Source organism: Chionomys nivalis, chromosome 13 (assembly GCF_950005125.1).
Source record: "Chionomys nivalis chromosome 13, mChiNiv1.1, whole genome shotgun sequence".
NCBI classification, from domain to species: Eukaryota; Metazoa; Chordata; class Mammalia; order Rodentia; family Cricetidae; genus Chionomys; species Chionomys nivalis.
In genome coordinates, this window is record NC_080098.1 from 30482978 (window position 1) to 30555066 (window position 72089).

Consider the following 72089-nt stretch of genomic DNA (forward strand, 5'->3'; position numbering starts at 1 on the left):
ATCTCAAAATGAGCCTGTGGAGGTGAGCAACCTCAAAGGTGGCAGAATTTCAAACCACAGAGCAGAATTTTACATTTACTAAGGAGGAGTTGAAGAGATAATTTCAGATAGGTTCTCTCTTCCTTTCTCCCTGCCTCCTCTCCCACTCTTGCCTCTGTTTTCCTGAGAGAAGGTTTCCTTTGGTCTATATTTTGTGGCAATCTTCCCACGTTAGCTTTCCAAACCCTGGAATTACAAGCATACCACACCTGGTATAAGAGACATTCTTTGTGACAAGTCCCAATAACTATTGTTGAAAACTGGAAGGCAGAACACAGGGTGGCAAAGGGCTTGTCAAACATGGGCCCTTAACTTGCAACTGCTTAAAAGCATGCTGTGTTTTCTTCTGCCTCTATCCTTACAATCCTCAAACAGCTTTGTCATAAGATGCCAAGTTAAGCCACAGTGCAATACTGTCACATGCCAGCAGCCCCTTATGTCTAAAGAAAGCTAAAATTAGTAGGATTCAAGATGGCCATGAAAATGATGAGGATGAGAAGGAATTGTTATTAAAGGACAGTCTAAATGACTCTTCAAATGATGTTTACTCCTGAATAGATTTAAAAATCATAAACTTGAACGTCACATTATTGCCAGCTTCCTACTTGCTTTGATAATACCTTTCACATGTGCATTATGATAAAAGTTGCCTCAACTATTTCTTACATACTTGAAGGCTGGCCTCTTCTGTGACAATCACTAACTCTTAAGTGGAGATTGCGTGTATGAGATGAGTGACTCAAACAGGCTAAATAGCTTAAATTGTCCTCATAACCTGTCTCCCTCTCTGTCTCAGCCTGTAAATCAGTTCTCTGTGTAGACATGTCAACCAATTGAGAAATGTTTCAGTGAAATACAGGGTTAAATTGGCTGTTGTCCACTCAAGCAAGTATGTTTCCTTTACCCAACCAATGTGCTTTCTCAGCAGTTCAAGAAATGAAAGTCTTGAGACTCATTATAAAGCCAGCATACTTATGCAAGATAATCATGGCAGCTGTAACTCAGCAGTCCTTGCACAGAGTCAAGGACCATTAACCACCCTGTACAAGACAGGGTGCCTGTGCACAAAGAATGGGAGCATCTCCTGAAACTTTCTCATGACTAATAGACAGTCACCAAACTGTAGCTCACGGTTACCGCTCCACACAGCTCCACACAAAAATCAATGAGACTACTTCTTCCATCTGACAAGCAGCAACATGACCTTCCTCCAATCTCTGCTGTCTCTCTCTCTCTGTGTTAGTTATCTTCTTACTGCTGTGACCACGACCCAACAGAAACATGGGAAGGACTTGTTTCATCTCACTGGTTGGGGGTCCAATCCATCAAGGTGGGAACATCATGGAAACAGGCGACTCCTTAGCTGTGGGAGAGTACTGTGGTGACTCATTTCTACACATCTTAGTGGAGCAGAAGAAGAAAGTGGGAGAGAGAGATGAAAGCAGAGAGGCAGAGACAGACAGACATACACAGAGACAGCGAGAGAAAGAAAGAAACAGGGCAGAGACAGACAGACACAACATACACAGAGAGAAAGAGACAAAGACAGGACAGAGACATACACAAAGAGACAGAAATAAAGAGACAGAGAGACAGAGCCAGACACACAGAGAGACAGCAAGAGAAAGAGAGAAACACTACAGAGACAGACAGACACACACAGAGACAGAGAGAAAAAAGAAACATAAGGACAGAGACAGAGAAGGAGAAACATAGAGACAGAGAGACAGAGACAAACACAAGACAGAGGCAGGCAGACACACACAGAGAGACACAGAGAGAAACAGAGAGACAGAGACAGTACAAAGACAATCACACACAGAGAGACTGAGGGAGACAGAGACAGGACAAAGACAGACACACACAGAGAGATGAGACAGAGACAGAAAAGAGATGGAGAGACAGAAAGAAAGAGAGAACTACACCTTTGCTAAAATCAAAGTCATACTGTGAGTCAGAAACCACAACCTTAACTTCAGCCCATCTGCCCATATCAGGCAGATAAGTCCACCTTCCAAAGATTTAATGATCTCCTCTAAAAGCCAGGAATGAGGAGATCAAACGAAGGAGCTTGTGTGTGTATGAAGGGTGCATTTCACATTAAACTATAATGTTGTTCTGGAGCTGAGCTGGACAGTTTGGGACTTCAGGCCCTCAAAGTAAGGCATTGCAGCAGGACCAGAATGCCTGGCTGTAAAAATTAAAGGCTTACCAGCAAAGACAGACTTTTTCCAGTAGGACATTGCCTCTGAAAGGCTCCACTACTCTGTCACATAAGTGATTCATTCTAAGGGATTCAGGGGAGAGGCCTAAAGTAAGACTGGGGTTCTGTGAATAGTCTTCCCTGTGCCTTGTTTACTTTTCCAAGGACCTCTGAGTCTGTGGTCCTTTGACGAAACTGCTCCATATTCAGTCCAAATCACTGTGATAGCCAATAGCAAAACCTTTTAAATAAACTATTTCTCAGTTTAGTTTATATCTATTTTTTGAGGTTCCTTTGATCAAAGAATCACTAATTTTTATTATAATAAATAATGAAGATTTTTGTACAGACTCGGTTTGTCACTGTGTTGGAGCACATTGTGCGTGTCCTCTCAGTATGGCTGATAGGCCATATTTCCTTTCCATATATATACATATATATATATATATATATATATATATATATATACACACATACATAAGGTAAACGTAAAGGATATAATCATATGTCAGGACAAATTGTCTGGCCATTTATTTAAACAATGCATGCAGTTTGCTTTCTCCTTTGCGTGTCTCCAGCAATTTAACCAACAGCGTCTCACTCATGGCATTTAATCAATACATGCAAATCACTTCAGAGACCTATTATATCCTGAATTCATTAGTCTACTCAAGGAAGAGACAAGCATGTATGAAGACTTTCTTGCTTGAGGTCAAAAAGGAGGACAAGGAATATCCATTTCTACAGTCATGATTCCTTTGGACATCGCAATACTCTGTGAAAACAATGCTTTAGACGCTTCCTTAATGTAAGCAGTCTTTCGTAAGACACCTTATACTAATGTGAGCATGCATAGTGGTACTTACTATTACTGTGTCTGTGTTAGAGGACAGCCACCAAGAGAAAATGTAAAGCAAGTAAGCATATTTATCATTGTCAAAGATTGCATGTCTTGGTCCCTATGGAATCCACAGGTGAAATTGATGCACTGAGATGCCGCTGGCTTCCATCACTTTCAGGATTTGATGTACACTTGTACAACAGGAAGCCAGTTGGATTGGTTGTTATAGTATGCTATAGCACAAAATGTCATGTAACCCTTGAGGTCTAGTTAGAATAGATTAATCAGAAGTTCTAATAAATATCAATTAAGTGAAATAAGGTGTGACACAAACGAAGTATGTGGTCACTGCATTTCACTGGCATAGGTTGAATTACGTTTTTAGCATACATCAGTGTGTGTGTGTGTGTTCATGCATACGTGCACACACGCACATGTACTCTCACATTTCACAGCAATTATGTGGAATCACAGGACAACTTGTAGAAGATGGCTCTCTCTTTCCACCATGTGTTCTGGCTGAGCATTGGACTCAGGTTTCCAGGCTTGGCAGCAAGCATCTTTAACCTCTAAGTCATCTTGTGTGCCCAGATTGAATCTTTTTAAATGAAATAACCATGATACAGCTCTTAATACGTTCATGGAGTCTTTAACAGAGTGAAAGCAATAGTTTTATAGTTTTCCATTATTTGTATCTCTTAGTGGTAGAGTAGTATATCTGTCAGACTACCCTTGAATTACATAAAGATTTTGACATAATTAGTTCCCCCCAAAAACAAGTCTAAAATGTGAGTTTTCAAGTTGTCTATTTCACATAGAGCTTAAGTCACATTATTTATCCAGGATGACTAGCATATCAATACCTTTAGCGTCTGTTATGAAGTTCCCTACATGAGGTATGTCATTGTCACCATACTGCTAATAAACATCACTGCTCACAGAGTATATGCCAATGCCAATAAATGCATTCTACTAACCTTTTGGGAGACTCTCCAGTGAATGCCTAGAATAAGTTGATTTTATGGGTAAATGGTAGCCTATGGGTTTCTATATAGCTGAAATAATCACAGTAGTTTTGATGTACTACTATAGACAAAAGCCCAGCTTTTAGTTTATGTTGGGAAAGCAAGCAGAAAGTCTGGTATAGTAGTCCATGAATGTAATACCACCACTTGGGAGGCAGAAACAAGGAGATTGCCTTTGCGTTTGAAGCCAGCCTGATAAACATAGCAAATTCGAGGCTCACCAAAACTGCAGGGCAAGATCTTGCTTCAATAATCTAATTATTTATACACACACATTCAAAGCAAGCACAAGACCATTAATATTGAATTTTTACATTAAATATTCATGTAGATTGTGTGTACAGAAAGTATAATCCACAACAAATTGGTATTTGTATTTCCTTTGCTTACATAGATAAACCTGTTTGTAGAAGCAGTTAATAAATTTAATGTAATAAAACTAAAAATAAATAGGGTGGAGATGAAAAGAGCAATCAGTAAGACTTATGAGTTCATCTCTCTTTTGTCCTTTGATGTTTAGACAACATAAGCATGCATTATCTTTTTGTAAACAACTTTTCTGTTCAGCATGACATTCATGACCTTGCTTGGCTGCCTTCAAGGTTATTGTTCATGTCTTTAGCTGCTGTGAAGGTAGATTGCCAATTGCTCATAGCTAATTTTTTTAAAAGAACGTTGCTTTTTTTCCCCCTAGTTGTGACTTCCTCACTAATAATGTTCAAAAGGCCATTTATATTTCTTAGGGCCATCTCTTAATCTGTAACTAAGGGAATAATTTTTGTCTCAAAGTACACCAACCCTGCGGTGTTGTAGACCCCTGGACTCTTTGAGGATAGGAATGGAAGCTAGACCATCTTTGAAAAAAATGACAAATACCATTTTGCTCCTCTCTTTACTGTTTCTCATGTATTTTCTCGAAAGCATGTGCTCCATATATCTTTTATACAAGAGTCTTTCTTTCCACGTCTGCTTCTTAGCGATCTGTCCCAAGTTTTGCAGTATAAAACTGAGAAGGCCAAGAGTATAGACAGAAATAGCCTAAAAGCAAAGGACCTCCAGTGGGTTAAACTGTTGTCTACAACATAAAATATGTAATACCATTTTCATGTGATAGTCTAACTTCTATATTCTCACATTTTAACAATTATATCCTAAGGGAATATAAATAAGACATAAATTGGTTAGAATTATCATTTGCTCATCCTTAGTTGCCTCTTTCATTGTATGTCCAGGTGAACATATATGCATACATATTCATGTGAATATACATGTGTGTGGAAGTCAGTAAGCAATTTCAGGTGTCATCTTTCAAGTGCCTTCCACTTTCTATTTTTTTGGCAGAGTCTTTCACTGGTCTAAATTTCTAAGTATACCAGGCTAACAACACAACAAGCTCTAAGGTCCTCCAGTCTCCGCCTTGCCAACCCTGGGGTTAAGGTTTGCACCACCACAGCTAGCTTCTGGGCATGGAACTCAGGTCCTCATACTTGAAAGGTAAGCACTTTACTGACTAATCCATCTCTCAGCCTTATTTGACTTTGATATATTACTAAACTATATTGAAGTTAACTATATGGACCACCTATTCTGTACTTTAAATGACCATTCTGTGCAAAAATGTCATGGACTTATTTCAGACGAGATTGGGCGCGTTCAGGTGGTATGGCCGTAGACCATGGACTTATTTCAAAGTAAGGAATTTCACTAAGCAAATGTAATTGCAGTCAGTCATTTTGGTAGTATTTAAGATAATGCAAGAGGACCTGAGCATTACTTAGGAATGTGTCCAGTGAGGAAAACAAAACATAGCACTGAGAAAAGCAGGGGCATTACTTCAGAACTTGTGGTGCCTTCAAAACTGTAGTGTGACTGCTCTGCCCATGTTGGGCGTGACCATTACTGTCTTGAGCTGCGAGTGTGATGTTAGGCATCTGGGCTTTCCTTTATGGGATAAGGAGGGGGTAGGGTAAGTATACGATTCCCGATTCATTTAAAGCCCTTATCAATCTTTTCCAGAGAGCCACACAACGATTCTCACTCCTGAAAAACCTAACTGTCACTGTTTAATGGATAAACAACTGAATCTGGTTTGGACTTCTCCCCAGGGCAGCCGCCTGTAAGTTTCACTGTCTTGTAAGTAATGCCAATAAAATAATGGGCTCATGAGGACACATTTTGGTGGTAGCTACACTTCCAATCTTGGGAAGCTAGAAATACCTTTGCATTTCTGCTAGTAGCTTTAGGAAAGGAAGACTAGTGAAAGAGATCCAAGATCAAGGGAGAGAATTGTCCATCTTTGTGTGGTTACTCACACGCAGGGTTAGCAAAAGCCAGAGTACAGATATTCCTCTCCTGCAGGAACCTGGACCTGCTCCACTGTCTCATACTTGCTGTATGTCATTGTTTGTGCTGGGTTTTCTAGAGTAGTAACAGAAGCTTCTGATTCTCTCTTGTCTTTCAACTGTCATTCAAAGCATGTCATTGATGGGCTATGAGCTTAAACTCAACTGACCATGGAATCAGAGCAAGCTATTGCCATTGACCTCCACTTAAAGCAGGGAGACACTTGCAAGTTTCCATATGCAGAAAATATTCTGAAAATTAAGAATGTATGGTTTAGCCTTTAGAAAGAAAATTCTAGAAAATATGAGACAGATGCTAACATACCCACTTGACCTTGGAAAGATGAGTGTATAGGGAGGGCACAGCAGACTGGTTTCAACTTCAGCACTTAGTCGATCTGTGTTCTTGAGTTTTGATTGGAATTCATGGAATTGCTTGCTCTTTTGCTGATGATACCAAGACGCTTCTTTAGAAATGTGCTTAACATTTCCCCTCTGCCTTGGAGAGCCTCAGCAATTTGAATTAAGCACTGCACTGCCTGATCCCCATGTAAAATGCTTATTGATTTAATTTTCTTTTAGTTCAGATGGTTACACTCCCTGTTATTCTGAAGATAGTGTTTAACACACTGACTACTCAGAGATGATCATCTGGGTACTTATCACAGATGGTTGGACAGGGTCTCATAATGTGACGTTTGGTTTTAGAACTTTTAGGAAAGACATGGTTTCTGAAAATATCTCCATAACAGGTCTAAGTGACTGAAATTACTTAAGGTTATAGATGGTGCCCTTTCTATGTCCTGGGAATAGTAGAGATATGATTCATCCCAGTGTTTAGTAGCACAATATATATTCTTTAGCATCTCAGATCAGCAACACAAATAAAACGGCAAAATAAGCAATAAGTAAGGTAAAAATTAGGTGCTCTGAAAATGTGACAGAGAATATTGTAATGTGACATATGAAGGTTATGTAGTACTGCTCCATGTAAGACTTTCATGCATAGATGTGAGTGGCCCTTTACTGAACACCAGTCAAAATACCTCCATCCCCAAAATGAGACGTTCGTACATGTGTAGATGGCAGGTGAATAAATTAATATCTTTAACAATGAAATGTAGGCAAATAAAGTAAAATAACAACAGGGTAGGCCTGCATGTATTACAGGAGAGCCTCTGTTGCATTCCTGTCTTATTAAGCCTCCTAGGATTTTATCTAAGTTATTTCACTCCTTGACTACTCAAACAATAAATGAACTGTGCCTTCTCCCATAAGGAAAGATCTATTTCTGCTGAACTTGTTGATTGCCCAAGTTCAGACCTTGGCTCAGTCTTGGTGATACAGAAAATTATGGGTATCTGAGTTTGACAGAACTTTTTCTCAGATCTTGGTAAACTTAGTTTGGAGGCTACAGTCCCATAAAACTCAATAGTCACCAATGCTGCCTTGAGACAGTGACTTTTAAGTTCTTTTCACAAAAAATGAATTTCACAGTCCTCAACGAGAGAGTGTCATAGAGAAATTGTTATATATTCATGAATTGGATGGAGAGGAGTAGAAGGAATGGAGCAAAGAGGGGAGAGAGAGAAAGGGAGGGAGGGAGAATGAACGAGAACTCTGCACTCATCAAATGCTAGTAGGGTACTTTTTAAGGGACTGATGTGAGAAACTGAAGCAAGGTATGGGAGGAGGATGCAATGGTCAGTGCAGTCGGCCTAACCATATGCTATGTAGGTACTTCTTCCAAGTTTCACTCATATCCTCATGGGGTCTTCCAGACAAGGGTAGGAAACAGCAAGAGCCAAGAAGCAGGCCCCCACCAAGGACATTCTCTGAGTTGCTACCCGGCGACCCATTTTTAATTTACACTGTCATCACTGGGGCGCCTGAACATTTATGACATTTATTGCCTTTTAATTGTTCTAAAATGTGCTGAGGTTCTAAGAACAGGAAATTTCTGGGGGAAACCAAACTGGTTTCCATTTTATACATTATTTTTATAGCCATGGAAACCAGCAAAGCACTGAAATAGATGCAGCAGGTTCAGCATAAAAGACAAAGTTTCCATGAAAATCAAGGTATTTTATTATCATAATTTGATATGATCCATGGGAAAAGAGCTCAATTTCAAATGAGGCAGCACTTTCTGTATGATCAGTGCTGAATTAACATCTTCCCAGATAGAATACATTTGAATAAAAAGCAGTTTATGGGACAAATTCAGGCTGTGATTATTAGAGTACAAATTTATACGGTTTAAAAATATACATAAAAAAGTTGAGTTCCGTTGTCTCATCGGGTAACAACATATTCACACTTTGATCTCTGGGCAGGTAGAACTGCACATAAAAGGTTGAAGAAAATTTGTTCACTTTAAACAATGTTGTTACTTGAATCAGATATGTGGAGAGGTTGAAAGCTCAATGTTCTGAATTTTCTAAGTGTCTCTAAAGTTCTGACATCAATTATGATTCCAAATTTTGGTCAGATCATCATCAAGCATAACAATTTGTTACGAAGACTCTCAGTACTAACTGGAAGCTATTACAATAATTCACAATTCATTGCACAGGACAAATCTGGACAAGCCAAAGGAAACTAAGGCAGAGTAAAGTTCAGGAGGGTTTTAAATATGAAGCCGCCATTGTCCTGAGAAGCTTTCATTGTCCTCAGACTCTCTCAGGTTACTTTCCAGTCCTTGGTGTATGTGTGTGGCAACATACAAAGCAAAGCCAGCCCAGAATAGCCACTGCAGTTATGGCGTGTTTTACTGATGCTTTATTTTGTAGGTTTAGTTCTATATTATTTAGTCTGAAAGTCAAATGATATGATATGACCCAAAATCTTGATTTTGAACCATAGGTTGGTAGTTTTTAAGCAATTCCTAGCCCAAGTTGTGGCCTAATTTGAACCTCCAAGTATAGGTTGATATATATATGCCATTTTTATAAAGTCCCTCCCAGAGATAATGGCAGGCTTTCATTTGCATAAGTTAAATTCTTTGTAAAACTATTAACATTTAAAAGTATGAAATCATAGAGTATGAAGGAAATTTAAGAAATAATTATATTAAACTAAGTTATTGTCTTCATTATTTTTATGTTTTAATTGTATCACTGTTGCCTGTATTTATATGTTCAGGAGAGCGTGAAGTCAGGCTGAAGTAAAGAGTTCAGAGGATAATCTTCAGGAACTGGCTTGCTTCTTGCACTCTAGGTTTGGGAATCAAACTTGGATCAACAAGCTTGTGGAACAAACTTATTTAGCTATTAAACCATCACCCACTTCTAAATCATTCTTTTAAAAGACGTTTGTCACTTGTAATATTTAACATGACTAAGCTCAGTTAACCAGAAATTCTTGTAAACAATAGTTTCTATACCTTCTCCCAAAGTCGTTCTGAATGCAAGCATGGCCACACCTACAACTGTGTGTAATGGAAGGAGGACATAGCACATCTCTATGAGGATGCTCAGGCAGACACAAGGTTCTTCTGTGTCACATCAACTGTAGTATAGCTATAAATGAGAAGTTAGCACTTCTCATGAATGTAGAATGTAGGGTTTTTTTTTTTAATATTTATTTATATATTTATTATGTATACAATATTCTGTCTGTGTGTGTTTGCGGACCAGAAGAGGGCAGCAGACCTCATTACAGATGGTTGTGAGCCACCATGTGGTTGCTGGGAATTGAACTCATGACCTTTGGAAGAGCAGGCAATGCTCTTAACCACTGAGCCATCTCTCCAGCCCGAATGTAGGGTTTTGGGTCAACTTCAGGTCTCTAAGAGACTCTGAGTATAGAGAAAAAATAAACATAACATACTTAAATCAAATTAGCCAGTGTTCTTAAAAAAATCAAAACAAAACCCCCTATTTTCATTTATGTGTGAAATCAGCTAGATATTTGCCTTATGTAGTGAACTGCTCAAAACACTGTGATATCCCCTCTATCCACTTTTCCTGTACATGTCCTCAGTCACAAAACGTCTTTGTTTTTCATCCCTAAATTTAATATAAATGTTAAAGTTATTGTGTGTTTGTTTAGCTCTATGGTAAGTTTTATTCATTCCAGGATAGACTCAACTTTAAAATTGTGATATTTCTGCCTTTATCTCTTGAGTGCTATGTTTGCAGATATACACCAAAATGTCCTTGTTATGCTACGGTGAAGAAAGAACCTGGTACATGCTAAGTAAGGACTCTACTATGGTAAATTCCCAACCTTTGTAGTCATTTTTTTTACTCCCCCAACCCCTGATGCCTAGAATTTTTATTAGTAAATCTGTATTGTATTTTGAATTTTAGATTTAATGATCCATTTTTTAAAAAATAGAAATTCAAATTTTTTCCAAAGTGTTTTCTATAACTTTTATTATTTAGTATTAGAACAACAGTTATATTTGTCATAATCCATATATCAATTTTCTTCAGAACTTAATAACATGACTATGCCATGCTATTGCAGATTTTACTGTAACTCATTATATCAATCCACCTGCTGAAAGAGGGTGTCAAATAACTACACTGAGAGTATTTTATTGTAGATGCTGCAAACAATCTTTCCTGATTGATTCCCTTTGATGATCTATAATTTATTGTTAGTTTCATTCAGGGTCAGAATCAATCGCTGACATGTTTCATTAATACATTGCTTCGTATACCATATACAATCATAGCTGATCGATCACTCTGATCACTTAACCTCCTTAAATTTTTCTCACTTTAAGTAAATTTGTAAGTTGCTGAAATTTTCTGTGAATTCTTTTTTAAAACAACCTGAAACACCGTGATTTTTTGTTTGTTTATTTTGGTTTGTTTTTTTGTTTCATCTGTCCCAGCAACTGTCACAGATATGCCATAGTCAAAAACTGCATCCTGTTCTAAAGAGAAAAAAGAAAATAGAGCACATGGGGGCTTCACGTTTTTAGCAATACTGCGGGTTTAGATAGGTTACTGACTATTGGTAGCTTTGTATCAATGGCACAGAGGCCTCTTATTCAACTGGAACTATTTTAATTGCCAAAAATGACTCACCTTTATCATTTACATATAAAGGAAGAAAGCACAGTAATAAGGACCTATGTTCAGACAGCAATGCCACCAACAAAATTCTAATATAGTGTGTTTCTTTTTGCTTTCATCCACACAGTGAGAAATGGTCATGAAATAATTTAAGAAAGACAATGCTCTAACTAGCTGCTTCGCTGTTATAGGCAAGATTAAATTCCTTAATAAAAAAATAAATAAACCTTTATAAATAAATAAATAACATGAGACAAGGATAAGTTTTTCAGCAAGGCATTTTAAGTAAAGCCCAGCAACCAAATTCTAACAGATATTCTTTTTGCTTTTATGAGTGACTAAGGAATTACATCCTCAAAATCAGCACAAAACCTTGTAAAAAATGACACTTTATTTTTTTGTCTGCATAAAGTTTTGCTTTATTCATTTTCTTACCTTTCTCATTAAACTATGCATTTTATTGTAAAATCAATTCATTTTCATTCTTATGTATGTGCATGTGTAAGTGTAGGCCATGTACATGTATGTATGCATACCCTCATATACATGGAGGACAGAAAAGGGTGTCTGATTCTCTGGAGATTCTTGGGGACCATTAGCCTAAAGTGGGTGTAGAAACCAAACATGGATCCTCTGGAAGTATTCTTAACAGCTGAATTATGGTGGGTGGAGAAAGTGGGGAAATGAAAAGAAAGAGAGCAGGGAGGTCTGTATGTAAAATAAATGAAAAACATTGGGCAGTCAACAAAAGGATAAATAAATGCTTAAACAAAGGAATAAAGAACTCAGACTCTAGAAACGCATGAGTTCATGATAAGTACACATAGCTTTTCGTCTACCCCTCCTTTTGTCTATATCTTTCTATCCCTGTCTTTGTATGTTTGGGTTAATTATGACTTTTTGTGAAGATCTGAACTTGGCATGACTGGGCAGCAGGTCTGTGTACGAATTGTTGGGATACAATTAAGCTCTAATAATAAGGGGCGCGTTGTGGCAAGTTGACCCAGAATTAACATCTCTGAAAGAAGGAACTTGTTGTACTTGAGGAAGATCATTCTTGCAGGTATCATGACAAGGCAAGGTCTGTAGTTACAGGGACTTAGAGGTAACTGAAATGGATTCAGAGAAAAAATGCTGAGAAAACTAAGTATGATGATAAACAGAGAGACAGGAAAATGATCCCTGACTTACATTTGGTTATGTTTAAAAAGGACAACTAGACAAACTGAAAGGGTCTTAGGTTGAAATTGTATTCAGTACACTCCTAGTTCAGCAACTCAGAGCACCAGCAAATGGATTGTTACCCTTGCATTTTATGGCTAAGTAGGACTTACAGCTCATGGCTGCATCAGTTTATTGTGAGATAGTATAATAACATAAATGTACTAGTCAAGAAAAGATCCACATTCAAAAAGCAAATTATTACTTTTATAAAGTACAGACCAGTTTTTTCCCTAGTAAGTTCAATAAATCATAAGCTATGGCATTTTAATTGGGATAAATCTACATTTGATAAATCAAATAATAATTTTTATTGCTTTTTTGTTTACTATAGACACATCTATTTTATTCACTAGAGTGAAAAAAAAGTCCATGAAAGAAAATAATATATTAATTTATTTTAGACAGTGTACTGTTTAAATAGGATATGGCTGGAATTTGATTGTAGTTTGAGTCTATTTTTTTCTTTTACCTTTTCCTTTTTTAATCGAATGTGGACAAGGTCTTACTCTGCATCCCAGACTGGGTTAGAAGTGACTATGTAGCCTACGATAGCCTCAGACGCATGGCAAAACTCCCTGTATCAGTTGCCTAAGTGTTGGGATTAAAGATGTGAGCCACCACATCTAGGAATTTATCATTTTTATTGAATGGCATGAGAAAAATGAGCCATAAGCATAAGGAAACATTTATCTTCCACGGTTATTCAACTACACCACACTGAAAAGTTTGAAGTCAGGGATGATAATTAGTAGAGATTTGCTTGCAATTCACATCATATAAAAACTGACTAAATTAAATGTAGCAGGAGACCTGCACGGCTTCCATCCAGATTTTTCTCCAGATGGTTTTTCCCTGCACATGTAGAAATAAAAAGTGATTGCCATCTTAGATAGTTATCTCTATACCAAATAGGATTATTAACAAAATTCATTCAGAGTGACAAAAAATAAGCATTCAATGAAAGATCACTGACTGTGCATGAGGTTTGCTTGGAAATGGTTCCTGGCCATTGCTTAAAGGGCTCAAAGAAATGTCCTTTGTTATTTTGTATGTATGTCCTGTTCACAGGTTTTCACATATTATCAGGTAAGAAAACCCTGGGCAATTAGATTTGTCACTATACAATGCTTTTGATTTCACTTAGAATATCATAGCTTTTATTCAATGAAAAAAATTCAACATCAAACTTAGAGCAGCTGTTTAAAAACTTGGTATAAGCCGGGCGATGTTGGCGCACGCCTTTAATCCCAGCACTCGGGAGGCAGAGACAGGCAGATCTCTGTGAGTTCGAGACCAGCCTGGTCTACAGAGCTAGTTCCAGGACAGGCTCCAAAGCCACAGAGAAACCCTGTCTCGAAAAACCAAAAAAAAATAAAAAATAAAAAAATAAAAACTTGGTACAGAACTGGAGAAATGGCCCTGCCATTAAAGGCTAGGCTCACAACCAAGTATAAACAGAAAAAAGTTTTATTTTTGTCATAGACAAGGCATGAAATCACACTAATATTGTATGTGTCATAGCGAATCGTTCAATTCTATACAAGAGCAACTTTAATTCATGCTAGAAGGCTAATATGTTTGCTTAACAGTTTTCCTCAGGCTCATTAGACAGTGTTTAGGCATTATGCATTAAAATTATTAATCATATCCAAATAGAATAAAAACTATATTCCTACAAAGGTCTCTAAATTAATATTCATCTTAGTCTCTATTAATTTTGCAAATGAATAAACTAAGGAAGTATTGTAAAAAGAAGATGTAAACAGTTAATACTCATCTAGCTTAGCATCTCTATTGGTTTTTATTTTGTTTTTTTTTTGTTGTTGTTGTTTTTTTTTGTTTGTTTTTTTCGAGACAGGGTTTCTCTGTGGCTTTGGAGCCTGTCCTGGAACTAGCTCTGTAGACCAGGCTGGTCTCGAACTCACAGAGATCCGCCTTGGTTTTTAAAAAATGTTTCTATATGGATTAGAAACAAAAGCATACACATTTATTTAATTATTAAGTTCCAGCCAGAAATTGCAATAATAAGTAAATAGAGTGAAAGAATGTCAATTTTGTGCCTTTTTTTGTATCTTGTAAATTCAGAATATCAAAAACTTCCATGACGCCTTATTCTTCCTGCTTGCATTTAGCATTCAGGAATATTTATCATCTGTCTTTCTGTGCATTTGTGTTCCTGTCTAAAGCAGCGTAATCACCGAGGAGTTTAGGCTCATAACTTTCCATTAGAAGTTTTAGGGAAATGGCTCTGCTTTATCATCAACCTCAAATATTAAATAATGTCTCTTTCCTATTCTAACCATGGGTTATTAACTTCTATGTTCCCATTGTGGTTCTTCCAATGAGGCCTCATTGGTCTGATTTGTAATTATAGTGTGAGGTTGTTAATGCTTTTATTTGAGAATGACAATAAAATAAAACAGCTCAAGCTTCATGTACTAAGAGTAAGGGGAAAATGTCGGTGGGAAAGGAAGCACACTCATTATCTGATGGCTTTTATATTAAAACCAATCTGTAGAGTACATGCATGTTTGCAGTATACCGTTTCCATGAACAGAAAGGACACAAGTTTCTGTCTTCAATGATCTCTTAACCAATTCACTATTTTACTTAAACTGCTTTGCTTCTCCAAGTTATACATTCTTATTCTTTTATATGGGAGCAACAACAAAATTTTTATAATTTACAAAAGGGTTAAATAACATAACACAGCACTATGTGGAATGCGTAGAAGTCACTCAAACAATGATATTGTTTTCATATATGACAACATAGACATGAATGATATTTATTTTAATATGTTAGCAACTACATAGATTTTTTTCCTACCATGTTGGATACAAGAAATACTTCAGGAAGTGAGAGCTTTAATTATGGAGAGGGAAAAGGGAAGAGTCTAGCTGGGATGGGAAGTTAATGTTAAACTTTTGATTCAGAAGAGAATCCAAGTATCCATCATCATTCTTTATAAAATGTACTTTTTACTCAAGGTCTTGTTTAGTATCATTTATTATATAATCACCTTCAGTTTTCCCTTTTTAATGCATATATAGGAGTCTACTTAAGAAAACATGGAGCAACAGGCACTGAACTTAATTGTTTTTTCCTGAATTATATCTGGGTAGATAATACCATATTGTATAATAACATAAAACAAACACACAGAACAATAGAATTCTCAAGCAATGAAGAAGAGCAGGCCCTGAGCAAAGAATGGGGAATGACGACATGAGAATGCTGGTTGTCAAAATCTGATGCTTAGTTTCCCAACCCTTAATGCATTGAGGGAAGGAGAGGCATGGCACAATAGGAACAATAGAACAGAACAGAGTTCTTGGAAACAAAATGCAGAAGAGAGAGCTAGTGAATAGAGATTCCCTGGAACTTTGAAAGGGGCAGCCCATGGAAGACAGAGCTCTTTAGAAGAACACACAGCAGCAACAGCAAGAAATGACACCATACATGGGCTACCTCTGATTTCTAAGGAATGATTGCTAAGCATTATAACTCAGGGAGTACTGAGTATAGTACTCAGAAGAGTTTTGACTCAATAGAGAGGAAAATTAATCTTAGAATAAATACTGCACTATTGCCACATAGCAAAGCTTAAAAGCAAATGTTAGTAAGGGCAAACAATTTCTAAATCATGTAACCACATACCAGAAAAAACCTTCAGTGTTTGCCAGAATATAAAAGTACCTGGCATAAACAAGGTAAAATGCAAAATATCTGCCAGGCAAAATGGCAAGAAGATACATAAAACATCAAGAAAACAAAAATCCACTCTATAAAACTAAACAGAGACTGAAATCAAACTCAGGAAAAACACTGATGATAGAATCTGAAAATAAAAACTCTAAAATACTTTAAAACTGTCTTTTAGATGTTTATAGACATAAGGAAAATGTTGATTACATGGTACATGACAGACGTAAACTGACCCAAATCAAACCTTGAGAAGTGAAAAAGTAGTATTTCTGATATTGCTCTATTAGCTATGGGAATGTTATATGAAAAATAAAAAATATCAAAGGACTTGAAGGTATAGCTCCTACTCTTCATGGTTTGTTATGGAAAAATATTGTTTGCAGCTTATAAAAATAAAAATGTATCTCTTCCTTTTCTGGATGCTTGGAAATCAACAGGTTCAGTGGATGTGCACTCTTGTTCATAGACTATTTTTTTAGCTGTGTCATCACATGTCTGGTAGAAGCAATGATTGAGCTCATGTGCATGCAAGCCCAGAGATTTATATCAGAGTGAGGCCAGAGGACCACACAAGTTATCTTCCTCAATTGAGTTCCACCTAGTGTTATATTGAGTCTTTTAACTAATTGATGCTTGCTGGTCCAGATGGTCAGTGAGTTAGTTCCCAATAGTCTTCTCTTTCTGTGTCCTCAAAGCTGGGATTAACAGGTATCCCTGCTGGCATAGCTGGTTTATGTGGCTGGCTACAATGAACTCAGGTTCTCACGCTTGCACAGCAGCGTTGGACCTCCTCAACTATCACCCCAGCCCCTTGTCTGCTTCGTAGCAAATGCAATGCACTAATGTCAGATATTATGAGTAGAAGGCTGTTAGAGTATCATATAAGAAAACTTTAGTCTTTGTCTGTATTTTTACTGTAAACATAAAATTTTGGAAATGTGAGCATTTGTATTACAATATTTTGTGATTGAACAAACTAAAGAACAAAACAATAGAGCAATATTTTTCCATCCTAGAAACTCTGAGTATCAAAATACACATATCATGTTTTGATTCATGTAGGATATTCCTTCTATCTCATAATTTATACCATCTGCTAAGCTCATAAAGGGCTTTTTAAAAATGCAAACTAGATCTTACTACATCTAAACATTGTAATTGCCCTAAAGTTCAGAAATATAGCACCTCTATGAATAACTTCATCTTAATTGGCTGATTAGCATTTATTTTGGCAGTTTATCTTACATGTGACATATAATAACTCAATTCACACAGAAATGAATCTGGTAGGCTAGTTGCCAGGATGCCATAATCAGAGAAGTATTATAATTGGGAGTTGTGATTTAATATTCTGAGTCAGTCACTTACAATTATATTATATTTGGATAGATGTCTTAAAACATTTATATATTTTACTTTCTTCTTCCATACATTGTAAATAGTAATATTTATATAGACTGATTTCATATTTGCTTGAGGTAGATTTGTATTTGAATGCTAATGATACTAATTATCTGGGGGAAATCTGATCTCTGTCTTTTCATAAACAATTCTCGGGTCTACTTTTTTATAGTAATCACAATACTAATCAAGGTTGTAGTGAAGTTGAGAATTCAAACAACAATGTGGGGTCGATTATATTTCAGATATAGCCCACTAGCTGGGTAATAGCAGAAATGTAAAACTAGAAAGTGATAGAAGATGAAGGGAAACAGAAGATAAGGTGGTCCCTATAGGGGGAGAATAAAAAAATGTTGGAAGGCTTTAGTAGGCATAAAAATAAGAAAAACATACCATAGAAGTGCCTCATAGATATTTGATTATTTCCATAAAGAAAAGAATTTACGGCTATATTCTTCAAGTAGTTTTGCTGATCTTCTTTTTTTTAATTTTCTTTATATTTAGAAAAAGAGCAAAAGAGCTTCCAGGATTTGACACATTCTTGGTTAAAGTTGCCATGAAGAAATGTCTAAGAGAAAAGACCTCACACATTTGATGTACTGTGACTCCCTTCAGAAACGTTGGCTGTATGAATTGCCTTTTATGTTCTTTCGATTAAGCTTCTGCTATAGAGCAACTTAAAGAAAGAAGGATTTATTCTGCCTCACAGTTTCAGGGGATAGAGTTCGTCACAGCAACAACAGCACTGTTGCAGGAACAGCTACTCAATCCCATCCTGGTGGGAACTCACTTATGTCTTATGCACATGTGTGCAAACAAGACAGACAAGAAAAGGGGATCAATATGGGATAAGAATGGGGTTATAAACTTCAAACCCTGTCCCCCAATGACCCCCTTTGTCCATCTAGATCCTACATATTAATGTTTCGTCAACCTCCCAAAACAGTATCACCAGCTGGGAACCAAGTTTACAAACACATCAGGATATTTCCCACCCAAATTATAACAGTACCCCCACACAATCTTTAGAGTCAATTTACCATTTCAAGGTGGTTAGCCTCCTAAGCAGAAGGAGAAGCCTTGAATCACAGGTCTTCTGACCAATTGTTACCTATGGCATGCTTTATGCACAGGGTGAGAGATTCTGCAAGCATTTCATTTCATTCACTGCCAGCATAGTAAAGTGGGCATGGGCTGACTGGATAGGCATGTTGATTGTGAGGGTCCGCAATCTCAGGGAAGAGACATCTCACATCACGGCCAATGCTTATTAGTTGTTCACACTCCTGACACCTCGGAAAGAGAGAATTCCTTAATGTAGTGCTGGCCACTGCAGACTCCGACAACACTGATGACAGCAAAACAGGCACTGGCCAATATGCTGACTTCATATTACACATATCAGAAGTCAGGTGGCTTAATTTGTTGTTCACACTCAAAGCAGGAGTTTAGGTGGCCATTCTCCTAGAGAGAGATAAAACATAAAGCAGAGTACTTCTCAGCTCTTTGCTCTGGTTGATCTCATCTGCTTTCAAGCAAAGAGACAGTATTCCCAGCATGACTCTGAGAGTTGATGTGTTCCCTCTGTCTCAGAAAGTCTGTGTATTCATAGCTGTCAACAAAGTCACATAATATGTTCCAGACACTTCAAGCTTTAGGGCAGAGCCTCAGACTGCTCAGGTTTGCCTCAAACCACTATGTAGCCAAGAAAGCCCTTGAACTTCTAACACTCCTGCTTCTAGTTCCAAAGCATATTACAGGTGTGCACCGCCATGCCTGTTGTATGTCTTGCTACACAAGGAACCCAGGACTTCTTGAATACTAGGCAATGCCTTCATGTACTGGATTTTATCCCTAGCTTGGCTCTGTACTCTAATGACTGATCCTAACCCCGTGTACGATGAGGGCACAGTTGAGGAACTGTAAAGATTTCCTTTTCTGGATCATGTGAGGACAGTCACACTGACCGTCTGCTCTATTTTCCTGGTATTTTATCCGCACTACTGTATATATATATATATTACCTTATGCTATCATTATTGGCACTATACAAACATTCCTAATTGAAATATAAATACAACTAAAGATACCCCAAATAGCTCCGTATGTCTCACACAGATGGTAATACTTTTCACACTGCAAATAGTAAATCCAAATTCTTACTTATGAACTAAGTTTAATCACTACAACCAAGAATAGTTCTACTACAGTTCTTGGACAAATTTTCATCTGACACATCAGATATCAAAATAAAACAAAATAGTAATGGTGTCTATCAAAATCACTGAGGGAATGAGGAGGAAGAATGGATTTGTCTCTGAGGACTTCCCGAAGTGACAGCAAAGCAAGCATCCATCTTTCTTAGCACCAAAGCTACAATACGTAGTATTCCTAGCCAGTAAATGAGTTCACATTAAACAATTTTGGTGTGGTGTTTAAAGTTCACACAGTGTGATAAAACTAGGAAAACCAAAGAGCTTTCTCATTTGCTCTGCCTTTGAAAGTAGGTGATGCAGCCTCCAACTATCTTGTTATCGCGCTGTAGTGAAAAAGAAGAACGCTGTTGAGAGCTCTGGGGCTCATCACTGTTGATGCTGAGTTTGGAGTCTTTACTTGTGCTGGGTTTTGGCTCTTGGCTGTCAGTGTAGTTAAGAAGCATTTTGATATGTGAAAGTTGTCATAATTTGGCTGTTACACAGCAATACTGGTTTGTAAAAGTAGTAACCTGCAAGGTGTTGCAAAGAGCTTAGGATTTGGGTTATTATTTCAAGTGCCAAGCTAAAAAACAAGAATATGAAAAAGATACTCAAATAAGCATTAGAAATGATTACCTTGGTTACTGTTATTTGAAGTGGATAAACTGAGACTCTGGGGAAAATGCCCAAGACTAGTATGCTTCCTGTGATAGAAATGGAACTTAAGATTCTATTTCCTACTAGTGGCTTAGTACCTAAACTTACATTTGTGTGAACAATCTGATTCTATTAGCTTGTCACAGCCATATCTCTTATTGCAGGTCTTTGAAAGCAATGATAAAACTGTTACTTTTAATTCTTTGAAAGTAGCTCATGAATCCAGATAGAGTAAACCCTGAGGACAGATACCAACAAATATGTTTGGAATGAAGTCTAGGGTCCTTACTGGAGTGTAGTTAGTGAAACTCCCAGCTTTTGTGCTTATGAGGAATGTATCTAAACAGTGACGCTACCTGTGAAAACACTAGTTGAAAATGACAGCAACTTTCTATTTCCACACTGTAAGTTAAGTCTCAACTGGATGCCTTAGAGGACAACTATTATCCTCTCACAACCGTTTCACGAGGGGGAAGACATGGCTCTCAATTTAATGAGACCCCACACTTTTCACCTTTATCATTAGTGTTCTGGCTTGTTTAAGATTTAACTTTTTCCTCTGTCCCTACATATACCTTAAAAAGTAGAAAAAAGATTTTTTTTTCAAAGGTACCATAAGGTAAATTTTGGTATTAACACTCTTTATTTAATCTAGACTAGAAAATAATATTTATATTAGGTAAAAAAGAAATGCTTGTTAGGATCTGGAATAGATATTACATTCATTAGCTATTGGAAACTGTCATGATTTTGTATTAATATGCAATTATTCAGCAATTGCTTTTAATATTCTGCAAAAAACAGAAGATGCATCAAGGGAGAAAGATGCGGCTATAGGGGTATGGCAAGATGGCTCAACAAGATGGCTCAACACTTGCCATTAAGCCTTGCTGACCTGAGTTCAACTCCTCAGAGTCACACTAAAACCCATATTACAGAGGGAGAGAGCTGGCTCCAGGAAGTTGTCCTCTAACCTCCACAGGAGTACTGTGGCACACATGCACCCTCCTACACACACACACACACACACACATAAATAAGTAAATAAATAGGTAAATAAATAATGAAAGTAGAGAAAGATAATCCTTTTGGAAAAAATCTGAAACATATATTGGTCAAATGTAGTTCCAGTGCAAACAGATAGAGAGTAGAAACCACGAGTTCTATCCTGTGCATGCAGCCTATGGGTAAAGGTCCTTCTAAAATCATATTTCTTTTTTTTTTTTTCATCAATTCAACTTGCAAACAAATGTAAGTGGCTTCTCACTATCAAACAGATGCTACTGTAATTACTTAGTCAATGAACTTAAAGAAAACTATGCTTCCCATGGGAGTTTATTCACTAGTTTCATAGGTGTCTAAAGTGTCAACTTCACACAATCACTCCATCAACTAAAATAGTTTATATGCTGAATATAAACACAATTGTTTAATGTGTGCATTTACTAATATTGATCTGTTATCAATATCATTTTTCCACCTCACACAGAAGGAAAAGTTACATCATAGAGAGTCTAAAGGATGGGTCAATGCAATATAACCATCAGAAAGAGGCTGATCTCTGTTTGGAACAGCAGTGTCCTGCTTTTTGCAGTTACTCATCATATTCTTTCTTTCTACACGCATGCATCTTGCTTTTGAGCAAAGTCTGACATTTTTAACAAGATCAGTTTATGCTGTTATACCTATCAGTGTCAATCATTTGCTCCAGGATTTAGGAAAGAAGCCCATTATCCCTGGCATTTATTCCATATTCCAAATTAAATATTTATGAAGAGTCAAAGAATAGTCAAATGAAAGGGATGCTGAATGCTTATAAAAGTGTTCTGTAATTCTCAAGCACCTGTGTTCTCCCCTAGGGAGCACAGCTAGATCTGATACAACATGTAAGAGGAACGGGAGAGGAAAGAACTCACCCCACTTTGTCCATGTTTCTATATTGTATATACAAGATCATTCTTGCTGAGGCTTTTGCAGGTAGCATTGTGTTTCATGTAAAATTCTTCAGTAGCCTATGTCTTTCATCTACTTCTCACATAACACAACTAATTAGAACCACATGCTAAATGACAGGAAGGAGCCACTGCCCCTGCAGATGAAAAACCAGTAGTATCACGGGGCTCTAAAGTCCTATAAGAACAGTATTATTTGAATTAAGATGATGTTCTGTTGTTTTATGTTTGAAGCAAACTGGAAAATAAGGATGAATTCAAAATAAAAAGTTATCGAATAGGGACTGATAAAGCATTCACGCTTACTTACCGGCCAAGGTCATTTGATGTGGCCACAAGAAACTCAGTTAAGCTAGTTGGAGGGGCTACAGGGAAACAGAAGCTGTGACAATTTTATTGAGAGCAATCAGAATTTTCAGACCTTTATCAGAAACAGAATATTATAACAATTGCTAGGATCAATACAGTTGTAGTTGCCAGGATACAATAAAGCTTGCAAGCTATAGAGGATTCACAAGATTAATGTTCAAGACCAATTGTCCTTTCAAGCTTCCACGTTTCCTTGAGTACTAAGGAAGCATACAAAGAAACACAAAGTGGCCTAAATGTTTTACTGCCTGAGGGAGTGCATCAGTCTCTGAGGAAATGGGGAGGCACATTGTGCTACAAGAGTATGAACTCCAACCTGAAAAACCTATGATGCATTCCTCTGAAGGGCTAAAGGCAGCTAGGCCAGGCCAACTCCATGGTTCCCGGGAGGCTGGGAAGATAGTCATTTTGGTAAAGTGCTTTCCTTGCAAGCATGAGGACCTGAGTTTGATTGATCCCCAGAAGTCACAAAAAATGGCTGAACACATGGTGCAAGCCTGAAATCTCAGTCATAGGTAGCAAAGAAGATTGTTGGCACTTGCTGGCCAACCAAGTTAACTGAAATGATAAGCTTCAGGCCAAGACTCTTTCTCAAATATCAAGATGGAAACACATCAGGATGATACCTGAGGCTCTTGCTGGCTTTCACACACAAGTACTCATACATGTATGCTTACCCTCTATCACACATACAGAAGTACAAGGCTGAGATTTACCACACTGTTAGAAAAGAGGCAAGAAATGAAGGGAAAGATGCCAGTGTGGACTTGTGATCTTACCCTGACGCCATCATATACCTGACAAGTGGTTGTGAGCATGTTTTAGCCCTCTCATGCTTCCTCCATATGTAATAAAGGATAATTTAATCTGGATTCAGGATAATAGTGAAGAGAATCCAGCTAAAACAATAACAAACTGTTTATTAAAAAACTGAAAAGCAAACAGCAATACAACAGAAGAAACAAAATTTGCATGATAAGCAGTAATCATAGAATATCAACAGTGCATAAAATCAATGCAGGTTTGTGGTAAGGTAGTCACCTTTATATTATATTTTAATATTAAAAGTAAAAATTCAACAACTCTTTATTGCCTGGCCAGCCCTGGGAGTGTGGAAGTTATTGGAAATTAAGCCACAGTGGCAATCAAAGAAATGAAATTAAAAACACTGAAATGCCATTTCGTATTAATTAGATTTGCAGTAAAAAATTTTGACAGTGAGTGAGTCCCTGACCAGAGGGCAGGCCTCAAGGTCCCCACCAGGGAAAGCGGGCCCTTGCTGCTGGGGCTGCAGTCTCTGCTGTGATCTGCTGGACCTGCTCTGCCTGCGCCCTACTTCCCTTAGTCCCTGACTCATTGGGGCATCCAGGAGTTCCTGTGTAGGTGCCGAGAAGTTTCATCGGGACGGGTGAGTGTGTGCTATCCTGGGGCGGACTGTCCAGGTAGAGAGCACAAACACCCCTCCCCCAGCTCCTGCTGCAGGGCTTGCTCTCCTACACACCCGCCCCCACCCCCACCCCCAAACCTGCCTTGTCTGCAAGGTCCTTAGCTGTGGAACAGTTTCCTGCCATTTCACTAAGGCTACCAACCCAGAGCAGTGAGTCCCTGACTAGAGGGCAGGCCTCAAGGTCCCCGCCAGGGAAAGCGGGCCCCTGCTGCTGGGGCTGCAGTCTCTGCTGTGATCTGCTGGACCTGCTCTGCCTGCGCCCTACTTCCATTAGTCCCTGGCTCATTGGGGCATCCAGGAGTTCCTGTGTAGGTGCCAAGAAGTTTCATCGGGACGGGTGAGTGTGTACTATCCTGGGGCGGACGGTCCCGGTAGAGAGCACAAACGCCCCTACACTAAGGCTACCCAACCAGAGCAGCGGGCAGGCCTCAGCAACCCCCGAAAGGGAGCGCAGGCACCTCCAGCTTGTACTGCAGTGTCGCCTGTGTTCTACTGGACCCCGCCCGACCCCTTGCATTCGGCCTTCTTTACGCGGGTCATTGGAATACCACGCATCCATGCTTTGGTGTTGAGGAGTTCACCTGGAAGGGAACGGTTCCTGCCCCTACACTGAGGAGATACACCTAGAGAGTTAGTCACAGCAAAGACTGGTCCAAGACATCAGGCCTCTCCTGGCTCCATTTGAAGGAAAAGATGGGCAGGCGCCAATGCAAGAATTCCCCCAACAACTTGAAAGGCAACGTGACATCACCAGGATCCAGGAATCCCGAAATGAGAAGTCTAAACCCTAATACAGAAGAATTAGAAGAATTCGACTCAAAAGTGAATTTTATGAAAATAATAGAGGACCTTAAACAGGAGGTGAAAAACTGCCACAACCAATTAGAGATTACAAACAAAAAGGTAGAGGAAATGAATAAATATCTCAAAGATACCCAAGAAAACCAAGAGAAACAAGAAAAAGTAATCAAACAGGTAAGGGAAACGGTTCAAGACTTGAAGAACGAAGTGGAAGTAATAAAGAAAACACAAACCGAGGGAAGGATGGAGATGGAAAATTTGAATAAACGAACAGGAACTACAGAGACAAGTACCACCAACAGATTACAAGAGATAGAAGAAAGAATCTCAGACACTGAAGATACCATAGAGAAAATAAACACTCTCATCAAAGAAAACAGCATAACCAACAAATTCTCATCACAAAACATTCAGGAAATCTGGGACACAATAAAAAGACCAAACCTAAGAATAATAGGGATAGAAGAAGGAGAAGAAGTACAGCTCAATGGTCCAGAAAATATATTTAATAAAATTATAGAAGAAAACTTTCCCAACCTTAAGAAAGATATTCCTTTGAAGGTCCAAGAAGCATACAGAACACCAAATCGACTGGATCAAAAAAAAACATCTCCTCGTCATATAATAATCAAAACACAAAACATACAGAATAAAGAAAGAATATTAAGAGCTGCAAAGGAAAAAGGTCAAGTTACCTATAAAGGTAAACCTATCAGACTTACACCTGATTTCTCTATAGAAACCATGAAAGCCAGAAGGTCCTGGATAGATGTACTGCAGAAACTAAGAGACCATGGATGCAAGCCCAGACTACTATACCCAGCCAAGCTTTCGTTCACTATAAATGGAGAAAACAAAGTTTTCCAGGATAAAAACAAATTTAAACAATACGTAGCCACAAATCCAGCCCTTCAGAAAGTAATTGAAGGAAAATCACAAACCAAGGAGTCCAACAATGCCCACAATAACTCAGACATCTAAAGACCCTTCACCAGCACAACTTGAAGAAGGGAAACACACAAACTCTACTACCAAAGGAAAGAAAGAAAGAAAGGAAAAATGACCGGAGTTAACAACCACTGGTCATTAATATCACTTAATATCAATGGACTCAACTCACCTATAAAGAGGCACAGGCTAAGAGATTGGATACGAAAACAGGATCCAACATTCTGCTGCTTACAAGAAACACACCTCAACCACAAAGACAGACATCTACTCAGAGTAAAGGGCTGGGAAAAGGTTTATCAAGCAAACGGACCTAAGAAACAAGCAGGTGTGGCCATACTAATTTCTAAGAAAGTTGACTTCAAACTAAAATCAATCAAAAGAGATGGAGATGGACATTTTTTACTCATAACAGGAACAATTCACCAGGATGAAATCTCAATCCTGAATATATATGCCCCTAATATAAAAGCACCCACTTATGTAAAAGAAACGTTACTAAAACTCAAGGCAGTCATCAAACCACACACACTAATAGTAGGAGATTTCAACACTCCTCTCTCACCAATGGACAGGTCAATCAGACAGAAACCTAACAGAGAAATAAGAGGATTAAGGGAGGTAATGAATCAAATGGACTTAACAGACATCTATAGAACATTCCACCCAAATAGGAAAGAATATACCTTCTTCTCTGCAGCTCATGGAACCTTCTCGAAAATAGACCACATACTCGGTAACAAAGCAAACTTACACAGTTACAAAAAAATATCGGTAACCACCTGTGTCTTATCAGATCACCATGGATTAAAGTTAGAATTCAACAACAATGCTATCCCCAGAAAGCCTATGAACTCATGGAAACTGGACAGTCAACTACTGAACCTCACCTGGATCAAGGAAGAAATAAAGAAAGAAATTAAAGTCTTTCTTGAATTCAATGAAAACGAAGACTCAACATACTCAAACCTATGGGACACTATGAAAGCAGTGCTAAGAGGAAAATTCATAGCATTAAGTGCCCACTTAAAGAAAACGGAGAAAGCACACATTGGAGACTTAATAGCCCACCTGAAAGCTTTAGAAAAAAAAGAAGCAGACTCACCTAGGAGAAGTAGAAGACTGAAAATAATCAAATTGAGGGCTGAAATCAACAAAATAGAAACACAGAAAACAATCCAAAGAATCAATGAAACAAAAAGCTGGTTCATGGAGAAAATCAATAAGATTGATAAACCCCTATCCAAACTAATCAAACGGCGGAGAGAGAATACGCAAATTAACAAAATCAGAAACGAAAAGGGAGACATAACCACAGACTCAGAGGAAATTCAGAGAATCATTAGATCTTACTACAAAAATCTGTATGCCACAAAATTGGAAAATGTTATAGAAATGGACACTTTTTTAGATAAGTACCATATACCAAAGTTAAACCAGGACCAGGTGAACAATCTAAATAGACCTGTTAGTCGCGAAGAATTAGAAGTTGTTATAAAAAACCTCCCCACCAAAAAAAGCCCAGGTCCAGATGGCTTCAATGCAGAATTCTACCAGAACTTCCAAGAAGACCTAATACCTATACTCCTTAATGTATTTCACAATATTGAAACAGAGAAGTCATTGCCAAATTCCTTTTATGAAGCTGAAGTTACTCTGATACCAAAACCACACAAAGACACAACCAAGAAAGAGAACTACAGGCCAATATCACTCATGAACATCGACGCAAAAATACTCAATAAAATACTGGCAAACCGAATCCAAGAACACATCAGAAAAATTATCCATTATGATCAAGTAGGCTTCATCCCAGAGATGCAGGGCTGGTTCAACATACGAAAATCTATCAATGTAATCTATCATATAAATAAACTGAAAGAAAAAAACCATATGATCATTTCATTAGATGCTGAAAAAGCATTTGACAAAATTCAACATCCCTTTATGATAAAGGTCTTAGAGAGATTAGGAATACAAGGGTCGTTCCTAACTATAATAAAAGCTATTTATAGCAAGCCGTCAGCTAACATCAAATTAAATGGAGAGAAACTCAAAGCTATTCCACTAAAATCAGGAACACGACAAGGTTGTCCACTCTCTCCATACCTCTTTAATATAGTGCTTGAAATTCTAGCAATAGCAATAAGACAACATAAGGGGATCAAAGGGATTCAAATCGGAAAGGAAGAAGTTAAACTTTCATTATTTGCAGACGATATGATAGTGTACATAAGCGACCCCAAAAACTCCAGCAAAGAACTCCTTCAGCTGATAAACACCTTTAGTAGCGTTGCAGGATACAAGATCAATTCCAAAAAATTAGTTGCCCTCCTATACACAAAGGATAAGGAAGCAGAGATGGAAATCAGAGAAGCATCACCCTTCACGATAGCCACAAATAGCATAAAATATCTTGGGGTAACCCTAACCAAGGAAGTAAAGGATCTATTTGACAAGAACTTTAAGTCAATGAAGAAAGAAATTGAGTAGGATACCAGAAAATGGAAGGATCTCCCTTGCTCTTGGATAGGGAGGATCAACATAGTAAAAATGGCAATTCTACCAAGGGCAATTTATAGATTCAATGCAATCCCCATTAAAATCCCATCAAAATTCTTCACAGATCTTGAGAGGACAATAATCAACTTTATATGGAGAAACAAAAAACCCAGGATAGCCAAAACAATCTTATATAATAAAGGATCGTCTGGAGGCATTACCATCCCTGACCTCAAACTCTATTACAGAGCCTCAGTATTGAAAACAGTTTGGTACTGGCATAAAAACAGAGAAGTCGACCAATGGAACCGAGTAGAAGACCCTGATTTTAACCCACAAACTTATGAACACCTAATTTTTGATAAAGGAGCTAAAAGTATTCAATGGAAAAAAGAGAGCATCTTCAACAAATGGTGCTGGCAGAACTGGTTGTCAACGTGTAGAAGAATGAAAATAGATCCATATCTATCACCATGCACAAAACTCAAGTCCAAATGGATTAAAGACCTCAATATTAGTCTGAACACACTGAACCTGATAGAAGAAAAAGTTGGAAGTACTCTACAACATATGGGTACAGGAGATCACTTCCTACGTTTATCCCCAGCAGCACAGACATTAAGGGCAACATTGAATAAATGGGACCTCCTGAAACTGAGTAGCTTCTGTAAAGCAAAGGACACTGTCACTAAGACAAAAAGGCAACCCACTGACTGGGAGAAGATCTTCACCAACCCTGCAACAGACAAAGGTCTGATCACCAAAATATATAAAGAACTCAAGAAACTAAACTTTAAAATGCTAATGAACCCAATAAAAAAATGGGGCACTGATCTGAACAGAGAATTCTCAACAGAAGAAATTCAAATGGCCAAAAGACACCTAAGGTCATGCTCAACCTCCTTAGCGATAAGGGAAATGCAAATTAAAACAACTTTGAGATACCATCTTACACCTGTCAGAATGGCTAAAATCAAGAACACCAATGATAGCCTTTGCTGGAGAGGTTGTGGAGAAAGAGGCACACTCATTCATTGCTGGTGGGAATGCAAACTTGTGCAACCACTTTGGAAATCAGTGTGGCGATTTCTCAGGAAATTTGGGATCAACCTACCCCAAGATCCAGTAATACCACTATTGGGAATATACCCAAGAGATGCTACATCAAATGACAAAAGTATCTGTTCAACTATGTTCATAGCAGCATTGTTTGTAATAGCCAAAACCTGGAAACAACCTAGATGCCCTTCAATGGAGGAATGGATGAAGAAAGTGTGGAATATATACATATTAGAGTACTACTCAGCAGTAAAAAACAATGACTTCTCGAATTTTGCGTGCAAATGGATGGAAATAGAAAACACTATCCTGAGTGAGGTATCCCAGACTCAAAAAGAGGAACATGGGATGTACTCACTCATAATCGGTTTCTAGCCATAAAATAAAAGACATTAAGCATATAATGTGTGATCCTATAGAAGCTAAATAAGAAAGTGAACCCAAAGAAAATCATATAGTCATCCGCATGGAGAGGGGGAAGTAGACAAGATTCCAGGGCAAAAACTGGGAACTTGCGGGTGAGGTGGCATGGGGCAAAGGGGAAATGGGATGAGAAATATGAGAAGGGGAGGATGGGAGGAGCTCGGAGGATTGGGATGGTTGGGATATAGGAAGGATGGATACGGGAGCAGCGAAGTATATATCCTATCTAAGGGAGCCATCTTAAGGTTGGCAAGAGACCTGACTCTTGAGGGGTTCGCAGGTGTCCAGGAATATGTCCCCAGCTGGTACCTTGGGCAACTAAGGAGAGGGAACCTGAAATGACCCTATCCTATACTGATGAATATCTTGCATATCACCTTAGAACCTTCATCTGGCGATGGATCGAGGTAGAGACAGAGTCTCAATTTGGAGCAACGGTCTGAGCTCTTAAGGTCCAAATGAGGAGCAGAAGGAGGGAGATCATGAGCAAAAATCAGGACCACGAGGGATGCACCCACCCACTGTGACAGTGGAACTGATTTATTGGGAGCCCACCAAGGCCAGCTGGTCTGGGACTGAATAAGCATGGGTTGATTCCGGACTCTCTGAGCATGGTGGTCAATGAAGACTGATGAGAAGCCAAGGACAATGGCACTAGGTTTCGATCCTAATACATGAACTGGCTTTGTGGGAGCTTAGCCTGTTTGGACGCTCACCTTTCTGGACGTAGATAGAAGGACCTTGGTCTTCCCGCAGGGCAGGGAATTTGGACTGCTCTTCAGTATCGAGAGGGAGGGGGAATGGTGTGGGGGGAGGAGAAGAGGAGTGGGGATAGGGGGAGGGAAGTGGGGGGAGGGCAATATTTGGGAGGAGGGGAGGGAAATGGGAAATGGGGAGCAGGTGGAAATTTTAATTAAAAAAGAATAAAAATAAATAAATAAGTAAAAAAAAATTTTGACAGTGAATATTAGGAAAATGTACATAGAAAAAGGAGTCAACTTGGAATGGTATAGGAAATATAACTGTAGGTTTCTAGAAAATTCTAGGTGTAAGGTAGTATTTCTGTCTGGACATAAAACTACGCCATAGTAGCTTCTTGTTTATGTATAATAAAAGAAAAAATAAAGTGAGGATATTAGATTTTTGCAGGGAAACAGAATAAATTGTACTACTTCTATATTATTGTTATAATTAACTAAAACTTTTATCTATTTCCCAAGAAACCGTTTACATTAGTAATAGTGAGGGACATAGATACTGATAGCATAAAAAAGGAAAATGTGAATTAATATGGTCCTCAATTTACAATGTGGATTATATTCCCAAAACCCATCTTAAATTTCCGTTCCCTATAGAAGGATGCCTCTCTCTCAGTCTAGGGGAAGGGCCTTGGTCCTGCCTCAAATGATGTGTCAGACTTTGTTGACTCCCCATGAGAGGTTTCACTCTTTCTGAGGAGTGGATGGTGAGTGGGGTGGGGGGAAGGCGGGGGGGAAATGGAAGTGGGGAGAGAGAGGGAACTGGGATTGGTATGTAAAATAAAAAAGATTGTTTTACAGTATAAAATAGAATAAACACTATAAATCAAAATGCATTCCATGTACCAAACATACTAAATGTTATCGCTGGGCCTCACCTCCCATAAACAGGCGCAGAGAAACTTTATCTAACAGACAAGCAAAAATCATTAAATACATATGCAATCTTATAGTAGGTAGTGAATAAGTTTCATCACAATGTGGGTAACACAGCACCCTTTTAAGTGTTGGTCATTTAGCATTTTGGTTGTTTGTGTGAATGGGGATTTTGGCTCAATACAGCACAACATCTTTGTCCTTCACACTGTTATCTGAGAAGATTAAAGTTCAATTTTGGAAGTTCAGGTTCGAAAAGATACTTATCATCCTTGGAAATCTTAAGTCAAACCATGGGAGGTCATGTTTTGTCTGCATTGTGATAACAGTCATATAAAATTGTACATACATACGTAGAAAGTATCATATGGGTGTATGGACAAACTGAGTATAAAATGTACTCAAGACAAGGTATCTAGTTGCAGCACGTGAGAGAGACAGAAACTATCACGAGAGGATTTATTGATTTTATTTCTACTTGTCAAAGTTTTTTTTTTTTTTTGGTTTTTCGAGACAGGGTTTCTCTGTGGTTTTGGAGCCTGTCTTATAGACCAGGCTGGTCTCGAACTTACAGAGATCCGCCTGCCTCTGCCTCCCAAGTGCTGGGATTAAAGGCGTGCGCCACCACCGCCTGGCTCTTAAAGGTTTTATATCCTTAAAATGTGAACAATATTATACTATTCTCAAGTTTCAAAGTAAACAGGCAGGCAGATATGGATCACTGAATATCCTTTCTCAGTAATTTACCCCTTTTGATTTGTGACAGATAAACATTATAAATTGGTTTCTGTTGTTTCCTTATATAGAAAGAGTCCCTTTATCTTTCTGCAAGCTCTGTCCTGCAGGAGAAAAATTCCACAGACTTCTTAGGACTGTACATTGTCAGGCCAATCATTGCTTCATTATTGATGTTGTTCACCCTCCGTGAGCCATCCTGAGTGTTTTCTGGCTTTAGTTGAGGTTGTGGTTAATCTTAATTGTTCAGTGACAAGGGCATGTGGGCGATCAGGAGAGCACACTTCTAGTGTGTCTTTGAGAATATTTCCAGATGTATTTGCCCTGTGGGAGAGTAATTGATGGGAAGAAGTCACTGTGGTTTTGGGTGGTGCCACCCAGAATGCTGGTACCCAAACAGAACATAAATAGAATCAGGAAAATATTGGTAGAGCAGTATTGCACTCTGTTGTTTGCTTGTTGGCCACTGCCTTGAAGTGAGGAACTTTCTTCATCTCTCTCAGTGACAGAGATAACTCAGGTTGTCTATTTACTCAAACAGTGCCATTTAAATGAGTGTTTTATGAGTCTCCAATGTCTAAAATTGTATTTCAGGCATTTGTACTTAGTGTCAGGTCCAAAGGAAACATCATTTCCCCAAATCCTGATCTTAAGACAAAATTTAGCAATCCTCAGGAATTTGTTAAACCAGTTTCCCTCTACTGAAAGGAGCCATTTACCTCATCACTAGCAGATGGCTACCTGTGGTGTCTATTAGCATACCAAAGCACACACAGACCTTCAGTCGTCCCAGGTGTCACAGGCACCTGTCACACTTTACAGAATCCAAGTAAAGTCCTAGCTCTTTTCACCTCCTCCATTACCCTAAACTCCAGCTCAGGGCCTTCCCTCTCTCTGTTACTCATTCTTTTTTTTTTTTTTTTTTTTTTTTTTTTTGGTTTTTCGAGACAGGGTTTCTCTATGGCTTTGGAGCCTGTCCTGGAACTAGCTCTTGTAGACCAGGCTGGTCTCGAACTCACAGAGATTCACCTGCCTCTGCCTCCCAAGTGCTGGGATTAAAGGCGTGCGCCACCACCGCCCGGCTTTGTTACTCATTCTTATAACCCTGCTGTTTCTGCTATATCAACTGTGTGCTCTTTTATCTCCCTTGCTCCTCTCTCTCTCTCTCTCTCTCTCTCTCTCTCTCTCTCTCTCTCTCTCTCTCTTTCCTCTCTCTCTCCCTCTCTCCCTCCTCCCTCTATCCCTCTCTCTCTTTCCTCTCTCTCTCCCTCTTTCCCTCTCTCTCCCTCTCTCCCTCCCCCCTCTCTTTCCTCTCTCTCTCCCTCTTTCCCTCTCTCTCTCTCTCTTTCCCTCTCCCTCTCCCCCCTCTCTCTCTTCCTCTCCCCCACCCCTTCCTCGACCTACCTCTGTTCTCCTATGCTCTCCCTCTCTCTTTGTCCCTTTCTTCTCTACTCTGTTTCTCTCACAGACAGGTTCAATCTGCTGGCCCCGTTCAGTCTACTACTTTCCCTTTCTGCCCTGGACTCTTCCAGATGCATCTGGCTGTTCTCGTCTTCATATCTTCAACAAAAATCTTCCTTTTCAGCAAACCATGGAGTGATCATGTCTTCAGTTTATACAGCAGATTTTTAAAGAAATGTATATTGCATTTTGTTTATTCCTTTTATTTTCTGTGTGTTCATGTGCATTTGTGAGTGTCCTTGTACAAGTTAGAAGACAACTTTCTGAGTTCTTTCTTTCTTTCCATCACACGATTCTTAAGGGATTGAACCCAGGCTGCTGTCATTTGCCTGCTGAGCCATCTCATTAATCCTTCTGTGATAAACTTATGGTATCACTTTTTCCATGCTTCTATGAGAGTTCAGGAACTTCTTGAGGGATATTGCTCCAGTGATAAACTTCTATGTGGGGTGATACTATACAACCCCCCCCAACACACACCTTCACACACAACCTAATGAGTTTTCTCAAGTAGCCTGAAGGATGTACCAAGCTCCCCGCCCCCAAATCCCATGTGAGCTTTAGTATTCTGACTGTACTTGATAAAGTTAATTATGCCATGCAGTTCTTGTGCTATGTAGCTTTTAAAACGTTCCTTCCCGGCCTTAAGGAGGAAGGAGAGGCAGGCCATCCCACCCTCTACGGTTGAGTCAGTGATGGCAGGCACACTATGGAGAAGAGGGCACATCCTGAAAAAAATGATTCCTTCCTTCCAGGACTCTTCCAAGGTGCAGGCAGTAGATGGCTGGCACTCCTCCCAGGAGCTCCAGTAATGAGGATCTATCATTCCTGAAAGGAATCTAGACAGTGCCTCCCACGTCCTGTGCAGAGTAGGGTTCAGACCTCTAATGACCTGCCACTGTTCCCTCCTGATCTCCAAGGAGTCCCAGCTTCTATAATCCCTCTTGTTATGGAATGGTTCAAGAGTCTCTAATTGTTCCGTCTTTATTAGAGTCCTTAAATTCCTTCCTCAAGACGGCTTTGCAGATCTTCTTTCTCACAGCTCGCATTGCTTCTCACAGAGCCGGTTTTGCTTTGATAGTTACATTTTAAGAACTGAAACTCATCTTAAACACCACCAAACAAGTGCAAGCGCCTTAAAACTAAACACGTATTTTCTTAAGTAAGAGCCTTCAGTATTTGTTTTGTCAAGGAAACAGTCTGAATGGTGGCCCCAGTGTGTGCCCATTCTCAATTAGGAAGATTTCTTTGGAATGATGGGCACTTTTAGTTAACAGCCTCAATCTAAAAGGAAGCCCCATTTGGATTGATGCTGATACATATCTTGAAAAAAAAAATGGACATTGAAAGTCTCATGAGGAAACATTATTGTAGTCAACTTGATGGTATCTCATTTCTTTCTTTCTTTCTTTCTTTTTTTGTTCTAAAACCCAATATTGAATGAACCTTGTGACTAGATGATTTGGGGAGGAGTTTCTGATCACTGTGGGAGAGCTTTGTGAAAATCATTATTGTTCGGGGTTTGTATTAAGGGAACCAGTTAATACTGTGAAGGCCTCTGGCTAAGCTGAGACTGGAGCATCATAAAACCTCTTGATTTACACAAATAAATTACATTATGTTACTTTCTTCTGCTTTATGGCTGAAGATACTGAATGTTTTGGTAGACAAATGACAAGTTATCAACCTGTCCCTGTTTCAAGTGACAGACAGATGTTTGATAGCTACAGCCATCGCAGATGGAAGGGGTTGTATCAAGATCCTTTCTCCTGGGGGGCTATTAGTCTCTGATCTGAGATATGCCAGAAGGGAAAACTGAGAAGAAAATAGTAAGCTAGGGCAGTAGAGCCATTTATCAGCCACTGCTGTGTGCAGAATAAAAGGATCCTCTTCCCAGATAGTCTATTATCAGCTGTTTGCTGGCTTCATGCTGTCATATGTTTTTTTCGGTAGTCAATAAATTGCTGAAGGCCACATCTCAGGAGTAAGAACTGTTGTACATCTAACTTTATCTATTGTTCTTTTATTTACAGCAACATTTGCCCATTTTTTGGCAGAACCTGCTGAATAGGATAAGGTGTTTTTATTAATTCTTTTCTGACTTACCAGATCACTTTGCCAGCAATATTTTGCCAGTGTATTTTTTATAATATATTAACCAGCAAGATATAATTTTTAAAAAGGCTATCCCTACCCCAAAACATTTTTAAAAATGAACAACACACTTCCATTTCTCAAACCATTAACTCTGCCTTAATTCCTGTTCCTTTTATTTGCAGCCTATATGGAGTCAATGAGTCAAACATTGATTGTTATAATTTTAATAATAATTTCTTCTTTCAACACTAACGTCTAGGTAACCAGGGATTATTTTTGTGTGCTATTTTAAAGCTTACGGGGCAAAACTTATTTGAAAACCATTCAAGAGTATTTACAGGTAAGGAATTTCCTACAGTCATTTTTTTTTTCTGCCCAGCCAGGCATTCTCCCACTAATTTATTAGGGACACGATCGATATCCTGAATGAGATTGCTGTGCTTAACTTGAATCGGATTTCTGCCATGTTACAGCTGTTCGCTCTGATAGTCTCCTTGGAGGAGATGAGCTGTTAATCTGGATGCTTTTTGTCACCCCTTTGCACGTGCTGAATGCTACGATGCCTTCCTAAAGATCCTTTATATTAAGCACAAATTCATGGGAAGTAATCAACCAGGGTACCATTTTCTTCACCCTGAGAAGCAGAGAAAACTTATGAGAAAGAAAACAGTGCTGCTTAATGCTTAATTAGGACTAGCTTTGGCAACGCATGTCAAGCATGGGGCAGAGAGGAGGTGAAGAGAATCACTGGCTATTTTGGTGATGCTTGGGTTATTGCATTAATGTTCATGTGGTAAATCTCATTAACCACAAAGGTGATGGCTTAAAATAAACACATCCACTATCCCATCGTCTTTCTAATCAGAGGACATGGTTTACGTGTGTGCCTGCGAAGATTCACTAAATGTGTCAGAGAGGAAATGGATCTCATAAGAAGGCTCAACCAAGAAGGCATAGGTCCTCACCTTTGATCTTGTGTTTGACACAGGGATTCTCTTGTTGTGCTGTGTTTTGCAGGCTAGTGGGTAGAGCACGAGACTCTTAATCTCAGGGTCGTGGGTTCAAGCCCCACATTGGGCACAATCTATCCTGGCCAGTGGGATGCGAATGGTGGTCCCTGATACACCTAGGGGAGAGGAATGGAGCGTACAAGAGACACAAGAAATGATGGCAAGACAGTGTTTCTGATCAAGCGTTCCACAGCTTCCAAAACTTTCTCTTGTCTCTGTTTCCTATCTCACTGTACTAATGCTGCCTTGTAGGATTATAGATCTATGACACTACTTCGGGCTGTTCGGTGGGCTCTGGGTATCCAGAATCAGGTCACTGGGCTCATGCAGCAGGTGATTTGACCCACTGAGTCATCCATCCTCTGAGATCTAAACTTACTCCATTTTTAATGTGTTTCAGTAAACACTCTACTCAAGTAATCATGCTTGAAATACAGAAGAGAACTCCACTTCAGAGAAAATTAGAAGCAGTTATTTTTAATTTATCCTTTAAAATTTATTTAATTAACATATAATTACATGACTTCCTTGTACCCTGTCTTCCTTCTGTATTCTCCAATATGCTCCTTACTCCCTCACGTATCCATGGTCTCTTTGTTGACTGCTATTGTTCTGTAAGGATAACCTGCAGAATCCATGTTAGCTGTTTTGTGTGTGTGTGTGTGTATGACTACAAAGATGAAAACTCGAGATTGAATAGCTAGTAAGAAAGTTTGTCTTTGGGGAAAATTCTCTCTCTCTTCTCTTTCTCTGCTTCTCTCTCTCTCTCTCTCTCTCTCTCTCTCTCTCTGCTTCTCTCTCTGTGTCTCTGTCTATCTCTGAGCTGTCTTTAGTTGACTGTAGTTCTTTGTCGTTTTTAGAAGACACAATCTCATAGCAGACCTCCTGTGCCTTGGGCCCTTACACTCTATTGTCTCCTTTGCACAATGTTCCCTGAGACTTAGGTGTAGGATTTGAGTTGTAGATGTATCAATTGGGGCAGAACTCTATACAATCCATGGATCTCTGCATTGTGACCTATTTTTAAAAAAATTACTGCATAAATCTTTTTGTTTGATTGATTTTTTTTTTGTTGTTGTTGTTGTTATTTGAGACAGGGTTTCCCTGTGAAGCTCTGGCTGTCCTGGAACTCACTTTATAGTTCAGGCTGGCTTTCAACTCAGAGAGTCACCTGCCTTTGTCTCCTGAGTACTGGGACTAAAGGCATGTGCTGCTACCACCTGGTGCATAAATCATTTTAAAAGGTAAATAAAATGGTATTTATGAATGGAGATGATTATCTAAAAGATAATTTATCCTCTATAACAAAAGGGAGAAGGAATTTTTGTTTCTGCTCTATTTATAGATAGTATCTGCAGCTGGAACACTGTCTCTCTTTCAGCAACTTTTTATCAGTCTCTTGTAACCACCTCCAAACCTTTGTCAGTTGACATAGATGAAGATTTTGCAAAGTGTGAAGTTAACTTGAAAACTCCTTGTTGTAAGAGTGAGAGTTGCTGGGTTGGCCCTCAGCTAATCAGTTCTGTTATTTCCACCAGCTGAACGGTCTGTAACAGAGCCCATCAAGAGTCTTTGTAGCCCAACAAACACATAAAGAAATTCCTTATGGTTTTCCTGTACTGAGAAATTTCTTTTAAAGTTTTCACTTAAGATTCATTGAAAGGTATGAAACACCAGGAAGCTTGGGAATCAGTTCTTTCTTTGGTTGGTTTATATTCATTAACATTTGGTTACTGAATCCAATTTGTAAAATACTTCCATCTTGCTTTTTAAAATACAAAAGAAATACCTTTTATACAATCAAATAGAGATTGAAATTTTCAATGACATATACAAAATAAAACAAATAACCAGTGAAGGACAAAGCCAAAATTCAAATAATTATCTTCCAGATTTCTACACTTAATATATCATTAAATATATCATCCAGATTTGTTTCTAAGGTACATTTTCACTGTGATGCTCTCAGTAAACTTAAACATTAAATGCATTTCTACCACTGAAAATACATATTTGCTATCTGATAATCAGAACCTTCTAAATGACAGATATAGACAAACATTTACAGGACATAGTGGCACTGGTGGGTATCAGCTTCACTCATGCGTGGTGCACACCCTCTAAATGCAGGAATGCGTTTGAAATTTCACTGTAGTTTTGTGGTTTGCCAGTATAGCAATATTACGTGGAGGATTTGTCTGCTTTATAAAGCAGGAGCTATATTGTATTTTGAAATTAACATAATACCCATATTGCTTTTCTAAAGATGTGTTTCCTTTTGGTGTGTACAGTAGCTGAGATCAGAAACACGGGGTGCCAGGTAATTTACAGAGTCAGCAAACCATGCATTTTCAGCTTGGATTACCTCATGCAGTTAGCTCTGTCCTCACAAAGCTCAAACCAGTCTTACATAAACAAACATTTTGGATCATTGACTACAATGGTGATTTTTTTTTTCCTTTTTCCATTTGCAACTAGCTCAAAGAATCGGTTTCTCTTTTGAATCCTTACAGTCCTGTAGAATATGACCTCTTAATTATGTGTCCTTATTATCCTAGATAAATTATTCAGAGAGAAACAAAATGATACTATCTATCCAATGGGGATTTAGAAATGTTTGGGACAAGTAAAGACATGATCAGAAGTCACAGGGAGCTAGAGGTTTGAGCATTCAAGGAAGAAAGCAACAAATCTCAACAATGAAAGAGAATACAAAAGCCAAAGTTGTTAGGTTTCAAGAAAAACTGAGACACAAGGCTGAGGTGCCTATTTAACACATCTAAGCTGCCCTCATTTTTATTCTAAAGTAAAGGATGCTGTTACCTGTCCTCCAAGCCAAGCAACTGTCACCTTTGAGCATTCAGTTGCACAAAAAGATCATCCTAGCTGGGCTTCTTGACAGTTTGTATTCCCTCTTGGAAGGGTAGGGAGCAGATGATCTCATCCCTCCTAATGTGCAACCCTTCCATACAGTTCCTCATTTGACCCCCAACATCAAATTTAGTTTCACTGTTAATTCATAACTGTAATTTCGCTACTGTTATGAATCATAATATAAAATATCTGTGTTTTCTGATGGTTTTAGGTGACGCTGTAAAAGAATCATTGAACCCCCCAAAAGTTCAAAACCCACAAATTGAAAACCGATTGTGGGAAGGGTCACAGGACCCTCATCTGAGTATTCCTATCATATTGTGTGCAACTCTGCCTGAATTGAGTATGACCTAAGGTCAGGAAGACTAGAAGGATGCTTAATTTATGTGACTACAAGAAATCCCTCATCCTTTCTGGGTAATAGCTTTTCAGAAGTTTCTTCTGGGAGAGGAACATTCACACCCATGTAAGTAACTTTTCATTTAAACTGTGTAAGGATGTCTAAGAAACTCATTAATACCCCAGAGTATACTAAGCAGAATTTTGTATCAGTTTGTGGTCAGGATCTTAGGAAAAGAGGTAGATCTTGCTTCCATTGCCTCTGAGGAAGGAATTTTAGCCATAGATTCCATTTTGCATTGCAAAAGTGAGAAGAAGACCAAAACTTTTCTTTTAGGAGTAACGTGCTTTAAAAATGAAGCCACTTGAAATTAATGACAATTTTATTAATTCAAAAGCTAAAGAAGTAAATAACTTCCTACCCATGTTCCTGAAGGAAACTGATATTAAACTTGGTGTGGTCTCTCTCTTTCTCTCTCTCTCTCTCTCTCTCTCTCTCTCTCTCTCTCTCTCTCTCTCTCTCGTGCATGCATGCACATACATACACACAAACACACACAGTGTGGAAGTAGGAAGGGGGCTTGGTGAAAAGTAGAGCTTTATTGGGAGGGGAAAGGAGATGAGAGAGGACAATTCGAGACCTGGATCTCAGGTTCTGAACTCAAACACTATATACACTAAACAATAATGTCTCCTTTGAACAGAGACTTTCTGCTGTTGTGAAAACACCCATTGGGCTGTGATGACTGATACAAGGGAAGAATGCTAAGGATCCTAGCATCTATGCTGATGACATCTTGACAGTTATTTTGATATGTGGAATTAAATGAAATACATGATTAAAACAAAAAGAAATACAGGATCATTGTCAGCAAACAATAGGGAAGCTCAGAGGATGTCAAACAATGTAAAACACTACTTAAAAATAAGTTTAGTGTTACCAAATTCAAAGGCGATTAGTATACTTTTTGAAGACAATGAGAATTTCCAAGATCATTTGCTGTTATTAAGGGCTCTGATAAGCAACTAGAGATTTCTTCCAGCCAACCAAAGAAGCTGCACTTAATGAAAAAAACAAAAAACAAAAAAAACAAAAACAAAAACAAAAAAACCCAGTCTTAGCTGCATGTGTTCTGTGTGGCTTCCTTTAAGTCTTCTACTCCAAGGTTGCAGGGTGTGATGGCAAGTCCTCCTTTACAGGCTGACTGTCCTCTTTTAATGACTAAAAGAACCTCTCAGTTGACGCTGGAATTATTTTTATCATGAATAAAACTATTGTAACCAATCACTGCTTGTTTTCATTAGAAGGTTTTTAATCGTTTTGAGTGATATGAATTACTGTTTCTAGACTTTATTTGATTGTATGAATAAATGGCAAAAGCCTTTCTATGTGGCTGCTCTAATTTTATACCACCAACAGCAATTGATGAGCTTTCTTATCCACTAAGGGATATCATTCATGCTGGCACCAGCATTTGATGCTATTAGTGATTTGGCTTCTTGCCATTTGAACAGGTGATGTCCATATCTCACTGTTTACTTTGTATCTTTCAAATAGCATATTGTATTAAGTTTCTCCACGTCTTCTTATTTTATGTATATTTTTGTTAAATTTCTGTTCTGTTTGTGGATTTCTATTTTTTTTTGTCAACTTGACACAAGCTACAATTATCTGAGAAGAAGGAACTACAATGGATAAAACACCTCTATAAGATTAGCATGTAGGCGTGCTTGTGGGGTGAGTGATGTTGAGCTGTATGAGAAAACAAAGAGAAAAGCAAACAGGGCAAGCCATCCGGAGTAAGGCATTAAACATTATTCCTATATGGCATCTCCAGTTTCTGCTTTCAGATTCTTGCCTCCAGTGCCTACTCTGACTTCAGTCAATGATGGGACACAGAACTCTAAAATGAAATAAACCCTTCCCTCCCCTAATGGCTTTTGATCATGGTGTTTTATCACAGCCAAAGAAACCCTAAGACAATAACCATTTGGATCTCTGGCTACTTTGAATATATGTTTATTGTTTCAGAAGTTCATACTTTATATAATATGCTTTGATCAGCTTTAACTCCTATTCCTTCTCCTCCAATTCCTTTCCTAGTCTCCCACCAACTTCCCCTTCCAAATATATGTGCTCATTTTTACAGACACTCGGAGTTCAGACAGTGCTCCCATGTTAAAGGGTCATCAGTAAATATATAAAGATTTAAATAACCCTTTCGAAATTTGTTTTAAGAGTATATACAACAAGTGAAAATTAAATAATGGCTTGCATCAGAGACTTGTAAAATATCTGTAAAATGAGTGAATACATCACACTGGTTAAAGATATTTATATTACAATTAATCCCAAACATTATAAATTTTTGCTAAAAGTATATTTTGTTGTTATAATCTTCCACATTGTATGTTTTTTATTTGCTTAATTAAATTAATTAATTAATTAATACTGTTTTTTTTTATTAAATGTTTTCTGGGTCAGAAAAGTTATGAAGTACCCAACTTAGAAAACATCTTCCTAAAAGAGAATATTAGTTCATTTATTAAAAACAAATACAAATGAGTATTTAACATGCATATTTGATATATTATTTAATATTAAATCATTATCTATATTAGGCTATATATGTATTATATTAGGACAAATCAATGAATGCCAATATACTTATTAGTTTACTTGTGTGATTCTGATTTGTAACAAGGACTTAGATTTGGGGGTGATTGATTATTTATTTTCACTAGCATTATAGTTAAAAATATTTTTGAAACTTATCTGACATAAGACATGATGGTTTTCTGAAAATGTCCCATTGACATTTTTTAGGGTATTTCATGACATCTTGGTTCTTCTTGAGTCTTTGTATGCTGAGAAAGGATTTTTATCCACCCACTATATATCATATCTTCCACTTAAGATTCTTATCTGGAGGCATGTTCACCGTCTACAAATTCATTACAGTAGTGATGAGTGACTTCATGTCCAAAGTGCTGCTGTGATCACTGAGAACATGTTCAAAACTGTTAATTATTTTCTGCACTATGTTTGCTTTTCGTTTTGTCACCATGCTCTCTGTTGTTACTTTATAAATCAGAGAACTATACTTAAGCAAAACTTTTAAACCTCATAAGGGTGAATAAGTGAACCGTGAAGTCTGCATAGAAATAACACAGAAAGGTATTGATGGATGCACTTTAGAAAAACCACTCCCTTCCTCCACCTCCATCCAGGGATTCCAGTAAATTAAAGTCTGTAATGAACTGCGCGTTCTTTTTGATGAGCACGGGGATGAACACTTGGCTGTTTATCATTTTTCCTCCACCAATGTGACATCTCAGCTGATTACTTACATTATGGCTAATTTGCAACTTATAATCACTCCTAGTTTCTTAATAAACGTCTCATTAGGTGACAGGAGCAGCCATTTGCCTCCATGTTCCCACTTCCCGGCATAATCTGCTAACGTGTCGAATAGGAAAGGGGGAGGAAACTGCTGGATGTCACACATGTCATTTGCAATCATGTTCTGAAGCTTCAAAGGGGCATACAGAGTCAATGCCCTTCACAATGCATTACAGCAAACGAGAAAAGCATGATGAGTCGTCTTCGTGTGGTTTGTGTTTGTGCTTCAGACTCTGAAGCCTGAAGCTCTGACTTCACTGGGGAAATTAAGGCTGTGTTTGAATCATTCAAAGGTAAGGGAGACTATCATGATTCTGAATAATTCTGCTACAGCTGCTGTTGCTGCTGCTGGTGCTGCTGCTGCTGTTGCTGATGGTGATGAAAATTTTTATAATATTTTAACATATTACATTAATCAAAAGATTAAATGATATTATAATTACCCCCCCCAAAAAAAGAGTGACCACAGACCTGACACAAAGCTAAAAATCTCAATGACTGAAGCACTTCAAAACTTTCTGAGAATGGTGAGCATGATAAATGGGTGGGGTGCTAGATAAAATGTGATTCTTTAGAAGACCCTTCCTCTCATAATTATCATCAATGCTTATAGAAGATAAGATAAACCTAGATGGCACTTATGAAATCACTGGTGTTAACTGACATCTTCAAAACAACTTAGATAAAGGGTTAATTAAATGGTAAAGTGAAGTATTTGTGAGCATGTGATTCTCAAGTGGTGATGCCATTAATAATTCTATTAGACCTGTTAGAAATGTAGTTAAATGTCAACATCCAATACTAAGAGGTCAGTCCTGAAATCTCATACAAATATATACAAGTATATATGTACATATATGTATGTGTTTTACATATATACAAGTAACATTACAGACTTATCAGATTTCACCTATATATTCTGAATTTATTTGAATATATATTCAAATATATATATATTCAATTATATATATATATACACATGAAACTTATCTGATCCAAATGAAAATGATTTTGCTACCTGGAATCTGCTCTGATATAACAGATATGCATATATGAATATCTATCTATCTATCTATCTATCTATCTATCTATCTATCTATCTATCTATCTATCTAAACAACTAAAGAAAAAGAGGCCAAGGTCAGTGGAGTTAAAAGAAAACAAGATAGAGTTACACATAATAGGGATTGGAAGATAGAAGAAGAAAGGAGGAAATGAACAAGGATATATAGTCTTTTTCTCAAAAATCTTCATCATCACCATTATCACCAATATCATCATAATGTGTGTTAACTCTGCATGTTCCAATGATGCTCTGCTGCCTGAAGCAAAGACCTGTATTTTGTTTATAGCCATCTTAAGTCCATAAGTTAAGTAAAATATTCACCTCTGTCACCTCTTCAGGGCTAGTTCTGGACCTAGGAAATTAACCTGGTATCTTATCTCCTTGTGAGACCTGCAGGCTCCAGGATTTAGAAGCAATTAGAATTTCCTTTGTTAGTTAATATCTCTTTTTCTCATCCAGAGATGCTTCCAGACTTGAATTCCAGCAGACTGGCTTTCCAGAATCCTGCCCTCCCTCTCTTTGCCCTTTTGTTATAAAATGCTCTTGAGAAAAAAATAAAGTTTGCAGCTTGATTAGAAAGCCAGACTTGCTGTCATTTCTCATGTCTCTTGCCCCTCCATTCCTTCCTTCCAGGGCGAATTCAGTTCTATTCATATCCTGCTGGATGGGACACTCTGCCATTAACTTTTCTGTTAATGAAAGTTTTTAAGTGTGTATGCAGTAAAATCTCTAACTTACATTTTCATTTACCTTATAATTAAACTGTGAAAATAAAGTATTTTAATTATGTGTGGGGGTGGGGAGGTTGTTCTTGCTTGCATCCACATAGACCATAAATCTTACATTATCTGAAACTGGAATTAGAGATGTTTGTGAGCCACTTGATATGGGTGCTTGGAAATGAAACCTGGTCCTCTGGAAGAAAAGTATATGCTCTTAACTAATAAATACAAAATCTGAGTTTATTGGAATAGAGAAAATATTCTATTTTCTATCTCAGATTAGAGTAAATCAATACCAATAAAACTGAGTTATGAACAACTAAAATGAAACTTACTGGAAATGTCCCCTGTGCTACATTGGCCCTATTTCATTATTTGAGGGAAAGATGGCATTTTTCCCAATATTTTATGTCTTCTCACTGACACCCATTCTCCTTAACATATCTTAGAATTTAATGACTGCCTTATAGTAATTGAAATTTAGACTTATATCTTGAGAGTCATTATTATTTTGTCTATAATTTCTGTCTAAGTTATAAGTTGCACAATGACTCAAGTATGTGTTTGTGTTCTGTATATTTTTACTTTATTCTAAACGCTGTATAGGTTTTTTCATTACATAAGTAAATAAATAAATAATAGTCTGGCAAGAATTTTGACCAATAGATAAATTATTATGAAGAACTGGAATACCTTTTAGGGAAAATTATAACATAACATTATTATAGGTTGTCTCACTATGAGATATAGAAATGAAATCAAGCTACACACTAGGTAGCTTCTATTTTGTGAATTCTACTGCACACAAATACTTTTCTAAAAGTAGTTTATATTAAATTTTCTCTCGTGTGAATACTTCTGTGCCTTTTCATGGTTACTGTGGTATCATTTTTGTCATTATATGTTGCTAACCATGCACCTGTCCTGTGAATAACTGATGATTATTGCTACTTCTTCCTACCACATAAGATTGCTCTAAGCACTAAAGTAAACATGTTGTATGTGTAGGTTCCTAGGTTTGTTTGTAGTCTCTACATATAGTGATGTAGTTTTCATGAGGACATTCTAATCAACTTTTCTTTTTTTTTTTTTTTTTTTTTTAGAACACAGCTTGATTTTATTCTGTCCTAAGTGTTCCAGTTGATTTTAGGTGGATCATTTGTCAACATCCCAAACCAAAAACACCTGCCTTACCTTGGCATCTATGCAGTCAAGGCTAACCTGAATCCTACATTTACTCAGAGCTCACTGATGCCCATGTCTTCTGCTTCTAGTTTTGTAAACTTAGTTACTTCCTCTAAGATAATACAGCATTACATCTTCTCAAATATCCAAAGAACATTTGATACTGTTTGCACCATCCATAGCATACATAAAATAAAAGTCAGTATCATTACTATATGATAAAAGATGCCAAGAAATCTATTTTCAAATCAATGCCTCCCAATTACTTTTCATATTTTTCCTCAAGCTATATAGCCAAGATTCATATTTCATTATAAATATTTTATTTTTTCTTTTGAACAGCACTCTTACTATTTATGTTTATTATAACTCTTTTTATTTCTACATAATTGTTAACAGATCTTCAAAATCCATTTCATGTCTTACATCTTCCAGAAAATTTTTTAATCTCTTAGTTGAATTAAGCTTTGTTTTTTTCTATATTCCCTTATAACCAGGGCTTCTCTCTGCCTTGCTTATATTAAATTATATTGATTTTTTTCTTATCAGTCCATATCTGATACATGACAGACATATTCTTAATTATCTTTTGTTCTTTGTGTCTGAAAGAGTCTTGCATTAGTATATGCTCTACTCATGTTTTTCTTTATAGATCATAATAATTAGTAAGGAACTTTATTACTTTCTGATTCCAGATGTCTCAAGATTAAATTTTTATCTTTATTATCTGATATGTACTTTATGGTACTATTAAAAATAGCTGTGGTGGCTGGGGAAATGGCTTAGTAAGAGTGCTTGTCGCTTAAGCATTAGAACATGAGTTTAAATCTCCAACATCTATGTCAGGAGGATCTATTGCTGGGATTTACTGTCTGTCAGCCTATGTTCAGAAACAGACCTTATCTCATGGGAATTACAGTGGAGCCATGTCTCTGCTTGCCGCCATCAAACAGAGCCTATCTGAACATATGTGGCTACCAAGAAGCTATGCTTGGCTCACATGTTTGTGAAACTAGAAGCCCTCTTTTTTTTTTTTTTTTTTTCTTTTTTCTGTTTTTAAGCTATTTGGGTCTTAAGTGGACCCATTCCCCATGTTGGGCAGCATTTGTAAATGAGACTGCTTGTTCATTTCCTGGCCATCCAAACCCGAATCATCACATAGAAACTATGTTAGTTACCACACTGTTTGGCCAATAGCTTAGGCATATTCCTAGCTAATTTTTACATCTCCAATTAACTCATTTCTATTAATCTGTGCATCACCACTAGGCTGTGGCATGCTAGTAAGGCCCTGGCATCTTTCTACTTTGACAGCTACAAGGTGTGTGCCTGACTCCATCTTCTTCCTCACTGCATTCAGTTTAGTTTTCCCGCCTAGCTCTATTGTGGCCTGCCATAGGACAAAAAAGCTTTTTTTTATTAACAAATGATAACAAAACATTCATAGCATACAGAGAGGAATCCCACATGAAATGAGGATTTCTTTCCTTTTTTCTTTAGCTTAGGATTTTAATAAAGTTTCAAAGATAAGTGAGTGATTTATTCCCCCCAAACTGGTAGATTACCAGACTCTGAGTGGACTGCTTCATTGATGAACATTTCCAGGATGGGGAATGCAACAATGAGGAGCAACAGACTGGGAGAGTTATAAACTATGTGAAAGCATGGCCCACTGTTGTGGAGACTGGAAATCCAACAAGAAGATATTATGAGACTGGTTCAGCCAATGCCTCTCTCCTTGCCTTGAGATGGGCTCTGCCCTCCATTTGCTTCTTCCTCTGATCATCTCTTTGAATCGCCAGCCTCCAAGTCTCCTGTTCCTGAAATGATACCTACCATTTTGGACTAGCACTCATCACAATGACATGATTTTTATCTAGATTGTAACTGTCAAAACTGAATGTCCAAGACACTGGTGCTTAGTTCTTCACAACACAAGTACTGAAGGACCACAGTTCAATCATAATATTATCGATGTGTTAGCTCCTTAGAATACAATCAGATCTTACTAAATGAAAAATCATTTAAAAAAATTTAAAGAGAATTTATGTAGTATTCCACAGACTCTGCGTCATTTTGTCATATTTAAAGGAATTACCAAATCTTGAAACCTTTTAATATTTTAAAGATTTTTTAAAAGTTCTTGCTTGGATATAAAGCATGGTCATTGGGTTTCTCTTCTTCTCACTTGGAGGAAAATTGGTGGGGTCACATGATATGGGATTCCCCTCTGTATGCTGTGACTGTTTGATTACCATGGTTAATAAAGAAGCTGCTTTGGGCTTATGACAATGCAGAATAGAGCAAGACAGGAATTTCAAGCAAAGTTAGATGAGAAAAGAAGGTAGAGTCAAGAAGATATCATGTAGCCGCTGAAGGAGAAAGATGCCTGCCCACTGGAACCTTGCCAGTAAAGCATGAGCCTCATGGTAAAATATAAAATAACAGAAATGGGTTATTTTAAGATATAAGTGCTAGCTAGCAATACGCTTAGGTGATTGGTCAAACAGTATTATAACTTATATAGTTTCTGTATGATTGTTTAGGGTCTGGGTGGCCAAGAACGAATAAGTAGTCTCTGCCTATTGTCTCAATTGTGCCCGGTGAAGCTTCTACTTTCTGGGTAGTGTCATGCTTTTAGATACTGGATGCTGGAGAGGACTCAGAGCTGGATAAAATCGCTGTGTAGCCTGTAAAATGGAGGGGCAAAATAAATCCTGGATAACAGTAAGAGGAGTAGGTTTCATATGTAGAGATGAGAATTTACTGACTAAATCACATGTTATCTGCTTTCTTAGAACTTCTGTGAACATAAACATAGCCCTTGTCTATTAAAGTTCTAAGTTATTTTCTACATACAAAGTACTGTGACTACAATTTCTTCTCACCATGGTTAAGAAACCTTGAACTATACATTGAACTCAAGAGTTTCATGGCCTACAATTGGAAAAAAAACCCACTGTGATGGGTGGACTTGCACTCATAACTAGAGGTATATTGGAGGGCTAATCATCATAACCTAAGAATGTGACCTTTTTAAGAGAGAGTCTCTTTGAAGTTAAAATAGTGTCATTGAGATAGATTACAGACAACAAAATTTGTATATCAAAGTAGAGGAGATAAAGAGAAAAAAAATCTCACATGAAAATGAGTTCCTGATGTTTTATTTCTTCCTGACAAGTAGTATTCAAGATTAGGAATAAATTGACAATAGTTGGGAGAAAGGCATGGGAAATGTTGCTCCTCCATAAGAAAGCACATTTACCAAAGCCCTTACCTCTAATTAATGGTTCCCAGACTAACATGACAGCACATTTCCATGTGTGGAACACCTGCTCAATAATGTTTGCTAAGATGGTTTTAAGAGATTGAAAATGCAGTCCCAATCCTTGACCACACCACTAGATCCTCTAAAGCGTTTGGTTTTGTTTTATATCTTGAAAATACAGAATTCTTTCCAGGAGATATAGTCTCCATAATCATAACCACAAGCATATAGCCGTTTCACTAGGAGAAGACAGCACGTGTTAGCATGTCTCAAGAGTTTCAGCTGACAAAAGAGAAGAACAGGCCCCACAAATACCAAGTGGATCTGTTGATCAAAAGTTCTGGTATTTATGAGTCTTTGAAACCATGAACAAGTAATATTGTGATCAGAAGGCTGCTGTGGTGGGAAATAAGGTAAAATTCTATGGAGATAAGATTCATAGCCCTGGAATGGACAAGAAAATACATATGCCTCTGTAGGGCTAGGTGGAAGCATCTTCTTGTCTACCCATGGTGGCCTGACTTCTGCTGTTGGGTTATTTCACCAGTCAACAATTGTTGTTAAGTGTTGCTCCAGTATAGGTAGCCAAGAATGTACGGGGCTGCCTTCTGGAAACTGAGTTTCAGAGGGCTAAGTAGACCAGGCTGGCTCAATGATCACACTGAATGTCAGACTGCAGTGTAATGATTTCCTTGATAGATTAAGAAGTTCTAAAATCAGGTTACCATGTATAAGGAAAACAAAACAAAACAAAAACACTAAAGACTTTGGTCAGCAAGAAAACTCTGCCGTTAATGGCACTTACTGCCAAGTCAAATAACCTAAGTTTAATCATTTGGTACATAAATTTTAGAAGAGAACAGACTCCAGATAATTTCCTCTGATCTCTACACATATATCATGATTAATAACATTGAGCATGTTCTTTCTTGCTTTCTCATGTATACAAAATAATTAAAATAAATGTAAAATTGATTTTAAATGAGTTCTTGAAAGCTGGTATACTGTCACATGAAATGCTTACACAAATTGGAATCTTTGTTTACTATAAGAATAGAACCTAGGTCTCTTCTCTTACTGTTACCCAGGATTTTTAAAAATCTTGGTTAAAATGAAACTTCTTGGTGAATGAGGATGGATTCAGTGACAGCTGACATTAAATTCATCAGGACATTAGAAATTATGGACCTGGAGTTGTTCAAAAAAACACTTTAGCTGGCACAGCAGAGACAAAGAGTTTTACATGACTGAACACTTTAGAGTTAACAAACCAGATAAATCTGCAGAACATTCACACATGCATCTGACTCCCTGACTCTCAGGTATTATCTTCAACAGGAAACCCAAAATGATATGAATTTAAAATAACTTCCTATGTTCTTAAAGAAAATATGAATCAGTAGGTTTTTATTCTAGAATAAATGAAAGATATTTGATAATAACCATGAAAGAAATGTAGCAATCATTTCCAGAAGCCAATCAGCTTATACAGAAGAAGAAGAAGGGTAAATATCCTATTGTCTGGAAATGTTTTACAAGTATATTTTTATGGATTAATTTTTTTTCTATAGAGTATCATCAAGATTCTGTCACATTTCAGTGTTATTGATTTGAAACAGAAGTGGGTTTTGATATCATTTATTCCAGGCTACACACTGTGAAATTATTCAAATGCTTCATTTCCATTTGGGCTTTCCTATTTGTTTTAAATGTTATTACTCGCTTCGGTGCATTTTCATTTTAGTGAACACACTGATAAATATTTCTATCAATTGCAGATGTGATTTTTGCATAAGTAACTAAAGTGCTGGTACCATGGTTTAATACAATATTAAACACCACAGGATCCCATATCAGCAATTAGAAAGTTTGTCTGCATTTTGTGTAATCACAAAGGCCTTATGGAATGGTTTAAAGTGTGCTTATAATTAGTAATTTTTAATACTTCATATCTTTCCAAAAAGCCTTGGGCACAAAGCCAGGACTGGTCCTAGCAAAATGCTGATCAGACTAAACTTGTTTTTATTGTTCTCATGCTTTCATTCCTGCTTTGGAATTCCAGTGCTCCCATCACTGACGTGAGTCTCGGCTAAGGGGTCTCGGATCTAGCCAGTACTGTAGAGACATTTTTTACACCACTTTTGATTTCTGTTTTTCTCCCAGTGTACATGGGTTTATTTTCTTTCTGCTCACTGGTATTTTCCTGCTGTGTTTGCTTCTCTTATAGGTTGATGAACTTCTCCTGAAAGAATGTACAGCACGCTCAACTCAAGATAGCTTGAATGGTCAGTTCCAATAACATCGGCAGCATAGTTCCTAGGATCCAAAATGGTTGGTTACCTACTCCATTACCCTTATAATTTTAATGCTAACGCAGTTAGTTCTCTAACATAGTTGATTTTTCATTATATTTTTACTAGGGGGAAAAAGGCAGTATCAGTTTCCAGGCTATTTTCTGGTAGCTATTAATGTAGAAAATAAGAGGTTTCATAATGAAAGTTTTACTTAACTCTATCATGTACTTTGACCCCATTCACCCCTGACCCCTCACTCTATTGTAGCCCCATCCTGCCAGTCTTCTTTCTTTTCTCATAATATCCCCTTCATCTTCATATTAGAAATGGGAGTGAAATCCAGACGTGGGCCCTCTAGAAGAGTATCAAGTGCACCTAAGCATTCCGTGATGCCCGTAACCCCAGGGTAAGCAATCTTACCTGCCAGACTGTGTCCAGTCAGTCACCAACAGGCTTCCTTCAGATCTCCCTGAGCAACACCCATCTACTCCAAAAGTAGTGAACTAAATTAAATTGGCTTCCCTTATTTTGAATTTTATTTATGTGTGTGGGATTTCTGAACCAGAAATTGAACTTTAAAACATGCATAATTATTCAAATACACTTTGATACCGTTGCAAATAACAAAATAGCAAGCTGCCATCAATTATATTTTTATTTTTAAAGATATAATAATTAGCAAATTTACATAATGACTACTAGATAAACTCACTGCTGTCAAAAGGTCATGAGAATATATCAAGACTAAAAATCTCATGAGAATAAAGTAGGCCTAATTATTGAATCTCCAACTGAGATAAATTTTGTCATAATATAGTATTGACCAAGCGCCTAGCTTTATGACTCTGGAGTATTTTACCCTAGCACATCTAACAAAAGTCGTGGCCCTGGAATTGTGATCTTCTTGCTTTTTCCATTTTACAGACAGGGAAATGGGAAGGTAAGAGTATTAATTACCATTTCAAATCACAGTGTATGTAGAGTAAGGATTTGACCTCAGACACTCTGTGTTCGAAAGCGATACCAGTTAATACTGGAATACACAGTCTTGGGGATAGAAGTGTAAGTTTATTTTAAAAAAATAACACATTTTTATTTTTCTTAAAATAATAATTGAATGGCATTGTTGTGATTGGAATGAGGAGTGCCTTCATAGTTCTGGCGTTTGCACACATTTCTCCGGTTGGTGGTGCAGTTTGGCGAGATGGGGCAGTCTTCCAGGAAGAAGTTACAACAAATGGGGGCAACCTTTGAGAGGTCAGAGGCTTGCTTAACTTCTGCTTCTCTCCTTTACTGTGTGAACGTTGAAGATACAAATATTGTGCTTTGTGCACTGGCTTCCACTTTTATGGACTCTACCTCGGAAACAATAAGCCAATACAGTCTTTCTCTTCCATATGTTTTATTTCGTCATGGTGTTTCATTACAGGAAGAAAGAGTGACTAAGGGCAACCTCGTAGGGAAGCACATACATAAAGATACATAGCTAGACAGAGTTTTTTGGAATGAAAACACTGAGCAGTATATACAGTAAGCATAATAAATTGTGTACCGTTTATTGCTCAACTTTGTCTCCCAGCTCACTCCACAGTCTGAAGATTATACTAAGGACTAATCTTGCTTCATCACTGATAATAGGTGTGGCTTGCATGTTTTGTTTCTTGCCTTCCTTTTTTAGATATGTAGCTATATCTTTCTCCCATGCTCAGGGAACAGCAATGTATTTGTTTTTATATTACATGTTATTACATTTTCTTTCCATCACAGTATATGCATGCATTTTACATGAAAAGAATGTAAGATGTACATACATTTACATTAGTACATGTGTAAAATAAACATTTCTATGAGGATTCACCTAGAAATAGCAATAGATTATGTAGATCCATCATAGTCAATGCTCAACTACTTGCCAAACTGATTTTTTTCATATTCATTCCTAACAATACAGGGATATGTAAATTGCTTTACTTGATCAGGGACTAGTTCTCTCCTTCCAGCCTCTGCCTGAAAAGAGAAATTAAAATCTTTGCCCAGAAAACTAAAACTTTTATTTTTAGTAAAGATTTATTTTTTTGTCTATTTCCTCCTTTCTTAAGGATGCCTTTGTTTGACATTACTGAAACCATTTATTATTTTACTTTCTGAATGGTGGCTGCGTACTGTAAACTTTCCCATCCTCTTTAACTTCCTGTTGTCTTTCACCAAGTTGTGTCTCATACAAAGAGTTCTGTGCACAATCTTCCAGGCTTCTCTTAAATTTAGCAGTCTCACCTATCTGATTTAACTTTTTTTGTTAAATTGAATTGCTGTTAAATTCTTTTTTTTTGTTTTTTTTTTGTTTTTTTAAATATTTATTTATTTATTATGTATCCAATATTCTGTCTGTGTCTATGTCTGCAGGCCAGAAGAGGGCACCAGACCCCATTACGGATGGTTGTGAGCCACCATGTGGTTGCTGGGAATTGAACTCAGGACCTTTGGAAGAGCAGGCAATGCTCTTAACTTCTGAGCCATCTCTCCAGCTGCTGTTAAATTCTTATGTATTTTTTATTTTCCAAGCTAATTATCTCCTCTTTATGAAACTGAGTAAGTAAACGCTGTATAAAGGTCAGCTAAAGATGTTTATCTTCTCCTCTTTCAAATAATCCTAAATCTGCAAGCATTTGTCTCATTATCTGCTCCCAATTTTTATGCAGATTCGAGCACCTTTAAACCTACTAAAGTTGTTTTACTCTTTCTACAGTCAACCTGCATTTAGATTTTCCTACACATGCAGTTTTCGTTTATGGTTATTTGACTCCCACCATGGGTCACTTCCTCCTCACACAGAAAACATCTACGTTTCCTAAAAAGTTTGTCTCCAATCAAAGACGCCTTAACTTCTATTTTCTGATCAGATCTTTATATTGCTCTCACTTTCTGTGACACATCATTCTTGGTTGACATACTTTCACCAGAACACTTGGCATCATGCTATTTCTTACTAGCTCCTGCAGCTGCAGGTAGGATGTTTTGGCAGCAGCTTTATTATTTCTCTTGATGTCTGAGAGATGTTTTCTGTGCTAGGCTTGCATACTTGACAGTGGGGTTACTGCGGTAAGATTCAGTAGTCTCTGGAGGTTTTCAATTTGTTTATACATTTGTTTAATTGGGCCCTGGAGAAATAGCTCAGAGGTTAAGACTACTGGGCTTCTCTTCCAGAAGACTTGAATTTGATTCTCAACACTCACGTAATGGCTCACAGCTCTGTCATTTTAGTTCTAGGGTCCAGACAACTTCTTCTGGGTTTCAAGGCATCAGTCATGCATATTATGCACAAAAATACCTGAAAACAAATACTCATGAACATAAGATAAAATAATAATAATTGCCGGAAAGCATCTAATCAGCTTCACAATGAGTTTAGCCTTTGCAGAGCAACTGAAAAGATTTCTGGTTTAGCACTAGAGTATGCTACCTCCTTCACACTATGTGACTCTGGCTTGGCATGATAGTCATAATCCCAAGGCATTTTTAAAATGCTGTTAAAATACTCTTTTGACACATGTTGTATTTTTAAAATTGCCCTCGTGGTTCTTTGATGTTGTGAATTCTTCATAGAAATAACACATGCAGCTTTTGTTAGCCAGGTTCCTGGCCACCAAGGGAACCTGATCCTGCTCCAGGGGACCCATCAGAGTGGTCGAACCTTCATCTGGCGATGGATGGAGATAGAGACAGAGACCCACATTGGAACAATGGACTGAGCTCCCAAGGTCCAAATGAGGAACAGAAGGAGGGAGAACATGAACAAGGAAGTCAAGACCGCAAGGGGGGCACCCACCCACTGAGACGGTGGGGCTGATCTATTAGGAGATCACCAAGGCCAGCTGGACTGGGACTGAAAATGCATGGAATAAAACCGGACTCTCTGAATATGGTGGACAATGAGGGCTGCTGAGAAGCCAAGGACAATGGCACTGAGTTTTGATCCTACTGCATATACTGTACTGGCTTTGTGGAAGCCTAGACTGTTTGGATGCTCACCTTCCTAGACCTCGATGGAGAAGGGAGGACCTTGAACTGCCCACAGGGCAGGGAACCCTGACTGCTCTTTGAACTGGAGAGGGAGGGGGAAGGGGAGTAGGGTGTGGGGAGTGGGGAGAGGCGGGGAGGAGGCGGAAATTTTTAATAAAAAAACAAATAACACATGCAGCAATTAATACTTTAATTTAAAATTATAATCATGATAAACCATAAAATATACAAGTTACTATTTTAATTATTTTGCTTATAATCCAGTCATATTCAACACATCCCCATGGTTGTGCAGTCACTGCCAACAATAATCTCCACAGTATTTTTATCTCTCCATGCTGTAACTCTGTAAGCTGTTTAGATACAAGTGCCTAGTTCTATAGCTCACCCCTAACCAGGCTGTCATTATCCTACTCCATGCATTTGAATCTGAATGTTCTTAAGACCACATGAGTGTATTCCTGGCATGTGTTCTTTTTAATGGGTTCATTCCATTTATTAAAAATTTCTTTAATAAGTTTCCTCACTGTAGCATGTATAAGAGTCTCCTGCATCATTAAAGATAAACAATGCCCCATTGTAAACACATACCACACTTTGTTTATCCTATATCTCTATTTATAGACACCAACTTTTACTTCTACCTATTGACTATTGTAACAAATGCTACAATGAATACAAGTAAGCAAATATCTATTCCTGACTTGGATTTCGTGTGTGTGTGTGTGTGTGTGTGTGTGTGTGTGTGTGTTGTAGCAAGTAAAATTGCTATAGAATATGGCAATTATATTTCAATAACCATTATCCTATTGTCTACAGTTGGAGTAACAACTTTCCATACCCACTAGTAGAGCATCATAATTTCAATTCATTCACATGCTTTACAGAGATGGCTCCTTGCTTTTTCCCTCCATTTTTTCTTTTTTTTTTTAACTCTCTTTCTTCCTTTATTCTTAAAAAAAAAAAAAAGGATGGTAGCAATTTCTGTTAGCGTGCATAGGAGGTGCCTCATTGTGGCTTTGCTATGTCTGTCTGCTTCCCTGGTGCATTGCCATGTGGATACCATTTCATATGAATATTTGCACATCGTCTTTGGAAACACAATTATTCAAATCTTTGGAAATTTTAATTTATTTAAGTTTCTGTTGAATTTCATCATAGTTATAATCACTATATTAAAGCATGTTCACCTGTACCATTTTGTGATCTTCTTTCAGTCTTACTCTGTCTATTATGGACTGAACGTGTTCCCTCCCCAAAATAATTATATTCAAACTCCAACACATCCATTTTGACAATGTTTTGATAGAGAAACTGGATGAAAGTAACTAAGGATCAGTGAAATCCTAAGAGTGGGGTTCTTATGCAATAGAAATGGATCCTTTCATAGAAGAACTCAGATTGGGTGCCTTCTCATGTGAAGGCTTATGAAAGATGGAAGCCTCATGGCATAAAGGAAGAGAGCCTCCAGCAGGAGGAGACAGACTGGGACTTTGAACTTGGACTTTTGGACTCTAGAGTTATATGATTTTACTTTAGAGCACTTTTACCTGGTCCTGAGACTGATGTCAGTGTTGTATCTCCTTTGTGCAAACTGTGTCCATTGTTCTGCTACATGCCAGTTTTTCTGTGCTTTCATGTGAGATGTCTATTAATATAGTAAATATGCTTTGAGATAGTGAATGAGCTTATTGTCTCTCTCTCTAGGAATTTTCTTTTCCCAAAGGCAATTGTTCTTTGATCACTGAATATCTCATATGCACTTGTTTTAAATGGTTTAAAGTTGTCTCAGTCCTAGGTTTCAATTTTTTCCCTTTATTTAAAATAACTTTTTTCTTACATAACATATCCTGATCATGATCTCTCCTCGATCTACTTCTTTCAGTTCTTCTCCACCATCCTTTCTAGCTGGATCCACCTAATTTCTGTCTTTTATTAGAAAACAAACAGACTTTTAAGGGATAATAATAAAATATATCAAAATAAAGTACAACAAAATAAAGCAAAACTGTCACATCAGAATGGACAAGACAAACAAACAGAAGAAAAAGAACCCAAGGGAAGATGTAAGAAACAGAGACCACTCATTCACACACTCAAGGAGACCATTAAAGACACTACCACTCTCTGCCCCTGCAACCTCCCGCAACCAAAAATATTTTAAAAGAAAGACAAAAAAATAAAAGGAACAAAACCAAACAATCGTACAATAGAAAAAGTCTCAGTGTGGAAGCCGCAGTGTGACACAATGAGCATTAGTCTACTCTTTAGTCCACACATCTTTACTTGTGTTTATTTAAAAGAATCTTTGCTCAAGTTTGAGGCCTCTGACTTCAGCTACACTCTCAATATTGGGCCCTTATTAAGACTCCTCTTGGATATCCTGTTATTGTCTTGTCATGGAGATCCTACAGCTTTGGACGTGCAGGTCCGTCCCCTTCACATTCTCCAGCAGTTCATAGATGCGGTGGATGTGGTGGGCTGACTCGTAGCTTGGTTCTGGACCTGGGTTGTTCAGCCTGCCAGTGTTCCCTCATTGTCACCACCAGGGTGAACTCTCCAACTGCCCTGGCTAGTTCATCCACTGTAGCAGGCAGCAAGAAGTAGGGCCAGCTCTCCGGCTTTCGTCACCCCACCAGGTCAACTATCCCACTTGCCACAAATAGCAAGGGGCAGGGTTGCATATTTCCTTCACTCATTCAACTACACGGCATGGGGTGAGGTCAGCTCTCCTGCTGTCATGCTCTCAGGGACAGCTCACCTTCACCCCTGTCACAGCTCCAGTTTTAGTGTACTGCCCAAGTGAGGTGCAGGGCACAGTCTCCTAAGGCTGTTGTCAGTGAGGGGCAGGGCAGACTCTTCTACTCTCTTGGTCTTGGGAGCAGCTTTCCCATCTTCAAAAAGTGGTTCGGGGTAGGGAATGGTGGAGGGTGTTTCTCCCTCACCCACCCCACCATATGACACATGAGAGGTGGGGCCAGATCTCCCATGCACATTTGTGGGGTCTGATCACCAGTGTCCCCATCAACAAGGTCAGCTCCTTTGTGCTACAAGGTCCTCTTTCCCAAGCACTGCAGCCAGTAGGAGCAAGGTCAATTCTTCCACTCTTGTGGTCCAGACACCAACTTTCCTGCCAGCAGTACGTGGTGAAGGGTGAGGAGTGAGGAAGGAATCTCTCCCTTGCTTACATGACCACTTGACAGATAGTGGAGATAACTTTTCCAATCTTACACCGTTTGATCAACTCACCTGCACCCCTGCCAATGGGGTCAGTTCTACTGTATTGCCCAGGAGAGGTACAGAGTCAGTTTTCTTCAGTGTTGCAGTCAGTGAGAGGCAGGACCAACTCCACAACACTATCTCCACTGTCCTCGGTGATAAGAGAAGCCATCTACATCAACACAGACTGTGGCTGCAACAGGGGAATGGACCCAGACATAACCATTGATAGCCTCCCAAGCCAGTATGACACATGGCACCAGGTGGCAGTGCATGTCACTTAGGTCTGTATGGCCCCAGTAGCAGTATAGCCATAGGACACCAATGTGGCCGAGTGGTGGTCCAGATATTGCTCATCTGTGTGCCCTTTGGTGGCAATATGGGACATGGATATCAACACAGACTCAGGCTGAGGTAGGACCATGGACCCAGACATGGTTTCTGGTAATAGCCTGGGCCCAGGTGCCATCATGACCCTACTTGGCATCTCAGGTCACCCAGATCAAACTGGTTCCAGTGGCAGCATAGCACTTGAGCACCAACATGTCCCCAGAAGGCAGCCCAGATCCCTGTCATCCCCTCAGCCTTTTATGGTAACAGGAGCTATGAACATTAACACAGACCTTGGCTGTGGTAGAGTCATGGAACAAGACATGGCCCTTAGCTACAGTTTAGATTTGGACATCACCATGGCTCTAGGTGACTGCATAGGCCACCCAGATCTGTATGGCCCCAATGGCAGCATGACTCTCAAACACCAACATGACCTCAGATGTTGGCCCAGACTACAGACATCTACAGGACCCTCAGTGAAACAGAAGGCACTGACATCAACACAGACTACCACAGCTGAATCAGGACCACAGACCCAGACATTGCCATTGGCAGCAACCCAAGCCTGGATGACACATGGCACCAGGTGGCAGCACAAGTCACTCAGGTCTGTATGGTCCATGGCCCTTAGTGGCAGGCAAGTCACAAATGTCAGTCAGTTCCTCCTCACTGCCCTCAACTCTTCAGATCTGCCTCCTGCCTCTATACCCTTCCATGAACCTTCCAGGCTTTCTCTCTCTCTCTCTCTCTCTCTCTCTCTCTCTCTCTCTCTCTCTCTCTCTCTCTCTCTCCCTCTCTCTCTTCCATTTCCCCACCATATACTAGCTCAACCTCAACATAACCGGGTCTGACCACCCAGTGCCATACGCTAACTAGATAAATAGTACAGTATCCAACGAAACAGTTTTTGTCAAAGGGTGATGACAGCGATGTATGACACAGGATAAAGATCTGTTAGACATGAGTAAAGGGTTAATTATTGCAAAAATAATTCAATTTTCAGTTGAATAATGTATCAAAAGTAGGGCGAAAAGAAAGTTGCTTTCAGTGAGTTTTGTCTAATGTAAAGTAGGTGGCAGCAGGGTAAGCAGTTTCCTATTTAAAGAACCACCTCAAAGAATGGAAACCTGAAGGAAAAGAAACAAACTTTTCTACCCACAGTGTAACTGAGTCTGCAGTGCAACACTGAGTAATGAACAGGTGGCATTTATGAGCTCAAATTGTCATCATAATAAAAAGGAGAATGGCTAAGTTTCATTGTTTTATTTGAGGCATAAAGTTTTATCTCAATAATCATTATAAACTCTTTTACATAGGTTTTTTCTTTAATATAAATCATGATATATATGTGTGGATGCACGTATGTATATATGCATATATGTATATATGTACCCTGATTCATATTAGCAATGTTCTAGTTATGTTTGGCCAGTGGACCCTCATTTGAACAAAAAAAGAAAGCTATAATGGGTTGCCAAAGCAAGAGAATGGGTGCTCAGTGCCAAACAAGCCTGACTTCTGTGAATTCTATTACAGAAGAGAAAAAATCTTTCACAATTTCCTTATGAGCTAATTGAGAGGATTAGTCCAAAAAAAATCTCTGGGGAGTAAGTTGACTGTTCAGATGTTACATGATAGCTAATTGCCTGTCATGTTTCAGAAAAAGGGAGATTGTAATTTATGACCCCAGCAAGATGGATGTGTGAATTATTCAAAAAAAAAAAAAAGTCATCTCAGATGACAGGTGATGGGCTTCACTTGAGAACAGACTGTAAGCCATCACTTCTAAAGGCTGAAACTCCCCGTGAGTGATCTGAACACTGTGTTTGCTCACTTTGGAAATGCTTGCCACATACACTGGTTAGGAGTGAATTAAAGGAACTTCCCCTCATCAAAACTACAGAGATCATATGATAAAATTAATTACTTAAAATATAGCTGTGAAAATGGCTCAGTGGGTAAAGTGCTTGACTGGAATTCAGATCGCCCACCAGAACCTGTGCAAGTTGTGTTAGGTAGCATGGATCCCTATGCCTAGTGTGCCTATGGCAAGAAGGTGGAGACGATGAGTTCCCAGAATGCCTAGTAGTTCCATGTGCTTCCCAGCTTTTGAGTCAATATCACAAGCCTCCATTCTACCTTATCGTGAAGACCAAGTCAAACCCTAGCTTTTAGTTTTAGAAATCTTGCTCTAAATTTCAAAACTACAGCATACTGTTCATTTTCTAACTTGTGGCACTCTGTTTGGGTGACTAGAGTGGGGGTGAGGCTGCTCATTTGTAGCCTGTGGTTGTGGTAACACGTGCTTGTGGAGATGTGAGGAAAGAACAACTCATTGATGGTGTGGATGCAAAATCATGTTGGTGCTATGGAAACCAATTAGAGGACCTCTAAAATGAGAAAAAAAGGAAGGAAGGAAGGAAGGAAGGAAGGAAGGAAGGAAGGAAGGAAGGAAGGAAGGAAGGAAGGAAGGAAGGAAGGAAGGAAGGAAGGACTACAATATGACCTGCTGCGACCATTCCTGGGCATATAGTCAAAGGACCCTAAATCATCATACTAGAGAGATACTTGCTCATCTGTATTTATTATTCAAAATATCCACTCTAGATGTCCATTAAAAAATGAATGAGGAAAACATGTCAATGTTTAGTCTTGAAGAACGAAATAATATCATTTTCAGGAAGATGGCTGAAACCAGAGATCATCGTGTTAAGTAAAAGTTGTCAGACTCAAAAAGCCAAATTTGACATGCTTATCTCATGCACGAAGTTTATATTTACATATAGACAGAAGCATACGCAGGCAGAAAGAATGATAAATGAAGGAACCTAGAATTATGAAAGAAAAAGCGTGGAGATGGAAGAGGAGACACAAAAGAGAGTGATGGCAGAAAGAAATATGGGCATAATTATCTAGTATGAAAAATACAAGAAATCAGAAGTGGTATTGTTTGCCAGAAACAAGACACGGGAATGAAGAATGGGCAAGAGCATTTGGTAGTGATAATAGCAACGTACAATATATATACAACTCCAATAAAAAGTTAGAATATAGCTGGGTGGTGGTGGTGCACGCCTTTAATCCCAGCACTTGTGAGGCAGAGGCAGGAGGATCTCTGTGAGTTCAAGACCAGCTTGGTCTACAAGAGCTAGTTCCAGTTCCAGGACAGGCTCCAAAGCAACACAGAAACCGTGACTCACAAAACCAAAAAAAAAATAAATAAATAAAAAAATAAAAAATAGAATATGGTTGCTTTTGTTTTTGTTCTGGTTTCCTCCTTAGTCACGGGATAACAGTTTGAAACTATATGCTGAATAGTTTTATGTCACTTGGAAAGAGAAAACCACTCTTGAGAAAATACCCCCATCTAATTGACCCATGGAAAAGCCTGTGGGGGATTTTCTTCATTAATGATTGATATAGTAGGGCCTACCATATTGTGGGCAGTGCCATCCTTGAGCTGGTGTTCCCGGTTGCTATCAGAAAGTAGACTGAGTAAGCCTTGAAGAGCAAGCTAGTAAGCAACATTCCATCATGGTTTCTGCAACAATTCGTGCCTCCAGATTTGTAAGCAAACTTTCTTTGGATTGCCAGCTTCTGAATAATGACACAGAGACTTCTTATTAATTATGGAAGCTTTGCCTTACTTTAGGCTTGCTCCTAACTAGCTCTTATGACTTAAATTAACCCATTTATATTGTTCAATGCTCTGCTACATAGCTTATTATATGTCTTCTCCTCCCTGCACATCAGATTTCCCATGACTTGCTGGCAAATTCCATGAGCTTCAGATGCTTCCCAAAGTTCCTATCTCTGCCCATATATCCTGCTTTTCCTCTCCTGCTTAGATATTGGCCTTTCAGTTTTTTATTAAAAAATCAGGAGGAGCCTTATCAGGCAAGGTAAAACAGTAACATGTTTTCACACAGTGTGATGAAATATCCTGTAACACAGGTTCCTTCCCTTTCCTCCCTGATTTTCCTTGGTGAGCTATCTCTAGCACTATTCCCTTATTTTCTAAAATTTTCTCTATCCCAATAGCCAATGAAGTTATAAATTTACCTAAAAGGACATTTTAAACAAATTTTAAAATAAGTTTTGGATACTTTCAGTACATTTTAGTCTTAAAATGTACAATCTTGTTGAAAGTAGCAGTAAGTTTTCTGTCTCAATATAGGAAATACACACCAACAGAACAAACTTTGGAGAGCCTTCATGATATGATCCTTACCACCCAATCTCTTTCTCTCTCTCCTGGAGGATGTGCTAAGCAGGAGGACACCGAGGACCATTTTGTGTGTTGTCTGATAATATTACCTCATTTCTTTTACATATTTTAATGTAATCAGTACAGTTCACATCTGCATAGCAATCAAATTACCAAGTCAACATAATCCTATAAAATGCTGAAAACCAACTTTAGCACATTCAGGTTGATATTAATTGCTATAGTTTCTGCACCTGGATTCAGGTAGTACAGAGAGAATGAAACATAGGGAGACAGAGAAAGAAAGCATATATTCTTTAACCATTAAACACTACTCATTTTCTGAGATTGGTCAGACATTTCCTTGACTTCATTAATCTGAATATACCAACTTTCCTTCATTGTTCATACTGAGTTTTCAGCTACAAATGCATGTATATTCTATACCAATAATGACCTCAACATTAAGCCATTCTTGAAAATTAAATTACATTTTTTTAATTTAGCATAGGCCATATGATGGTAGATAAGAAAGGGATGGGAATTCTTCATTTAATTCTGATTGTTCTATTTTAAATTATTTAACTCTGTATTATATTTCACTTCAATTCTGAAAAAAATAAACAAAAAACTTAAGTTAATGAAACTTGGTAGAGGACCTGCTGAATTTTAGCTTCCTTTGCAGCCTTACATCTTACAAATAGGTACAGACAAATAAAGTAATGCCACAGGCTTGAAAAAGATAGCTCATATCCAAGCCATCATCATTTTGTTCTTGGACAATTTTAGCAGTAATTTATGAGATACCCAGCACTGTTTTAAAATTTCTGTCATTTTAATGTCATTTCTAACGCAGAACTCAGACATCTCCTAAATTCTGCTTTGAATTGATTAATTTTATATTAAGGAACTGGCAGGTTTGAGGCACTTTGCTTTGACCTCAATTGGTATTTAGAGTGGTCTCTTCCAGCTTTATTACCACTGAGAGGCCACAGTCAAACAAAACAAAACTGGTACTAATGCTGTGTCCTCTCTATCACGCCTATATCTCTATCCCTTTCCTTCTTTCTGTCCTTTCTGTTTCCCTTTATGTCTTCCCTTTTATCTTCTGTCTGTGATTTCTTACCCTCCCCATGCATATAGAGGTGTGCTACGTGCTGTCTAGCTCTGTCATCCATGTCATTTCCTGCTCAGCCTGAGGTAGCCTGGTGAGTCCTGTGCAAGCTGCTGCCCTGGCTTTTTTCTCTCACAAAGAAACTCTTAATCAGTAATAAAAGTAGCAACGTGTATTCAGCATTTTGCATCATGAAATTGACTTCTCACTTCCCATTACCACTTTTTAGTCACAATTAGCCTTTGCAGGAAATTGCATCTGACTTGTCATTGGTATTGATTTCAGTGTTCACTTGGACATTGCTACTTGTTAGTACTTGTCTATTCTGTCTTACATAGCACTGTCCTCACTCAGTGGAGGACAAAGTAATGAGAGGAAGTACCTTGAGGAATCAGCTGAATTTTCTTATAACGACTCTGAAAATAAATTTTAAAATATCTTATTTTATTTAAGAGAGGTGTGATTCTTAACTTTTTATTGAATCGAAAGTACGTTTCTGGTTACTAGCCATCCAGACAGTACAGGGCATAGTTGACATTGGTTGGCCATTCTCATAGATTCTGTTCCACCATTTACCCAGGACATAATGTAGGCAGAGAAGATTGTAGGCCAAAATTTTTGTGGCTGGGTTGATTTTCAGGATTCTCTTTTCATAGCCTGCAGTATATCTTCTTGCATAGAAGAGGTAGGACTCCTAACAGTAGGAGTGGACATATCTTTGACTTTTTTGCCTAATTGTGGAACTCTTTTCCTCTTATTGGGTTGCTTTGTCTGGCCTTGATATGTGGACTTTCGCCTTGTTATATTGTGATTTTTAAAATCCTGTTTGACTGCCCATACCTTGGAGACCTGCTTTTTTTCTGAAGAGGAAACAGAGGAGGAGTGAATTTAGGGAAGAAGGGAGATGAGGGATAGTTGGGAGGAATGGAGGGATAAGAAATTTTGGTCAAGATGTAGTGCATGAGAGAAGAATCTAGTTTCAATAATAAAAACAGGGAAACAGCATAATAGACTGTAGCTCATTGGTAGAATGCATGCTTAGCATCTGTGAAGCCATGTGCTCAGTTCACAACACTGAAAAACAAAGAGCAAATAAAGATACATAAATAATAACAAAAGTGCTTCTTGAGAGATTGCTTAGTGGTTAAAAGCTCTTGTTGCTCCTACAGAGAGCCGAGGTTCAATTTTAAGCACCCATATGGTGGTTCACCACCATCTGTGACTTCAGTTTCAGGGGATCTGCCATACTCTTCTGGCCTCCAAGGTCACCAGGCATTCACATGGTACAAAATATATATACAGAAAAATATTCATATGCATAAAACAATATAAATAAATCCACCTTAGTACCTGTGAGTTTGAAGAATACACATGCGCAGGACAGCACTCAGCATCAGTGCTTATGGAAGTCTTTTAGGTTTGCTTGCTAGTTTTGTTCCTCTCTATTTCCTTTCCCCCCTTTTTCCCTTATTCATTTTTAGTATTTTCTTACTTTCCACTGTACTTTAATATTAGGATTTTTCACACAAATTTTTGCTGACATATTAAATCTATTAACATTTTATTAGGTTTCTAAAAAAACACACACAAACTGAACCTGTGAACTACGTTAAACGACCCATGAAGTAAGAGAAGCCTATGGGTACAACGGTGGCACAAATTGGATGACCAGTATGCTTTGCTTTCTGAATAGATTTAAGGCCTGCTGATTAGATTTCCTCCACTAGAGGAAACACATGTCTCTTACTGTAAACCTGGCCAAGAATTCATGGTTTGTGAATTTACAGGCCCCCGGGCTGAACCTACACACACACACACACACACACATATATATATATATATGTGTGTGTGTGTGTGTGTATAATGTCTATATATATTATACAGTATACTATGTGCTGTATAATACATGTGAAAAATCTGTATTTGAATCACTGTTATAACAAGGTTGTTTTGTATATGTGAGATTTTATAATGATATCATTGTTATACCTAACACATATTCTTAAAGCCTTTAAGTTCATTTAATAACCTGTCAATCTTCAATTTTTTCATCTAAGTTTTTTAACTTTTAAGAACACAGACTTTATATGAATTGGGATTCCAAAGAGTCAGAATTTTAAGCTCTATTTAATTAGTCTGTGCTCCTCAAATATAACAAATATACTTTATCTTATTCTTGTTGATGGGTAGTATTCAAATGCAAGATATCAGAATAATTTTAGAAATCACATTTGCCTTTTAAAAACATCCTCAGTGTTAATTATTCCCTTCCTAACATCTCTTCTTCCCTACTCTCCCAAACTTCTCAATATACCCTTTATACTAGTTATTGATATTTTCCCTTCATGACCCATCTTTATATAACTTACAGACACACATACACAGATACACAAGTTTTAATGGAGTTACCCTTACATAGGATATAATGTTCATCCTAGAAGCCACAGGATATTAAATCAAAATCCCAAGGTCAGGTGTAAGATACCTCTCCTCAAATTGTTGGTCAGAGTTTCTCTGGAGACTCTCAGAGAATTCAGGCCATGATCATTGCTCTTAGTTGCTGAAAAGAATTTGGTGGTAATATACTATTGCTGAAGACCGCACACTTTGGTCATGGGATTTGGAGAAATCAAGTTGGTATTGATCAGGAGTCTCCCTCTTTGTGGATAGCTTTCATAATACCTGAAAACACTATCTAGGCTACTGGGAGAGGAAAGTCATCACCAGCCTTACCCAGCAGGGAAGCATCTGAACTACAATAATAACCAACGGGGCATGATATGTCTATGAATACAATGGAGGCATTGGTACTATGGGATCACCAACTGCTTTCTGAATGGTTTTAAATTTTTTCCTCTGGAAAAATTACAGGTATGGTACTGCAATTTTGACTGAGAACCATGCTTATGTAGTTAACATAACCAAGGGTGTGAACCTTCTACTATTATTTTGCTAAATAAACATAGTACCAAGCTATCCTCTGAATTTTTATCTCTTTATTCATCCATGAAAGCACAACCTTCAGACAAACCTCTTCAGAGAAGTTTTTTTGTGCAGTGGACAGCATTTAATGCACAAACTAACAAATGGTTGAAGCATAGAGTGTAAGTTATTGTGGGATATTTGTACATTGTGTGAAGAAGTGTCATTGTGATTTGTTTTATGAAAAGCTGAACAGCCAGTAGGTAGGTTGGAGAGCTTAGATGAGAAAAGAACTCAGAAAGAAGAATTTAGGCACACGGGAGAAGCGATGTGCATTATGGAGAAAAGGTAATGAGCCACATGGTACACTGTAGATTGATAGAAACAGGTTAATTTAAGTTATAAGAGCTAGTTGGGAACAAGCCTACACTAGAGACGAAGATTTCACAATTAATAATAAGTCTCTATGTCATTATTTGGGTACTGACAGTCAAAAAAAATAGTTCAGCAAGTAAGACTTACTATGGTATCAGTGGAGTGCTCACTAATAAATATAAAACCTATATATACCCCCAGCATCCCCTCTCACCATAGCTCAGAGGCTTTTGAAAGAGGGCAGAAAAAAAGTAAGAGCCAGAGGTGAAGAGGACTTAACCCCAAAAGCATCTTCTAGTCAGGACTACTGCATTCAAGATCTCAGTGGCTGTCTTCACTTGCAGAAGACCAAATGAGTTCACATTCCATCATGAGCAGTGAGGGGCTCCCAAGCTCCCTATCCCATACAGACAAGGAGTTATTGGTAGTTATTGGTAGAGTTAGACTTGATCATACTCCAGGGGATACCCTAACTCCCCATGAGTATTTGGGTAGCACAAATTGGACTTAGTAGGTTATTAAAAATAATAGAGGGGTGGAGTGGCATTGGGTAAGTCTGAGAGAAGTGGAAGGGAGACAATTACCCAAATTTTATTGTATGAAATTTTCAAATATTTAATGACAGTATTCTATTAAGGAATAAAATTGCATTTGCCATTTTATGCTTTCAATTTTTAGAAACATTAGGCTTGGTGAGTCATGAGATGCTGCAACTCATAATGTGAGTATCATACATGTTTCATCTCAGATTTTGTTTTTAATTACACTAGAAATGGATACTGGATGTACTTAAATTTAAGAGCTACTTTGGTGGTGATTCAAAAGAAATGGAAATAGAAGAGTGGCAATGAGGGTTTGAAGGTATGAGAAATGAATCAAGTGTTCATTATTATAGCATTTAAAAATTTTATAAGTTTCATGAAAAATATAATTATCTTAAATAGATATTCTTATAGAATATTAGAAAATATAATAAAGTTCTTTGCTTTCTTTAACTACACACTGAATATGTGTTCAACACAAATAAATTTATATAAAAATACAGATTTAGGTCATAAATGTCCAACATTAATTGTCATTAAATTTATACAAATCTATATCTGGACATGCCACAAGCACACAATACACCAGACAACAAGAAGATGCTGGCAAGGAGATGGAACAATAGGAACACTCAGTCACTGTAGTGATGCAAAGAGACAGAGAACAGAGTTATGGTGTAACCACTTTCTACAGTAGTTAGCATATTCTCACCGTCATCCCAAAACTCATACTATATATACTTTTGCTTGCTGTTTACCTAATTTGTTTTAAAACTAATATTCACATAAAATGACTGTAAATGATTTATAGGAGCCTTATTCAAAGTTATTTAAAACTAGAAGCAGCCAAAAAATAGATCCTTCAGTATGTAATTGGCCAAAAATTATGGTGCATTCATGTAGTGATACAATGGAATATTAGTACTAAAACCAAATGAATAACTCGGCAAAGGAAGGATGTGGGAGATTTTTCAACACAAATCATCAAACCAAAGAATACAATATGAGAAAATGGACTGCTGTGTGATTCTAAATACATTGTATTTTAGAAAATACATCAAAAATTGAGTTCTCGCTGGGGACTTGGATATAGGTGTAGGAACAAGTGTAGAATGGAACTGGTATTTTATTAATCTATTCATTTATGTATGCAATTATTTTGCATATGTTTGTATCATGGGTCAGTCTTGAAAAAAACACCTCTTGCCAGGGTAGGGACTTGGGGTGTTGAAATATTAGCATTTTGAAATATGAGGATGCATGAAAAATAATAAGAACAGAAACCATAGAAAGTACAGGGAGGGTATTCCAGTGAATATTGAAATTGCCCTTGTTTATTTTTCCATTTGTTTATATTCCCAATTCAAATGGGCAGGGGAAGAAGTAACAAAAGACTTTATTAGCATGCTACAAAGGACAACTCAAACAGTTAACCACTTTACATTTTGAGACATCAAATCATTAGCATTTTGTTGTTTAGGCAGTTGTAGTTTAGGTGGTGAAACTGCCTTAGACCAGTGTCCTGGAGACAGTCACTCCCCAGGTAACCTCATAGTTACAACAGAAGGAGCAGAAGTACATTTGTATATCTTGACCACCTGTCAGAACTAAATGGACCTACTTGTAAAGGCTATCTTAAGGTCAAAAGAATTAAGTAATCGCATTCTGAGTGGGGACCTACAACTATGCTTGTCAGCCACTTTGAGCAACCTTCAAACTTCTGACCATCTGACAAGGTGAAATAGGCTCACATTTTTGGGTCTCCACATGTTTGTGAAAGCTCTATGTGTGCATGTAGGCATGCGTTTCTCTATATGAATATAGGCACATGTAGGAGTTAGAACACAATCTCAGTTCTTATTTTTTACCTCCAACCTTTGTTTCTGGATCTCTCTCTGTATTGGTCACTGCCTGATGCAGGGCAGTTGGCTGGCAATTGTCCCAGGGTTTTTCTGTTTCTGCCTCCCATTTCTCCTTAGTAGAACTTATTGTGGTGGTGGTTTTGCTGATGTTTTCATCTGCATCCTGCTTTAGTGGGATCTGTGGATTTGAACTCAGGCCCTGTACAGCAAACACTTTTTATTCATTGGGTCATACTTTCAGCCCAGTTGCAACTTTGATGTTCAGTGAATCTAATAAATATTTAAAATGCATTAAAAATTAAAATCAGTGAGTGAAATTTATTTGACTACTGCGAAATAATAATTCAGTCCAAAAAGGATCCCATCTGAATATTGTGCTTGGGTTTGTGCTTATAAAAATAATTTCTCCATCTTGAAAATATTGGAAAATATAGATACATATTTTAGAGCTTGGTAGACTTAAAAATTCATTTAGAGATAACAATTAACTGTAAACTAGAGATCTAAATTCCTGAGAGTTCTTCTTATTTAGGTGAGAGGAATTTTCACTGATTATTACAGATTGGCAGCAGCTGTGCAATCCTAAAATCTTAGACTTCATTCAGCACATATATCATTAACTTCCTGAAGTTTCTAGCTCTCAGGGTAACTTACCCCTGCTCCATGCTCCACTAGTCTCTGTGAAAAGTCATGTTTAACTCAAGACACCAAAGATCAACTCAAGGCCTTGGCAGTGGCTATTATTGAGCCACGGATCAAACAGAAAGATGGTCATCAGCTTTGTCTTTGGAAGGCAGAGGCTCTGGCTTAACCACCCTTCACCTTGCAATCTTCATCATAGGTTGGTACTTCTTTTAATTATGTACTCTATAGTTTGAGATTTGAATGTATTTATATCATTCCCCTCCTTCCTTTCTCCCTTGCATATATTCCTAAATACGTAAACATAAACAGTTCAGTCTGTATAATGTTACTTTCATTATTTTTTTAAGATTGACTATTTGGTATTGGGTTACCAGTTGGTGTGACCTTCCTTAGAAAAGACTGTTTCTCCCCTTTACAGCAGTTCTTAGTTGCCAGTAGTTCTTATGTAGGATTGATGCTTTGTGCTCTTTCTGCATGGTCACTCTAGCCTGACTGTTGTCCTTGGTCAGCACATGTTTTGGCAGCCATGCTGATTCAGTTTCTGACGTTACTAGAAGACACAATCTAACAGAAAGCTTTCTGATTTTCTGGCTCTT